General features: G+C 45.2%; 2 protein-coding genes across 4 annotated transcripts; one reads left to right on the top strand and one right to left on the bottom strand.

Moving 5' to 3' along the window:
• Positions 1-9,402: 9,402 nt before the first annotated feature.
• Positions 9,403-30,848, bottom strand: ATG3 (autophagy related 3). Its single transcript, XM_069944828.1, has 13 exons — positions 30,741-30,848; positions 30,563-30,660; positions 25,799-25,840; positions 23,658-23,707; positions 21,573-21,643; positions 20,525-20,632; positions 19,868-19,917; positions 18,836-18,920; positions 17,816-17,850; positions 16,548-16,700; positions 15,075-15,202; positions 12,413-12,481; positions 9,403-9,635 (listed from the first exon to the last, which is right to left on the bottom strand). The coding sequence occupies exons 2-13, from the start codon at positions 30,632-30,634 to the stop codon at positions 9,554-9,556; spliced, it is 945 nt and encodes a 314-aa protein (XP_069800929.1). The 5' UTR covers positions 30,635-30,660; positions 30,741-30,848; the 3' UTR covers positions 9,403-9,553.
• Positions 30,817-55,821, top strand: SLC35A5 (solute carrier family 35 member A5). 3 transcript variants are annotated; one of them, XM_069944827.1, is made up of 8 exons: positions 31,055-31,183; positions 38,094-38,249; positions 40,948-41,046; positions 42,338-42,471; positions 50,492-50,559; positions 51,994-52,741; positions 54,443-54,507; positions 54,635-54,722. In XM_069944827.1, exons 2-7 carry the CDS (start codon positions 38,120-38,122, stop codon positions 54,470-54,472), a joined length of 1,209 nt encoding a protein of 402 aa, XP_069800928.1. In that variant the 5' UTR covers positions 31,055-31,183; positions 38,094-38,119; the 3' UTR covers positions 54,473-54,507; positions 54,635-54,722. The 3 variants fall into 3 exon arrangements, with proteins under 3 accessions (XP_069800927.1, XP_069800928.1, XP_069800926.1); XM_069944826.1 differs by lacking the exons at positions 31,055-31,183; positions 54,443-54,507 and adding an exon at positions 30,817-30,981 and having other exon boundaries at positions 54,635-55,821; XM_069944825.1 differs by lacking the exon at positions 54,443-54,507 and having other exon boundaries at positions 54,635-55,821.
• The last annotated feature ends 11,669 nt before the right edge of the window (positions 55,822-67,490 follow it).

Here is a 67,490-nt window from a genome sequence, read left to right as displayed (position 1 = left end):
ATACAGACCGGCACAGCATGCGTTTTGGGAGACTTAATGGTGACGCTTAGTGCTCTGCTGGACTTTGTAGTGCAGACAGGATACTTGTACGCTGGTGGGGTGCTCGGCTCTTAGTGATTATAATAATACCACAGTCCAGAAGAAAAAAAATATATATATATAATGATGCGGCACTCACCACCTTCAGCGTGAAAAATCAGTGCTTGTTTATTCGTCCATATCGACAAACATCTTTCAGTGGGTAAGATGCAAACAAAACATGATGATTGTAATCATCATGTGTTGTTGGCGTCTTACCTGCTAAAACATGTTTGTCGATATGGACGAATAAACAAACACTGATTTTTTATGCCAAAGGTGGTGAGTGCCGCATCATTCTATTCTTTTTTTCTTCTGGACTGTGGTATTACTATTATAGTATAGTATTATAGACATGGTAAGGCTGTTTAGGGATGAGCACATTTACAGTACCAGTGAAGTGAAGTGAAGTGATTCGCCAGGCTCAGCGGACGGCTTGTCAGGCGGTTACCTTTAAACTCTGTGCCGCTCTGCTCTGGGTGCCTAGAAAAGCTGGATCCAGTCCTGGGAAACTTCTACCAGTGTCCCAGCACTGGATCCAGCTTTTTCAGGGAGGAGCAGCACATTGTTCAAAGGAAGCAGGCTGACAAGCCGACCGCCGAGCCTAGCGAAGTGCTTCGCTAGTACTGTAACTTTGCTTATCCCTAGCCATTTTCACAGACTGTTAAAATGACGGCTATTTTTATTGGATTCATCATTTATTGGAGAAATAATGATCGTTATTATATAACAATGGCGGTTATTATACAAATAGCGGCCGTTGTTTGATGCCAAATGACGGCCATCCAATAAAACCAGCCCTTATTTTGACGGTGTGTGAACATAGCCTGATACTTACAAGCGAGGGTTTGCTAGTAATCGGCAGTCACTTGTATGTTTAGGATCTATGACTTCTTATTGACGTGTTATAGGAACGATCCAGTCTCCTATGCGCCAACCCCTCAGATTCTGCACTAGGCTTAAAGGGGTTGATCCTCCTTGACATATTCAAAGGATGAGCCATAAAGGTCCCATAGATGGGGGCCTTGTATCTCCAGCTTGGGACCCCCCCAACAATCCTGTGTAAAAACAAGATACCATATATCAAAAAGATACCATATAACCCTGGAATAGCACAATCTGTATTTCCTTTGGCCAAACACATATATACAGCTTATGGCTGGGTTCACACTACGTACATTTCAGGCAGTATTTGGTCCTCATGTCAGGTCCTCATAGCAACCAAAAGCAGGAGTGGATTGAAAACACAGAAAGGCTCTGTCCACACAATGTTGTAATTGAGTGGATGGCCGTCATTTAATGGCAAATATTTGCTGTTATTTTAAAACAATGGCTGTTATATTGAAATAATGGCCGTTATTTACCGTTATATGGCGGCCATCCACTCAATTTCAACAGTGTGTGAACATGGCCTTTCTGCGTTTTTAATCCACTCCTGGTTTTGGTTGCTATGAGGACCTGACATGAGGGCCAAATAATATTACCAGATTTCTCTATCGCTCCATGTCTCAATCCCTCTGTCTCTGAAGGCATCGGCAATATGGAGACTATCAATCCCATAATCCTCCACAAACATTGCCAAGTAACAGAGAAAGAATGTGAGGCCATAAACCAGTGGGAGGTCATCATGTGGCCGGCACTCTACAGCTAGGCCATAAAGCCTTTGAAAACATAAATGTCTTTTTTTGCATGAACGGATAGATTCAATGACAAACATCACATTAACAAAGGAAACCTGTCAGTGGGTTTATACTGTCCTTAAGGGGCAGCGCAACATAGTGACATCCCCTGTCACTTGCTTTTCACTATTAAAGATGCAATTCACTCGAATTGGACCGACATATTTGTTTCTGATCTGGCACTATTATCTCTTGGCAGGCCTATGAAGTGTAAGAACTTAAATGGTGATGCACAGCATCACCACTTACCAGCCATGTGTCGTATATCACTGTTTACTGTGGTTAAGCAGGGATGGCTATCAAATTAAAAGGAGTTCCTGCTCTCTACATATGTTCCATAGTGGCCTACACTAGGGTGTCATGTAAACTATGTAATAGGTAGGATTTATACACTGCATAGCATCTCCTCCTTGTAAGAATAGTAAAGTCTATGTGTATCACTGCTTTCTGTACTGGGTGAATCTGTAAAACCACAGACATTGGGCCCTAAATTTTTCCATAATTGCGGATCCACATTTACAAACTTACAAAACGTGAGAATGTAGCCTAAGCCTAAGGTGTTGCTTTTGGAAGAAAATGGCCATGTTTTTCCAACCCCTTAAAATTCTCTAGCCCTTTATGGTATTGCTATATCTGCTAGTTTGGATGAAAGTGTTATAAATGATTGTACAATCAGGTTTATCTGTGTCCATGTGCTTCACATCAACGTCTTCCGAGAAGAGTGAAATTCCAATAATAACTGTTCACCATAGCAGGATGGTGCCAAGTATGTCATCATGTTTCCTCAGAAGGATGCTGTGATGGGGAAGGAAGGCAGTAAGATGCTGTGATGGGGAAGGAAGGCAGTAAGATTCCGGTACAGTGATTTTTTCAGTAACATGTAAGTTACTAGGCAAGGCCCATATTCCAAAGATGAGCTATAATTCTATCACAATGCTCTGTGTGCTGGAATTTCCACTGTATTGAGGATATGTGGCCTCTCCTTAACGGTTTGTTTTAGTAATTGTGTTCCCCATAAACTGGTCACCTTGCAGTACCTTTACTTGCAGTGTTGTGTAGTGATGAGCAAACATCGGAAACGTGGCCATACACAAACACTCAGCGTTCAACTCCCGGCATCTGAAGAAAATGGGTTGCAAATGGGACATCGTATTCTTGTGGAAATGCATGGGTAAAACATGCAACATGTAATCCTCTTCTAATCAGACACATCATAAAATTTGCAAGGAAATTCTCAGCATCAAATTGACATAATTGGATTACACACTGGATTTTACCAGTGGAATTCCTTGAAGCAAGACCTGACCAATACCACCATACTGTGACTGGAAAACACCACCATACCAGACCTGACCAATACCACCATACTGTGACTGGAAAACACCGCCATACCAGACCTGACCAATACCACCATACTGTGACTGGAAAACACCGCCATACCAGACCTGACCAATACCGCCATACTGTGCCTGGATAACACCGCCATACCAGACCTGACCAATACCACCATAATGTGCCTGGATAACACCGCCATACCAGACCTGACCAATACCACCATAATGTGCCTGGATAACACCGCCATACCAGACCTGACCAATACTGCCATACTGTGACTGGATAACACCGCCACACCAGACCTGACCAATACCGCCATACTGTGACTGGATAACACCGCCACACCAGACCTGACCAATACCGCCATACTGTGACTGGATAACACCGCCACACCAGAACTGACCCAATACCGCCATACTGTAACTGCATAACACCACCATACCAAACCTGACTAATACTACAATACTATGACTGCATAACACCGCCATACGAAACCTGGCTAATACTACAATACAGTGACTGCATAATACCGCCATACCAGACCTGTACAATACTGCCATAATGTGACTGGATAACACTGCCATACCAAACCTGACTAATACTACAATACTGTGACTGCATAATACCGCCATACCAGACCTGTACAATACTGTCATAATGTGACTGGATAACACTGCCATACCAAACCTGACTAATACTACAATACTGTGACTGCATAACACAGCCATACTAGACCTGTACAATACCGCCATAATAAGACTGGATAACACCCCCACACCAGACATGACCAATACCACTAGACCTGAACAACCCCGCCACACCAGACCTGACCAATACCACCATGCACCCCCTTCACCCCCCTCCCTCAAAAAGACACCAGATTTACTCTCTGAAAGGGAGGTATAAAACCACGGCCTAGTGGTAAATATGGCCCTGTATACAGGGTGTAATAGATTAAAAGTCTTAGTAATGGCATAAAATAGGCTCAGGCCCCATAGGGACAATTGTTTATTGGCACATCATGTATAAGCAGGTTTATATGCAATAATCATGTGAGTGAATAGTAAAGTCTTCGTTCATGGCACAGTACTGGCCCAATCTTAGCGGGATGAGAGAATATTGCGTTTTTCCTTATCTAGTCCAGTGATAGCCTGGAACGGGATGTCATAACAAACACACATTACATTTTTTTTTCTTTAACCTAAAAATGAATCACTGTATCACCAAAGTGCCAAAAGTACAGATTGTGATGCGTTTCTCCAGAAGCCCCCACTCCCAATTAAACATTAACCTCCTGTTACAAAGGGCGAACAGTGTGCTGCTTACACAGTACATCATGTCTTTAGATAAACACAGTATGTACTGAGCATCTACAACTTCTATCATCCCTCCGCATCAACAACCAGGCACGCCATAGGCTTCAATACCATGTCCTGTCTGTAACATTATTGTCAGTCATAGAGTACCAAACGCTCAGCGTCATACACTGGACCATGTCACCGGCAACGCCCTTGTATCTTACAGTTCATGTGAATGGGGCTGAGCTGCAATACCAGACACAACACCTAGAGGAGAGTGGCGGCTCTGCTTAGAGAGTACCGAAGTGCCTTTATTTTTGGAGGTGGCCCATCACATATTGGTGCAGAACTCCTTGTATATGAAGTAATCACAGATTGATAAAATGTAGGCCCCAATGAGGCCAAGGCTATTATGGGCCATACACAATGGGGGGAATTTATTAGACATGGCGTAAAGTGAAACTGGCTCAGTTGCCCCTAGCAACCAATCAGATTCCACCTTTTATTTTCCAAAGAGTCTGTGAGGAATGAAAGGTGGAATCTGATTGGTTGCTAGGGGCAACTGGGCCAGTTTCACTTTACGCCATGTTTGATAAATCTCCCCCAAGGGCTCCACAAAAGTACTATATGACCTCTAGATCCAAGATGATAGTATATTGGATAAAAATTAAAGTGTAATTAATTTGCAACTATTCCCTTGTAGACATTCATGTAATTTAGTACTGTTTTAGCGATAGCAGGTACAGTAGAAAAAAGCTGAAAGCACTCACCGCTCTGATGCAAGGTGTCTTTATTTCATAGTGGATTAAAACATGGACATTAGTCCTGCAGGACGGCAGATGCTGACTCCTACGCAAACAACTCTCTCATGACGGCCATTTCGCGCGCATGCGCGCTTCGTCAGACGAAGCGCGCATGCGCGCGAAATGGCCGTCATGAGAGAGTTGTTTGCGTAGGAGTCAGCATCTGCCGTCCTGCAGGACTAATGTCCATGTTTTAATCCACTATGAAATAAAGACACCTTGCATCAGAGCGGTGAGTGCTTTCAGCTTTTTTCTACTGTACCTGCTATCGCTATATCTGATTTTTGAAATGCACCCCGACGCGAGGATTTGCCACAAGTCCTAGATCAACGATCCAAGGTCCAGATCTTGTCCGGAGTAGTGCCGGTGACTTTTCTAAGATTCGCTTAGTACTGTTTTAGGCTATGTTACACATGGTATGGACAACGGCCGTTGTAGCATTGAATTGCATTGAAAATTGCTGTACCGAACTATGGTCGTTGCTCAGTACACTGTGTGAACAACAGCTGTTGTTTGCATAGACTTCAATGCAACACACTTTTTTTTATGACAAGAACGGCCATTGTTTTAATGGCAAACAACAGCCGTTCTTGTCATAAAAATTTGTTGTGTGAACATAGCCTTAGGCTGGGTACACAATACGGTTTTTCAAAACCGCTTTTGCAAAAAAACAGATAGAAAATTGGATGCATTGGTGTGCATCTGTTTTTCAATTGAGTTCTATTACAAAAAGAAAAAAAAAATGCATCGTTTTTTTTAATGTACATAAAAATGTGGTCGGCCACATTTTTTTGTACTTTAAAAAAAATAAAAAAACGATTTTGATCCTTTCTTTTTATAATTAAAGTCAACGGAACAATAGATCAAAACGGATGCACACAAATGCACCTGTTTTTTTTTTGTAATAGTGGATGAAAAATTTTTTAGTGTGAACCCAGACTTATAGTTGGAAAAGTGTTAGACATTTAAAATAATGAACTTTTGACACGTCACAAAAAAAAAGTCTTTTGATCAGTTGGGGTCTTCTGGTCTGGAGAGCGGGAAAGGTTTTCTATAGGGATTTGCTGCTGCTCTGGACAGTTCCTGACATGGAAAGAGGTGGCAGCAGAGAGCACTGTGTCAGACTGGAGAGAATACAAAACTTCCTGCATGACAAACAGCAGCTGATGAGTACTGGAAGACTGGATCAGCTTTTGAAAGAAAAAAAAAAAATTGCTTTAGTACCTTTTAAGTAAACAGTAAAGTGACAGTAAGGTTTCACACTGAGGACTAGGCGAGGAAATAAAGCAGGTTCCTGGGCCAAATCTACACCACTGCATTCTTGCAGTCTGTTTAACATATCAGTTTTACAATGGTTACCATATTTTCCGGGGGTCGTCTTATACGCTGTGTATGGTCGCCCCATACGGTGGGGGAGCTAAAAAATGGCCGCATCCTCACCATATGGGGCGACCACTAGAAAACAAACAGTTAACTCACCTGTGACCCGTTCCCGGCATCCGTGCGCCTCCCGTACCGTTCCCGGCGCAGGCAGTGTGACCTACACTGTCTGCGCCGGAGATCCCCGAAGCTCTCCCCGGCAGCCAAGCACCTCATCAGAGAAGCTCGGAGACGCTCGGCTGGCGGGAGAGCTTCGGGAGAATGAGAGAGGCTCCAGGAACTCACGCAGCCTCTCTCATTCTATCCCGGCAGCCAAGCGTCTCCGAGCTTCTCTGATATGGCGCTTGGCTGCCGGGGACAGCTTTGGGGATCTCAGACGCAGGCAGTGTAGGTCACACTGCGTGTGCCAGGAATAGGACAGAAAATGTTAACCCCTACCTGACCGCAGCCCAGCTGCAGTCAGGCAGGGGGTTAACATTTTCCGGCGTATAAGGCGAACCCTGACCATCTTCTTAAAAGTCAAAGGTCGTCTTATAAACCCAGTCGCCTTATAGGCCGGAAAATACAGTACTTTTAATGCACAGAAAAACATGGTTAACCAGGTTATTGAGTACGCTAAAAAGAAAGACAAAGAAAAAAAAAAAAACATCCGTTTTGATCCTTTTTTAAATAATGGAAGTCAATGAAAGTGCAGAACCAAAAGGATTGCACACAATGACATGCATTTATTCATCCCCCCCCATAAATCGTATATGTTAGGCGGACTGCAAAAACGCAGTGTGAACCCAGCTTAACTATCTGCCAGTTTACACTTTAAATTATTTTTTTTTATTGGTTTTCATAAAATAAGCAACAAAGCACATTGCAATGGCAGAGTTGTATGTTGATAAAACAAGGTAGAACAGGAGAGGACAGTACAGAACAAACCATTCCTCGCAGAGGGGGTGCAATAATGTGTGTAAATAGTGCACAGATCAGGTCGTCATTATTACAAAGCACTGGTAGTACTAGGATGTGTAAAAGGCGACCAGTCTCATCTGGTAATTGAATAGGATATTGGGAACCTCACTGCTCTTCCACCTTTTTGCAATTCAATTTCGAGTGGCTATTAGAATGTGTAAGGGTGCGTTTACACAGATTTATCTGACAGATTTTTGAAGCCAAAGCCAGGAATAGATTTGAAAAGAGGAGAAATCTCAGTCCTTTATGACATGTTCTCTGTCTATAGTCTGTTGCTGGCTTTGGCTTAAAAAAATCTGTCTGTGTAAGCACACCCTAAAGGTACTGTGAGATCTAGGTCCAAGCTCAGTAAAGCCATGCTTGGACCCCATGAGATGGGAATTTGGATTCTTGTTCTAAAAGTCTGTGGATTTAGTGCCTCAGTCCAGTTTACACCCTTTAACCCCTTCAGGACCATGCACATTTTCATTTTTGCGCTTTCGTTTATTCCTCCCCGTGTTTAAAAGGCCGTAGCACTTCCTTTTTTTCACCTACAGGCCCACACGAACCCTTATTTTTTGTGCCACTAATTGTACTTTGCAGTAACAGACTTAATTTTTCCATAAAATATACCGCGAAAACCGGGAAAAAAATATTTGTGCAGTGAAATTTAAATTGCAACTTTTTTTATTTGAAGGGGGGGGGGGTTGAGTTTACAACGGTTGTCCTATTGTTCCTCAAGTCAGTACGACTACAATGATATGTTACTTGTATAACTTTTATGGATTTTTGCGCTTACGCCATTTACTGTGCAAGGTATGTGGAATGATCAGGAATGTGATAATTTAATCGTTTTTTTTTATTAATGAAAAAAAAAAACGTTATTTTTTTACACTCTGGGGGACTTCTATATACACAGCATTGATCTCCCATTGAGATCAATGCTGCGTATATAATAGAGCACCGATCCATTAGATCGGTGCTCTGTTGGTCTGGTCTTCTGCAGACCAGATCAGCAGAATACCGAGACGGGATCAGCGTCATGCTGACGCTGAGGCCCGGCCAGTTAAGTTAAACGTATTGCACCTCCGCGATCATATAGAGGGGGGGGGGCTATTCGCCCACTAGACCACCACGGAGGGGGATATAGAACAATTGAGATGCAGCTGTATCTAAACAGCTCATTAGAAGGCGTGGCGATCGGACCATGACCGCTAATAGCCGCGGTGTCGGGCTAGTCCGTTGCGGTTCAGAGTGTGGCCGCCGCGCAACCCCGCTCTGAAGTCCCCTACCTGACCAAGGACGTACAGTTACATCCTTGGTCGTGAAGGGGTTAATACAACGTACCAAATCTGGCACAAATGCCTTTGGTTACAAGTGCTCTATAAAAGCGCCTATGTATATGTCTAAAGACGGGAAGGGAACCTTTGGCTGTCCAGGCTTGATGGAAATTATAGTTTTGTAACAGATGGAGGGCCAAAGGTTCCCTACCCCTATACCCCTACCCCTATATATATATCATAGCACTGGAGGAGTGCTGCTGTACTGTATTTCAGCCACGGTGGTGTGTCCCTGCAGTATTATAGGATGTGTTGGCCAATTTTGTATTTCTATGTCATACCGACATGTTAAAACAAAAAGTTTTGATCGATTGGGGTTTGGCTGTTCAAACCTCCACTATAGATAAAAATGGGAGAAGTAAGTGGCTGTGCGCTTCTCTCTCCTCTGCGAGCCTTGAAAAAGTGCCCAGCCCCATGCTACTCCTGGCTCTATCGAACAACTGGTGGGAGTCTGAAACCTCAGCCTCCTACCTATCCAGCCTTCTGACATGTAAGCGCGACATTTTTTGTTTTTTTACGATATCAACATAAAGAAAACGCGAAACGTGGAAAATGTTTAAATGCAGAAATTTAATCAAAGAAGCATATTATACATTACAGAAAGGTTGCAGATTTGTATGTATGGAAAAAAACAAGAGTTTTTCATGTATCGGTCTGTAAAAATTGGAGCTTTAGTGGGTCTCACAGGTGGAGGACAGCAATTACATGGTAAAATGCCGTGTGTAATCGTATTCTATAGTGGGAATGACCGCCTGTACAAACTTTAGAAAAATGAGAAGATACCTGATCAGATCGAGTTAAGGAAGAAACACAATATTACCCACACTGTCTACAGTTACATTTAGTCACATCAAGCTAAAAAGAGATGAGCAAACTTAGAGTACTCTGGGATTCGTCCAAACCCAAACTCTGCATTTGATTACCGGTGGCTGAAGAAGTTGGATGCAGCCCTAGAGTCTGGAAAATCATGGCCATAGGCTGTATCTATGTTTTCCAGGACTCCCTAGGGGTGCATCCAACTTCTTCAACCACCGGCAATCAAAATGACTTCTGGGGGCCGTGCAGAGGAGGAGAGGGCGGCATTACAAGGGCACAGGGACAAGTAAGTATACATTGTTTGTTATGTTCCCGCACCCATCTGTCTGCAGCGGATTTTTTAGCTTCATGGGACTTCTCCTTTAAGTGGAAAAATATTCTGCACTGGGCATGTAGAGAATGTGGTGCTTGTGAACATACAATTTTTTTTGCTAATACAGTGGGATTGCAAGGGTTGTTTGGGGACTTTGGTATTTTTTTTCTCCAGTAAAATGGACATTTTATGGGTGCAAAACTACAAGTCCCAGCAATGCCATGGTGGGGCTTCTTCAGTACAGGAGAAAAGGGGGATTACTATACAGAAACTTTATTAGACAGACAGACAGGCATAGACTCCCTAGTCATACATTACCATGAAGGAGGGAGTCTCTTCCTTTTTCAGCAGTTCCCCTGCACTACTCCTTCTGTTAGCGCCCTATTCCACAGGAACGATAATCGGCCGAATCGGCCCCATTAGGCCCGATTCGGCCGATTATCGCTCGGTGGAATAGAGAGAACGATCAGCCGATGATCGTGTCATCAGTTGATCGTTCATTTGGGGCCAGACCTAAAATCATCGTCCCCCCACCGCGCATCGCTACGGTGGAATAGCGGTGCGCGGTGGGCGACCGATGATTTGAGAGGCACAATACATTACCTGCAGGGTTTCTCCTCCGGTCTCTGTCTTCATCCCCGGGTCCCGCGCGTTCTAGCTTCATAATGGCCTGTCCGCTGACGGAGCGCTCAGCCAATCACAGGCCGGGACCGCCGCTGAGTGGCCTGTCAGCTGACAGGCCATTCTGAAGCTAGAGCGCGCGGGACCCGAGGAGGAAGACAGAGCGGAGAAGAAGCCCTGCAGGTAATATATTACTGCAAGGGCTGCAAGGACATCGGTAACGATGTCCCTGCAGCCCTCGCTCAACGATCATCGGGCTGTGGAATAGCAGATCGGCGCTCCTTTACATCGTTGATTGGGCCCTGCTCGGCCCGTGGAATAGGGCCCTTACTCTGCTCCCTAGCATAAGGACCTGGGAAATCATGGTCATGTGACCATCATCATGACATCATCCTTAGGGTACAAACCCACTTGACGTATTTGCTGCGTGAATCAGTCTTAAAAAATAAGCAGGCAAAACGCAGGTTGGCTTTATACAATTGTTCTGCGTTAAAATTCGCAATTGCGTATTTTTGAAGCATAAAGCTACATGCGTTTTTCGCACAGGTTGTTAACAACTGATGCTTTGCTAACAACAAGCTTCACGCTTCAAAAATACGCAATTGCGTATTTTAACACAGAACAATTGTATAAAGCCAACCTGCGTTTTGTCTGCTTATTTTTAAGACTGATTCACGCAGCAAATACGTCAAGTGGTTTTGTACCCTTAAACTCCAGTAAGCACTATCCTACACTGATAATGCTTCTATTATCAGTGCAGTCTCTGCTGCTTCAGTACATCGATCCCCCGACATACTGAGATGAACAGCAGGGTGGGCTGATGCTGTATTCAACTTATGATAACTTCTGAGAAGCCATCATTAATTAAACCAATAGTATGTCGGGGGAACACTGTACATTGCTTTATATTACTTTGCCATATAACTTTATTTAAATAAATGCATAGTTCATTTACATAGTCAAGATTGTCTGCTGCACTGTATGTTGAGTATTTTTTTTTTAAGTCCAAGAAAGAGCATTGTATGCTGAAATTATAGTAACCTGACGGAATAATGGACGCTGCTTCTTGGTACTGCAATATACACTCTTTAAAAAGAGGTTCTGAAGCAGCTGCTTCATTCTGTGTAATGTGCCATCACTACAAATACACAGAATATGAGATTCACTGCAGAGTCCTGTACTCTATATAAATACAAAGGGGGAGATTTATCAAATATGGTGTGAAGTGAAACTGGCTCAGTTGCCCCTAGCAACCAATCAGATTCCACCTTTCATTTTCCAAAGAGTTTGTGAGGAATGTAAAGTGGAATCTGATTGGTTGCTAGGGGCAACTGAGCCAGTTTCACTTTACACTATGGGGGAGATTTATTAAGCATGGTGTAAAGTGAAACTGGCTCAGTTGCCCCTAGCAACCAATCAGATTCCACTTTACATTCCTCGCAGACTCTTTGGAAAATGAAAGGTGGAATCTGATTGGTTGCTAGGGGCAACTGAGCCAGTTTCACTTTACACTATGGGGGAGATTTATTAAGCATGGTGTAAAGTGAAACTGGCTCAGTTGCCCCTAGCAACCAATCAGATTCCACCTTTCATTCCTCACAGACCCTTTGGAAAATGAAAGGTGGAATCTGATAGTTTCACTTTACACCATGTTTGATAAATCTCCCCCATAGGATCTGTGCTCGGTCTAATGTCTAATATCCCTATAGTTTATAGCCGGGGTGTATAGAAAATAAGCGGCATCTTCCTGTATGATGTAAGAGGTAAAGAGGTTCTGACCTGTACTATGTAGCACAGATATAAAGGATACATGTGAACTCCCAGCTCTCCTCCACCTTCTGCCACTGTCTCAATGATTTTCTTCATAACTTCGGCATGCCTAAAAGGAGAAAAACAAAAGCAGCGGGTGTTAGGAAGAAAAAACTTCATGTCATGGGATAAGATTTTCCCGGAAAACTCACAACGCCAGCGCACATTTTTGACTTTTGTATAAAGCTGGGGCACTACAGTGCACTATTCTGCCATAAAAGATGGTTTTGTGCCCTTTTTGTGCTCTACTTTTCTGATCTATAATAAAACATATAATGCTCTACATGCAAAGCATCAGGGCTTGCGGCATTAAAGGATAACGTAGAGCAGGGGTCCTCAACTGGTGGACTGCGGAGGCCAGCTGTCCGGACCCCTGCTGCAGCGCAGTATACCTGTATACTGAGCCTCGCTGCTCCCCTCTGCACAGTAACTATTAGCGCTCGTAACGAGAGCTCATAGTTACCTGCAGCACTGACAGAGGGAACCATCGGCTCCCTCCCTGTCAGTCACCCATGTGGCCACAGCGGTCACAATAGGCCACTCTGTCCTGTCTCTGGTTTCGGCGCTCTAGTGACGTCACTGGAGTGTCGGCGTCTCCTCTTCCCCTCTTGTGGCCACACTGCAGCGGTCACAAAAGGGGAAGAGAAGAGGAGACGCCTGGATCCAGGTGAGTATAAGTGTTTGTTTTTTTATGTTATATGCTATATGAGAGGGGGAGTACAGGGGGGGGGGCTATATAACTGGGGGAGCACACAGCAGGGGTGCTATGTACTACTGGGGGAGCGCACAGGGGATATATACTACTGGGGGAGCGCACAGGGGGGATATATACTACTGGGGGAGCGCACAGGGGTGCTATATACTACTAGGGGAGCAAACAGGGGAGCTATATACTACTGGGGGGGGGCACAAAGGGGTCTATATACCACTGGGGGAGCGCAACACATTTACTAATGATGTTCAGCTCGAACCTTCACCTGACAAATAGACCCCGGTAAGTGGACCTTCACTAAATGTTGCAGAGTACCCCTGATGTAGAGAATCTTGTGTATATCTATTATAGTTGATGTGCAATGCATGGGTTGTCTGCCATCTTGATTTCTATGTCCCCACTAACTTATTTTCCTGATGCCTACATTTCCCATGATGCCTCTGGTTTTGCAGAAAGAGGGTGTGGAGTCTCATCACTGCACTTACTCTGAGACCTATTTAAAAGGGATAGTGTGAGGCTGTTTTTTTTAATCTAGCACCACATGACAAATTTATATAACTTTGCCATGTGGTGCTATTACCTTTCTTGCCAGCATTCACTGATTCTGGGTCGTCCTGCCCCCCCGCCAAAAGTCCATTAGTCTACGTCTTTTTTTCAATTGCGTTGCATCATGCTGTGACGATTTGGGGGCTGGCCAAGCGTCCATCCCCTGTTAAGCCATCCCCCAGCTCTGCCAGTCTGTGACTTGGGTGCCAGTGGTCACATGATCTGCAGCTTGCTCCAATAGAAACGGAGCAGGTACTTATATGTCTTTTTACACTTTCTTTGCTTATGTAACTTTTTTTTATACTACTGCCTTCTCAACCAATATTGTACTTTGGATGTATTTTGTTCCACTTGTGTTTCCCGTGACCAGTGATAGTGGTTTTTTTAATGTGGTTTTGTCCCAATCTATAAAAATTAACACTTGTTTATACCTGAGTGCAAGGTGCAGTCCATTTAGCTCTTTTAGTTTGTTCTGGTTTACATTTAGGGTGGAGCTGTGCGGACTAGCACTCTGATATATTTGGGTGGTGCCACCTCTTGTTGTATAGTTGTGACCTGTATAAGGATCACTTTGCTGGGAGCGAGAGAGGGTGACCTCTGACCATCATCAATTGATATCATTTATCTAACACTATAAGGCCATGTTCACACAATGTAAGTTGTGCCAGGCTGAAGGCCGCCCGACCCCCCGCTAGAGCCCTGGATACTCACCCCATCTTGCCAAGTCCTGCTCCTGGAGCCAGTCCCGGGACTGAGATAACCCAGTCGGAAGCCCGGCGCGCGCTGCAGAGGGGAGTCCCATGCCCATAGAGAATGACGGCTCCATTCATTCTCTATGGGCGTCGGACTTATCTCTGCCGCTCGCGCGCCATGCTTCCGATGGAGATATCTCCGTCCTGGGTCCGGCTTCAGCAGCAGGACTTGGCAAGTTGGGGTAAGTATCCGGGGCTCTAGCGACCTTGACCCCGGCACGGGAGGGGTGACAGGTTCCCTTTAATCTCAGACGTTGTTGCTGGTGTGCAATAACAGCTGTGATTAATACACAACTTAGATGAACTGCAGTTAGAAGGAAACATATAGTATACACTCCGGCTGGGATCACAAGCGGCCGTACAAAAAAATGACATGTCAGTTTTGTGTGGTTGCTATTTATTGAATGGTGGCCGCACATCCCTGACATGTCCCACAATGAAGAGTGCGGCTCCATTGTGTTCAATGGTGAATTGGGATGCGGGTGCACACGCATGCACCCGCATCCCAATTCAGTACAAATGAAGTATGGGCCGGCATGATCTTCACTGACACTGGCCGTTCTGTAACACGGCCGGGTCACAGAACAGCCGGTGTCATACATCATGTGAACATGGCCTAAGTTGCCACAATGCTGTCCAATAAAGTACACTACCTGCATGGATGTACTGAACACATAGGTGGTGGCGGCAGATTAGGGTGATTTTCAATGGTCACAGTTTTCTTCACGTGATCTTGGCTAATGTCTTCATACATGTTCTCTACAGTCAATGGCTGACGTTGCTGAAAATGGAAAGATGTAAATTAGAAGCATTATATCTTACAACATATACAGTATATGAATACGCAATAATAAACACCCCTCTCAGTAGTGGGCAGAGGCTACACCTTCTACACTGATGCAATCATACTGTCCGTTGCAACTTGGGCAACTCTCCATTGTGCAACATTTGTGAAATAAGTTATACGTGCGATTACACAGAAACGTCTTTATTTTTAGAAACCACAGTTTATGTGGTACATGGAGTATGGAGAAGCAGGAGCTGGACAAGATCCCCTTTACAGGGGCCGATCCACCGCACCAGCATTGCCTCAGTCAGCAGATGTAGTTCATGATCACTCATACTGACTGTACAGGAAATGCTCTCTCCATTCACTGGGTGTTACCATTCCCTGCGTCAATGGGGCACAGACTGGAACTGTCCCACCGGTGGTTGACAAAGTCGGAAAAATTCTAGTTTCTAATCATAACCAATAAACACTTAAAGGGGTACTCTGACTCAACCGCAAAAAAACAATACCAAAACCAAAACACTGCTCTGGACAGTTCCTGACATGGACAGAGGTGGCAGCAGAAAGCACTGTGTCAGACTGGAAAGAATACACCACTTCCTGCAAGACATACAGCAGCTGATAAGTACTGGTAGACTGAAGATTTTTAAATAGAGGTAATTTACAAATCTATATAACTTTCTGACACCTGCGGATTTTAAAGTATTTTTTTCTCTGGAGTACCCCTTTAAGAGAGATTTTTTTTTTACATTCTTACATGTATGCTCTGGAGCCCCAAATTGCTGCTGTGTCACCCCTATCTTCATTTTCCACATCACTGCATCTTCTCCCCACTACCGCTCTGAGCTGAGCATTGAGTGCTGACTACATCTCCCAGAATCCCATTCTTCCCCGCTTTCTGCTGCTGTCCCACCCACTCTCTGTATCTCCTCACTGTACGGCCCACAGAACGGAGGTGCAGCCCAGAGGAAGGAACCCCCAGACCAGGGATAACATGATGGCATTTCACTCTTACAGAACTTGGGCTGGTGGGTCTCTAGGCAACAAATGATATTAGCCTGGAGTACCCCTTTAAACCAAAAGCAGGAAGTACATTAGAGAGTTGCATAACTTTTTGTTATAGTTTACATAAGCCCCATGTAACATAGGTAAATAGGTCCTATATTAGGGTGAGTCCCACCAGACAATAAAGTGCAGCCGCCTCACTGAACAGGGCACCATACCTCCATTTAGGCCCCTGTTTCCACTGCACAATACTATATGCGTCCTATCCATGAGCCTAATGAGATGTGTAAAACACTTCAATAACAATGTAACATTATTTATAAGTACGTACCTCATCATACCCGAATAACCAGAGTCTGGGTGTTTGGTAATACTTGTCGTAGGTAATGTAAAGGTCGTATGTTCTAGTTTGGAGGATGGCGTCTTCAGCACCTTCAGCTTTTGGTTTGCTCGCTTCCACGATTTTGGCAGTGTCCACGGTTGCCTAAGTTAGCACAAAAATCACATACAATTGCATCGTACCAGAAAATTTTTTAGTAGGCTATATTCTAATCCACCCTAAAAAATCTCATTATTATTATTATTATAAAGTCTTTTCACAGGCTCATATACAATATATACACACACACTTTTTTTTTTTTTTAATACACAAAGCGGAACAGTTCATATTGCATTAACAAGCCATGACAACTCTAAGAATAAAGGAATAAAGAGATAGTTAAATAACGTACTCTAATAAACAGAGTAAAAATAGAAATAATAAAAGTTCGAAAATGCAGAAAAAGGATAAAAAGAATTCTATAAAGTCGGGATGGCTGTAATTGCAATGAGCTGCAAAATTAAAGAGTACCTGTATAAAAAAAAAAAAAAAAGAAAAAAAAAAAAGTTTTGATCAGTCAGGTCCGAGTGTTCAGACCGTGATTAGTCAGGAGAACCAGCAGAGAGACAACAGTGTACAATGGGTGTCGAGGGGGTGGGGCCTATGTGCCGTTGATGTCATGGGGGGGCGGAGCCAACGGTGGCACTGTGGGCAGGGCTAAGTGGTGCTTTTGTCATTTGTTGCTGCCCATGGTGACACTAACAATTCGTTGTATACTTGTTATTATAGTCTCCTTCCCTTATTTCTTTGTCTTTAGCAGAAGACTAACAACTGTGTGTGAGCTGTTCACTTTCCCTACTGAGATGGCTGATGTAAACAGGTCCCTGGCAGGCTGTATCTGCACTCTGTAATGCCAGGAGGGTTAATCACAGTTACATTGGTAGAAAAAAACAATTCTGGCTTTCATAATGCAAAGATTAAAAAAAAAAAAAAGTTTAGTTGACTTCAGAATAGGCTGTCATGTGCACATGATGAACAGTACTATTTCTGGCCATTATATCACTTGGATGTGCCATTTTTATCCAGATTTCCCCTCTGTAGGCTTCATCCCTAAGGGGGCATTCTTATGTTCTGTGCATGGTCCATAAATATAGACAGTGTGCTATAAAGCAAAATTTGGAGGTTCAGGCATTATCATTCATGATGATGCCGGGAGCTCTGAAACTGTTTAAATCGCTGTACTGACACAGTGTTTGACAAAGTGACAATATGGCACTTACATCATCGGCATCTAGTAGCCCACTTTCTTCATATTCTGAAAAATAAAAAATATATGTAGATAAATGCGGATGTTCTGTTTATATGCAGTCGTGTAGAACAATTTACAATACTTAAAGCAGTACAGTCAATCAAACTAAATGGGATCTATCTTCTCATAGTGATGCGTAATGCTAGGATTTCTATCACTTTCTGATTGTCCCTTAGGTAACCCATCGACACATAGGCCCTGCCCCTTTGACGCCCATTGGCATGGGCCGACCTAGAGGGGGTGGGGCCTAGACCTTTAGGCCAGCCTGTTCCTTTTTATCTGAAAATATGCTGTTTTTTTTTTTTTACACTTTTAAGTGATACCGTCACTCCCCTTACGCTTGCTTGATTTCATCGGTGGACAGTGTCACCTAGGCGGGGCTTCATGACAGTTGGGCCCAGTCTCCCCTCCTAGGTGACACTGTCCACCGATGAAATGAAGCAATTTAAAGCAGAAAGAAGATGGATGCATTGCACTCACCCATATTGCTGCACGAATAAGAGCCATTCCTAGGCACGTTTCAGGATTATTTGCTTCATCAGGGAACTTGCTTCATTGCGGAGTTCCCTGATGAAGCAATTTATCGTGAATTGTACATTAGATGCTACTTCATTGATCAGTGCTTTACCACACAGCCTGCCTACCTTGCAGCTATGGAGGTCTTCAGAAGGACTTAAACCACCATGATAAGTGATCGGCAACCTGTGATAGTGTCACAGAGGCGTCAATCAGGCCCCTGACAGGTGAGACACTCTGCATGCTGTGATCATGGAGGGTTAAACTGCCGGGATAGGACTGAAGTCCACTCCCAGTAGTTGCAGGTAGGTGTTAGCTGTAATGTACTGCCAGCACCCGCTGCATATAGAGCAGGCTTAGCTACTGATCCTGCGCTATACGAAAAGACCACTAATCTGCTGTACAAAGGTGTATCGGCTGGTGGTAAGAGGTTAATATATATATAAACTTTGAAAAAAATATTTGAAAGCTTTACCTTCCATATCTGCTGCTTCCCCTTCATCATCGTCGTCGTCATCATTGTTATCACAAGCTCCGCGGTTGGTTGCTTTTCCAGAGTCCTAGTATGACCAAAAATACATGAAACAGGTGAGTGATATAACTGGAATATGGAGACATTGCCCCCTATTCTCACCATGCTTTCATACAGCTGTTAGTCCTTATTCACATCATGTTTCTATACAGTTGATATATCTGCAAGACCCTACTACCTACCTTATATTGATATTCTTACTGCTGAGACCCACTGTGATACGAAGATACAGCTGGAAAGAGAGCGGACGCAGTGTGCCTGACTCCCCGGCCGCCTGCTAGTTGACACTTTAGCCTCATAGACTATAATAAAGGGAAGGCGGCAGAATTAGCAAGCGGCTAGGGAGTCGTGCTCCCTCCCCACTCGTATCTTCATATTGCAACAGACCCACCGTGATCAGTAATTTCTGACGCGTCAAAAGTTATTTATTACAGAAACTCTTTAAAGGGAATCTTTCACTGAACAGATCGGTGTATTACTTACATCATTTTGTTCAGCCGTTCTCCTAATATTCAGGAGAACAGGATTCTTTTCGCACCCCTCCCCCCCCGCCCTCCAGCTGCTGATTGACAGGTGACTGCTTATACACAGCATGGATAGATAACTACCAATCAGCAGCTGGTGGGCGGAGTTTTCTGCTTCTCATGAATATCCAGGACTACTGGGCTCATGCACATTATGGAGAGGACTACTTATTGTCCATGTTATTGAGGAGAATCAGCAGCACAGAACAATATAAGTGATACATCATTCTGTTCAGCTTCTCTGTCACTACTTTATGCTACCCTGAGATAGGACACCATACACCTACTGACAGAGTCTCTTTAAAACTGACACAACTAAAATAGTTAAAGAGAAATTGAAATTCTTGAGAATTTGTATTTGTCTATGTACAAATTTTAGCAATCTCTAAAAATCCAGAATTATGTATACAGTATACCTCAGCAATGCATCAACCACATCTGTTACCTTTACCTGCGTCTCAAGCGTTATTTCCTTAACAGCTTCGGTGACACTGTTCACACCTAAGAGACACAGGATTTATTTAGCCACTAAAAGTGATGATGAGGCAGCAGAGCACTACTTACAGACACAGGATTCAGGAAAAGAAAAAAAAGGTGTTGAGTAATAAAAGTTTACAAATTGAGTTTTGCCAACAAAAAGTGTGATGATACGGCAGGCATTTATGTGTATATATATATATATATATATATATATATATATATATATATATATATATATATATATGTATATACACACACACACACACACACATAAACACAGTATTCTAATTCTATAGAGACATAAAGATGTATACCCTGCATACGCTGCAGCACAGGGGTAGAGAACCTTGGCTCTCCAGCTGTTGCAAAACTACAACTCCCATCATGCCTGGACAGCCAAAGCTAAAGCTCTATACCAGGTATGATGGGAGTTGTAGTTTTGCAACAGCTGGAGAGCCAAGGTTCCCCATCCCTGCTGTAGCAGAAAACAGGGGTTAAACTGTGTAATTTATTATGAGAACAGCATCCCGCTTCTCATGTGGATGTGTGAGCTTTTGCACTTAGTAAATACATGAATAATATATGAGAAGGGAAGAACATAGATCTGAGTCTCCTAAGCATCTTCTACCTGCATGATGGAAAGTGTCGACCCAGCCGCCATCTCCATCGTCCTCTTCTATAATAGCTTCCTGCTCATCGGAGTACTCCATCTGCTTGCATCTCTTGTAACAGGGCACTGAGGGGAACAGGAATCGTCAGTCTATTTAATATTTAATAATTAGTCACTTACAACACTTTTTATGGACCACCTAAGAGCTACCTCCACCAACTATCATTTGACACTACTTTAAGGGGTACTCTGGTGAAAAGTATATATATTTAATTAACTGGTTGCAGAAAGTTATACAGATTTGTAAATTACTTCCATTAAAAAAAAAAAAAATCTCATCTTCCAGTACTTATCAGCTGCTGTATGTCCTGCAGGAAATTGTGTTTTCTTTCCAGTCTGACACAGTGCTCTCTGCTGCCACCTCTGTCCATGTCAGGAACTGTCCAGAGCAGGAAAGGTTTTTTTTTAATGGGGATTTGCTATTGCTCTGGACACTTCCTGACATGGACAGAGGTGGCAGCAGAGAGCACTGTGTCAGACTGGAAAGAAAACATCACTTCCTGCAGGACGTACACTCCTCCCACTAGCCAGAAACCTACTCCACACTGATGAGGGGCAAAAACCCAGAAACAGCTGTCTGTGGATGGATACCTTGCTGAGGTAGTTTCCGTGACTGGAGAACGCCTTTGGCTAGGTTGTTCCTTCCCGGAGGAAGGTCTGGCTAGCTCACTGACGTTGAGAAACACGTGATGGTGTCTCCGCAGTACTTTTGCATATTTGATTCCCCAGGGGGCAATGTTCCTAGATTCACTGACGTTGAGAAACACGTGATTGTGTCTCCGCGGTGTTTTGGTTGATCTCCCTAAGGTCAACCATCATTCTCTTGAATACACTCCTGGAAGACTTGAGATTTTTAAATAGAAGTACATTACAAACTTATATAAACTTTCTGACACCAGTTAATGTGGAATATTTTTTTTGCAGGAGTACCCCTTTAACTATTCCCCTCCACTGTAGCTCCTGCCTATACACAGTAACAGTATAGAGGGACGTTTCATGCTCTTACCATTCTTTGTCATTAGAAACTGCTTCTCACTGGGCAGATAAGGTTTCACTTTTAGTTCTTCCCCGGCGGCCCTAAAGAAAAAAGACAACTGTGTAGCAATAACCGGTTCATTATAATAGCGGGCGCACCGGTCGGGGTTACACAATGGGACAGGGGGGCTCATTACTGACCGCCAGGCATCTCTTCTTGTGGTTTTATTGGACAATGTGGTATGAGATAACAGGTATAACCATGAGCACAGCTAATGGGGCATTTATACAGAGAGATTTAGCTGACATTATTGAAGCCAAAGCCAGGAATGGATTTGAGAAGAGAAATCTCAGTCTTTCCTTTATGACCTGTTCTCTGTTTGTAGTCTGTTTCTGGCTTTGGCTTCAATAATCAGTTTCCAACCAATGTATCCATAGGGCCCCACCTGTCAGCTATGTATTGTATTAGATGGTACACATCACATAATGTGACCCTGTGGGCAGTGGATATGTTGCAGTGAAATGATAGATAAAATCATGGGAAATGATGAAATGACCGCGCCATTCCATTATTTCCCTAGGGATTTGATCAAATCACTGAGCCCTTTCAGGGAAATGATGGAATGAACTCTTATCATTTCCCCCTGCAACACAGAATTTGCTTACCGAATCGCCTCTCTGCTCCCCCCAGCCTGTCTGCTCTGCTCCCCATTCCGCTCATTTCACCTGCTATGCGCCTCCTACTCCCCTGGCCTGGACTCCCCGTCCGCCCCCCGCCGCCATATGCCTGCTAGTGAGGTGTGCCACTCTGCTCCCCGTCCACCCTACCGCCATATGCCTGCCGTGAGGTGTGCCGCTCCGCTCTCCCATCCGCCACCATATGCCTGCCGGAAGTTCCCGTCCGCCCCCCGGCGCCATATGCCTGCCGGGGAGGTGTGCCACTCTGCTCCCCGTCCACCCCACCGCCATATGCCTGCCGGGGAGGTGTGCCACTCTGCTCCCCGTCCACCCCACCGCCATATGCCTGCCGGGGAGGTGTGCCACTCTGCTCCCCGTCCACCCCACCGCCATATGCCTGCCGGGGAGGTGTGCCACTCTGCTCCCCGTCCACCCCACCGCCATATGCCTGCCGGGAGGTGTGTCGCTCCGCTCCCCCATCCGCCACCATATGCCTGCAGGAAGTTCCCATCCACCCCACCGCCATATGCCTGCCGGGGAGATGTGCCACTCTGCTCCCCGTCCACCCCACCGCCATATGCCTGCCGGGGAGGTGTGCCACTCTGCTCCCCGTCCACCCCACCGCCATATGCCTGCCGGGGAGGTGTGCCACTCTGCTCCCCGTCCACCCCACCGCCATATGCCTGCCGGGGAGGTGTGCCACTCTGCTCCCCGTCCACCCCACCGCCATATGCCTGCCGGGGAGGTGTGCCACTCTGCTCCCCGTCCACCCCACCGCCATATGCCTGCAGGGGAGGTGTGCCACTCTGCTCCCCGTCCACCCCACCGCCATATGCCTGCCGGGGAGGTGTGCCACTCTGCTCCCCGTCCACCCCACCGCCATATGCCTGCCGGAGAGGTGTGCCACTCTGCTCCCCGTCCACCCCACCGCCATATGCCTGCCGGGGAGGTGTGCCACTCTGCTCCCCGTCCACCCCACCGCCATATGCCTGCCGGGGAGGTGTGACACTCCGCTCCCCCATCCGCAGCCATATGCCTGCCGGGAGTTCCCGTCCACCCCTGCCGCCATATGCCTGCTGTGGAGGTGTGCCGCTCTGCTCCCCCGTCCGCCTCCGCCACCAAACATAGAGCCGGGTGACTCCTTGATTGTTCATTCCATCATCTCCCTGAAAGGGGTCAGGCATTTGAACAAATCCCTAGGGAAATGATAGAACGGCGCGGTCATTTCATCATTTCCCGGAATCAAATCCCTGAATTCTATCATTTCACTGCATTATATATAACTTGCATCCCTCTGTTTTAGAGACTGATAGAGGGCAAAAAAAGTGGGAGCAGCCAATACATTTATAGAGGTGGATCAGCTGACAATATAAATTGGCTTCTTAAAGGGGTCTTGTATAAATTGTATGACCTATAAAGAAATAAATATATTACTTGCCATTGCCAGGTAGGGCAGTGATGAACCAAGTGATCGCCAGCAGCCAGAAACTGGAAGGAAAAAAAGAAAAAAAAAAAAAGTTACTTGACTATATCCCTTTAAGTGTGCCCCCATTCACACCACACCATCAGGTTTATGTGTAAGCAGAGTGCTCACATACCCTACACCCAATGATGGAAATACATACACAGAATACCTAAAAAGCCATTATATTAAAATCCTAGACAGGTGAAGAGAAGAAGCATATGAGGATAATCTATATGTCTCTCATAAATTATTAACACTGACAAGCCTAAAGTGCAGACAGGCCAACTATGCCCTATCTCTGGAGGGGCTCATGTAGGTAATAGTATATAATAACAATATATCCCACAGGAGACGTCCACATCTGTTGTGTTCCGGCCAATGCATAACAGAAAATGCTCAATAATCACATCCATCAATGACATCAATATTAGCTCTCTTTGGTATTTTTTCTTTTCAGTATCCTAAAAAAAGTAGAGTGAGCCTCTTAGTTCACTAAAAAAAAGTATCTTTCAAATCAACTGATGCCAGAAAGTTATATAGATTTGTAATTTACTCCAATTAAAAAATCTCCAGTCTTCCAGTACTTATCAGCTGCTGTATGTCCTGCAGGAAGTGATGTATTTTCTCCAGTCTGACAAAGTGCTCTCTGCTGCCACCTCTGTTCATGTCAGGAACTGTCCAGAGCAGGAGAGTTTTTCTTTTTTCCAATCTTTGTTTATTGAAGCAGGAGAGGTTTTTTATGAGGATTGGCTCCTGCTCTGGACAGTTCCTGACATGGACAGAGGTGGCAGCAGAGAGCACTGTGTCAGACTGGAAAGAATACACCACTTCCCGCAGGACATACAGCAGCTGATAAGTATGGGAAGACTATAGAGATTTTTTAATTAAAATTTGAATTTGAATTACAAGTCTTTGCCACCAGTTGACCTAAAAGAAAAAAATATTGGGTGAACAGGTATGTTTTAAAGAGGACCAATAGTTATCTCCAAAAACTTGTATTGTAATAGACTTACAAGGCTGTCCACCACGTCTGTGCAGCGCTCGCTTTAGGAGCAGACTGTGTACCTGCCGGAGATTTTAAAGGGTATCCTGCTGCCTAAGCGGAATAATAGGTACCCCATAACATTCATTGGGGAAAACTATTTGGGGGGATTACAAGGGACTACATAAAGGAATATGTAGGGGGGATAGCATTACAAGTCATAACCAGGATGGTTTTACTAAGGATAAAAGTTGTCAAACCAACCTAGTTTGAAAGGGGTTATCCAAGACATGAAAAACAGAGCTGTTTTCTGCCAAGTATTACAACTTGGTTCCATTCACTTCAATAGAACTGAGCTGCAGTACCGCACACAACCTGAGGACAAGAGTAGCGCTGTTTCTGGAAGAAAGCAGCTATGTTTTTTTCTAATGCTGGAACACTGCTACTGCAGTCTTCAGGTTGTAGGTGGTATTACAATTCAGTTCCATTTACTTAAATGGACAGGAGTGATGCTCTTATAAAGGTCCATTCACACATCCAGGATTTGTAGTAGATTTAAAGTGACACTGTCACCTCCTTTGTGCATTCTGATATCTCTACACAGGTGTAAAGGGTCAATTTAGTGGTTTTCATACCTTATTTTATTTCAAACTTCATGATGCTTGTTCAAGTAAAAAGTAATATTTTATCAACTGCAGATTATGTTAAGTGGGCGGGGCCTCACGGCATAGGCGCCACTTAGCCCCGACCACAATGTCACCGTTGGCCCCGCACCCTCACCAGCCATTGGAACAGGCTGCCCTAAAGGTCTAGGCCCTACCCCCTCTAGGTCGGCCCACCAATGGCCACCAAGGGGGCGGGACAGACTATGACGTTGTGGGCGGGGCTAGGTGGCGCTAATGCAGCGAGGCCCCGCCCACTTAACACAATCTGCAGTTCATAAAAGATCACTTTTTACTTAAACAAGCAGCATGACGTATGATATAAAATAAGGTTATTTACCCTTTACATCGGTGTAGAGATGTCAGAATGCACAAAGGGGGTGACAGTGTCACTTTAAAGCTGCAGAGTCTAAGCCTGGATAACCACTTTAACAATGAGGAAGAGGAAAGCCAGTGTGACGGTCACTCACCTCTTCAGGGGTGATCACTCCGGTCTCCTTAAATTTTGACTCCTATATAAAAACAAAACCACATAAATGAGCATATAAGTCTTTGGGTGAATCCTCAGGTGCAGATATGGTGCCGACTCCATGTAGATTTATAAATTATATATTATTATGTTTTTAGGTCATTTTATGGTTCTATTAAACGGCCTCTTCTTTCTTGCTGACTTTTAAGTAAATGCCCTTCCCTATAAGTAAAACATCTACTATAGAAACACAGAAGGGCAGTATACACTATAGAAACACAGAAGGGCAGTATACACTATAGAAACACAGAAGGGCAGTATACACTATAGAAACACAGAAGGAGAGTATACACTATAGAAACACAGAGGGGCAGTATACACTATAGAAACACAGAGGGGCAGTATACACTATAGAAACACAGAGGGACAGTATACACTATAGAAACACAGAGGGGCAGTATACACTATAGAAACACAGAGGGGCAGTATACACTATAGAAACACAGAAGGGCAGTATACACTATAGAAACACAGAAGGAGAGTATACACTATAGAAACACAGAGGGGCAGTATACACTATAGAAACACAGAGGGGCAGTATACACTATAGAAACACAGAGGGACAGTATACACTATAGAAACACAGAAGGAGAGTATACACTATAGAAACACAGAAGGAGAGTATACACTATAGAAACACAGAGGGGCAGTATACACTATAGAAACACAGAAGGGCAGTATACACTATAGAAACACAGAAGGGCAGTATATACTATAGAAACACAGAAGGGCAGTATATACTATAGAAACACAGAAGGGCAGTATACGCTATAGAAACTGCAAGCATAAGTTTGCTGGAGGTTTTATAGCAGTTCTGCTATCTAGTTTCCCACAGAAGGGCAGTATATACATCCTAGAACTGTCACAGGATAATATTTGGGCAGGAAAGGGGGGGGGGGGGGGTCACAAAAAAGTTGCATGCCGCAATAGAGTATAGGTATGCGACTTTCCCTCCTTCCAACATGAGTCAGTGATCTTATTGCAGGCGTATCACCACCGAGGAGGCGGCATCTTTATCATGCATGCCTCCATGTAATGGTTTCAATAAAACTATAGTGATTGATGTACTGAATAAAGATTTCTATATACTTTTACTGACATTTGGGTGTATATGAGTAGGTGGGCATGTTGTCTCCTGTTTTTTGAAAAAGGTATCTTCTTGGGCATGTAGCACCTCATCTTTGGGGACCACTACTAACCAGGGCGCCCAGGGAGGGGACAGCTACTAACCGGGGCACTCTGGGAGGGGACCACTGCTAACCGGGGCACTCTGGGAGGGGACCACTGCTAACCGGGGCACTCTGGGAGGGGACCACTGCTAACCGGGGCACTCTGGGAGGGGACCACTGCTAACCGGGGCACTCTGGGAGGGGACAACTGTTAACCGGGGCACTCTGGGAGGGGACCACTGCTAACCGGGGCACTCTGGGAGGGGACCACTGCTAACCGGGGCACTCTGGGAGGGGACCACTGCTAACCGGGGCACTCTGGGAGGGGACCACTGCTAACCGGGGCACTCTGGGAGGGGACCACTGCTAACCGGGGCACTCTGGGAGGGGACCACTGCTAACCGGGGCACTCTGGGAGGGGACCACTGCTAACCGGGGCACTCTGGGAGGGGACCACTGCTAACCGGGGCACTCTGGGAGGGGACCACTGCTAACCGGGGCACTCTGGGAGGGGACCACTGCTAACCGGGGCACTCTGGGAGGGGACCACTGCTAACCGGGGCACTCTGGGAGGGGACAACTGCTAACCGGGGCACTCTGGGAGGGGACAACTGCTAACCGGGGCACTCTGGGAGGGGACAACTGTTAACCGGGGCACTCTGGGAGGGGACCACTGCTAACTGGGGCACTCTGGGAGGGGACCACTGCTAACTGGGGCACTCTAGGAGGGGACACTACTAACACGTTTGCCATGTCTTGGCACTTGTGCCCCTGATTTTCTTTGATAATAACATAAAAGGTCAGCAGTCTGTGACAGCTGTCTAGGAGAAGTGACCACCTGGGCCCTGACAGCTGGCACTACAGGTAAGAGGGCAGAGCTATCCTAACACCTATGACCAAGCCCAGCAGACATGTTGTAAAAATAAACAGATAGTTGAAGAACAAAATCAAATGAGGTCAGACGTCCTGAACCATGGTGATTTCCAGGAAGACGTCCTGAACCATGGTGATTTCCAGGAAGACGTCCTGAACCATGGTGATTTCCAGGAAGACGTCCTGACACCTTATAAGGATACTTATTAGGGATGGGCTAGTATACAGTACCAGTCAGTGAGACACAGATAGGGCAGGTGATGAGATGCCAGGCAATGACAGGTCACATGACTTTGGAAACATCAGGGTGCCAGGGCAGAAGGGCACATGGGGGCAGCTGTCACCAGCAGGTAAGACCCCTCCATGGCCCCAGTGTGGGCTCCAGCTTGTTCCATGGTAAGGGACACACGGCCCCCTCTCTGTCATGACTATGGTGGGCATACCTCTCTGCCATGACTATGGTGGGCATACCTCTCTGTCACGACTATGGTGGGCATACCTCTCTGTCACGACTATGGTGGGCATACCTCTCTGCCATGCTCCTGACTATGGTGGGCATACCTCTCTGCCATGACTATAGTGGGCATACCTCTCTGTCACGTGACTATGGTGGGCATACCTCTCTGCCATGACTATGGTGGGCATACCTCTCTGCCATGACTATGGTGGGCATACCTATCTGCCATGACTATAGTGGGCATACCTCTCTGTCACCTGACTATGGTGGGCATACCTCTGTGCCATGTGACTATGGTGGGCATACCTCTGTGTCACAACTATGGTGGGCATACCTCTGTGTCAAGACTATAGTGGGCATACCTCTGTGTCAAGACTATAGTGGGCATACCTCTCTGTCACGACTATGGTGGGCATACCTCTGTGCCACGACTATGGTGGGCATACCTCTCTGCCACGTGACTATGGTGGGCATACCTCTCTGCCACGTGACTATGGTGGACATACCTCTCTGCCACGTGACTATGGTGGACATACCTCTCTGCCACGTGACTATGGTGGACATACCTCTCTGCCGTGCTCCTGACTATGGTGGGCATACCTCTCTGCCACGACTATGGTGGGCATACCTCTCTGCCACGACTATGGTGGGCATACCTCTCTGCCACGACTATGGTGGGCATACCTCTCTGCCACGACTATGGTGGGCATACCTCTCTGCCACGACTATGGTGGGCATACCTCTCTGCCACGACTATGGTGGGCATACCTCTCTGCCACGACTATGGTAAGCATACCTCTCTGCCACGACTATGGTGGGCATACCTCTCTGTCACGTGACTATGGTGGGCATACCTCTCTGTCACGTGACTATGGTGGGCATACCTCTCTGCCACGACTATGGTGGGCATACCTCTCTGCCATGACTATGGTGGGCATACCTCTCTTCCATGACTATAGTGGGAATACCTCTCTTCCATGACTATAGTGGGCATACCTCTCTTCCATAACTATGGTGGGCATACCTCTCTGTCACGTGACTATGGTGGGCATACCTCTCTTCCATGACTATAGTGGGCATACCTCTCTGTCACGTGACTATGGTGGGCATACCTCTCGGCCATGACTATGGTGGGCATACCTCTCTTCCATGACTATGGTGGGCATACCTCTCTTCCATGACTATGGTGGGTGGGCATACCTCTCTGTCACGTGACTATGGTGGGCATACCTCTCTTCCATGACTATAGTGGGCATACCTCTCTGTCACGTGACTATGGTGGGCATACCTCTCGGCCATGACTATGGTGGGCATACCTCTCTTCCATGACTATGGTGGGTGGGCATACCTCTCTGTCACGTGACTATGGTGGGCATACCTCTCTTCCATGACTATAGTGGGCATACCTCTCTGCCATGACTATGGTGGGCATACCTCTCTGCCATGACTATAGTGGGCATACCTCTCTTCCATGACTATAGTGGGCATACCTCTCTGCCATGACTATGGTGGGCATACCTCTCTGCCATGACTATGGTGGGCATACCTCTCTGCCATGACTATAGTGGGCATACCTCTGTGCCATGACTATGGTAGGCATACCTCTCTGTCACGTGACTATGGTGGGCATACCTCTCTGTCACGTGACTATGGTGGGCATACCTCTCTTTCATGACTATGGTGGGTGGGCATACCTCTCTGCAATGACTATGGTGGGCATACCTCTCTGTCACGTGACTATGGTGGGCATACCTCTCTTCCATGACTATAGTGGGCATACCTCTCTGCCATGACTATGGTGGGCATACCTCTCTTCCATGACTATAGTGGGAATACCTCTCTTCCATGACTATATTGGGCATACCTCTCTGCCACGACTATGGTGGGCATACCTCTCTGCCATGACTATGGTGGGCATACCTCTCTTCCATGACTATAGTGGGAATACCTCTCTTCCATGACTATAGTGGGCATACCTCTCTTCCATAACTATGGTGGGCATACCTCTCTGTCACGTGACTATGGTGGGCATACCTCTCTTCCATGACTATAGTGGGCATACCTCTCTTCCATGACTATAGTGGGCATACCTCTCTTCCATGACTATAGTGGGCATACCTCTGTGCCATGACTATGGTGGGCATACCTCTCTGTCACGTGACTATGGTGGGCATACCTCTCTGTCACGTGACTATGGTGGGCATACCTTCAGCACGGGGGTCAGGTACTCGGCCACCTCCAGCGCCTTGCCCTTCACCGTGTTGATCACGCTCTGCATGGCTCCTCTCTCCCCGCACAGGGGCGCTGTACAAGACAAGACAAGTCACATCAGCGCTGACAGCCGCTGGATAGGGGGCGCTCATCGCCATGGCAACAGCCCTCACCTGCTCGCAGGATCTCTCAAGGGAACCTCTCCGCCCTGTTCCTCTACCCCGGTGCCGGTCACATGGGGGCGCCACGCCCGGAAGTATCGTCTGCGCATGCGCCGTGGGCGGGGCGCAATACAAATACTAATGAGGATTAGGTTTATCTGTCAAAAACAGAAGAGCCGACACTATGCCTCGTCAGTGTGGAGATTAGTGGCCGCTTCACTGCTCGTTGTTCAGCAAATCTGCGTATATTCTTGTACGTTTGTCATGGTCTCTACCTTTAAATATGCTAATTTAATCGTATGCCGAAAGCGAGGTTTGGAACGCTTGACGTCAGAACCCGGAAGCGTCCTCGTGACTGTAGGTGTGTGAGGCTTGGAGTGTGTGGTGGGATGTGGGGCAGGGAGCCAGTGACGTGTCTGTGCCCTGCTGTCAGCTCCATGGTAGTCACCGCTCAGGTAAGTGAGAGGGACGGGATACGCACGGGGGTAGAGTTGTGTATAGGGGACTGCAGCCTCTGATACAGGACTATGGCCGTCACAGGTGGGGGCCTCACTGCCAGCTGGTCACCTTCTATCTGGTTGTCACTATACGTCTGCTCTGTATGAGGGCAGCTCCACCACCCCACTGCCTGTCCATGTGCCTGCCGCTTACAGGAGGAAGCTAAGCATCCTAAATGTGTCAGACATATGTCAGGGTCATGGGTCACCAGTGGGGTCCATAGTGTCAGACATATGTCAGGGTCAGGGGTCACCAGTGGGGTCCATAGTGTCAGACATATGTCAGGGTCAGGGGTCACCAGTGGGGTCCATAGTGTCAGACATATGTCAGGGTCAGGGGTCACCAGTGGGGTCCATAGTGTCAGACATGTGTCAGGGGTCACCAGTGGGGTCCATAGTGTCTGACATATGTCAGGGGTCACCAGTGGGGTCCATAGTGTCAGACATATGGCAGGGTGAGGGGTCACCAGTGGGGTCCATAGTGTCAGACATATGGCAGGGTGAGGGGTCACCAGTGGGGTCCATAGTGTCAGACATATGGCAGGGTGAGGGGTCACCAGTGGGGTCCATAGTGTCAGACATGTCAGGGGTCACCAGTGGGGTCCATAGTGTCAGACATGTCAGGGGTCACCAGTGGGGTCCATAGTGTCAGACATGTCAGGGGTCACCAGTGGGGTCCATAGTGTCAGACATATGTCAGGGTGAGGGGTCACCAGTGGGGTCCATAGTGTCAGACATGTCAGGGGTCACCAGTGGGGTCCATGGTGTCAGACATGTGTCAGGGGTCACCAGTGGGGTCCATAGTGTCAGACATGTGTCAGGGGTCACCAGTGGGGTCCATAGTGTCAGACATATGTCAGGGTGAGGGGTCACCAGTGGGGTCCATAGTGTCAGACATATGTCAGGGTGAGGGGTCACCAGTGGGGTCCATAGTGTCAGACATATGTCAGGGTGAGGGGTCACCAGTGGGGTCCATAGTGTCAGACATGTGGGTGAGGGGTCACCAGTGGGGTCCATAGTGTCAGACATATGTCAGGGTCAGGGGTCACCAGTGGGGTCCATAGTGTCAGACATATGTCAGGGTCAGGGGTCACCAGTGGGGTCCATAGTGTCAGACATATGTCAGGGTCAGGGGTCACCAGTGGGGTCCATAGTGTCAGACATATGTCAGGGTCAGGGGTCACCAGTGGGGTCCATAGTGTCAGACATATGTCAGGGTCAGGGGTCACCAGTGGGGTCCATAGTGTCAGACATATGTCAGGGTCAGGGGTCACCAGTGGGGTCCATAGTGTCAGACATATGTCAGGGTCAGGGGTCACCAGTGGGGTCCATAGTGTCAGACATATGTCAGGGTCAGGGGTCACCAGTGGGGTCCATAGTGTCAGACATATGTCAGGGTGAGGGGTCACCAGTGGGGTCCATAGTGTCAGACATGTGGGAGAGGTCACCAGTGGGGTCCATAGTGTCAGACATGTCAGGGGTCACCAGTGGGGTCCATAGTGTCAGACATGTCAGGGGTCACCAGTGGGGTCCATAGTGTCAGACATGTCAGGGGTCACCAGTGGGGTCCATAGTGTCAGACATGTCAGGGGTCACCAGTGGGGTCCATAGTGTCAGACATGTCAGGGGTCACCAGTGGGGTCCATAGTGTCAGACATGTCAGGGGTCACCAGTGGGGTCCATAGTGTCAGACATGTCAGGGGTCACCAGTGGGGTCCATAGTGTCAGACATGTGTCAGGGGTCACCAGTGGGCTCCATACTCCCCTATTATGTGGCCATAGTGTCAGACATATGGCAGAGATTACCAGTGGGGTCCATACTCCTGCTATGTGTTAGACATATGGCAGGGGGCACCAATCGGGTCCATACTCCCCTGTTATGTGTCCATAGTGTCAGACATATGAGAGGGATCACCAGTGGGCTCCATACTCTCCTATTATGTGTCAGACATATGAGAGGGATCACCAGTGGGCTCCATACTCCCCTATTATGTGTCAGACATATGAGAGGGATCACCAGTGGGCTCCATACTCTCCTATTATGTGTCAGACATATGAGAGGGATCATCAGTGGGCTCCATACTCTCCTATTATGTGTCAGACATATGAGAGGGATCATCAGTGGGCTCCATACTCTCCTGTTATGTGGCCATAGTAAAAAAAAAAGTAGCTGCAGCAGCAACCCACAGGTGCAAGGGCTTACTGTATATATATACTCCTCCCAGCGTATACACGGTAAACACCTGCTCTGTAGATATAAGTGAGGATCTTAGCAAACTATTTGATCAAACAGAGTGTACCATGTCGCTACATTAAGACGTCCTCGAGACATGGTCCTAAGGCTACGTTCACACAGAGCAAAAGGAGCGGATTACGCAAGGAAATATTTCCGCCTGAAATCAACTGACGCTGAATTCCGAGCAGAATATAAGCAGAATGTAAGCAGAATCTCTGCGTATTCTGCTAGGAAAGTGTTCAGCTCGTAATCAGCTCTTGACAAATTCAGCGCGGAATACTCGAGGAATCCGCGCTGAATCCGCATGCATTCAGCGCTGAAATTCAGCGAGTATTTGGCGAGTAAACTAGACTATACCAGAACATATACTAGAATCCTCCTCCCCCTCCTTTTCCCCATTTCCGCGCTGATTCAGCGAGTAATTTCCGCTTGTATTACGCTTGTATTCCGCGCTGAATCCGCGCTGAATCCGCGCTGAAACAGAAAATCAGAGCCCCATTGATTTGTATAGGCTTCCGCTAGCGGAAGAATGAACATGTTCATTCTTCTGGCGGAAAGCGGATTAGTTCAGTGTGGAAATTCCACTGTGTGAACTGCAGAGCAGAATTTCCATTCAACACAATGGAAATTAGCTCTGCACCTATTTTAACGGCTGAAATTTCAGCGCTGATTCAGCGCAGAAATTCAGCTGCTTTTGCTCAGTGGGAACGAGCCTACTCTAGCATTTTCACACTAGCAATGGCCTCTCCTGGGCTGAATATCTACAAAGCAGGTGTTTACCGTGTGTACGCTGGGAGGAGTAAATAGCAGTGTGCAACCTGCAGTGTGAACAGAGTCATAGATGTGCGGCTAATTTTCCCCTTTTTTTCTGTTGAATGTGGCCATAGTGTCAGACATATGGCAGAGATTACCAGTGGGCTCCATACTCCCCTGTTATGTGTCAGACCTATGGCAGGGGTCACCTGTGGGCTCCATACTCCCCTGTTATGTGGCCATAGTGTCAGACCTATGGCAGAGATTACCAGTGGGCTCCATACTCCCCTGTTATGTGTCAGACCTATGGCAGGGGTCACCAGTGGGCTCCATACTCCCCTGTTATGTGTCTATAGTGTCAGACCTATGGCAGGGGTCACCAGTGGGGTCCATACTCCTGTTATGTGTCAGACATGGTGGGGTTTACCAATCAGGTCCATACTCTCCTGTTATGTGGACATAGTGTCAGACATATGGCAGGGGTCACCAGTGGGCTCCATACTCCCCTGTTATGTGTCCATAGTGTCAGACATATGGCAGGGGTCACCAGTGGGCTCCATACTCCCCTGTTATGTGTCAGACCTATGGCAGGGGTCACCAGTGGGCTCCATACTCCCCTGTTATGTGTCTATAGTGTCAGACCTATGGCAGGGGTCACCAGTGGGGTCCATACTCCTGTTATGTGTCAGACATGGTGGGGTTTACCAATCAGGTCCATACTCTCCTGTTATGTGGACATAGTGTCAGACATATGGCAGGGGTCACCAGTGGGCTCCATACTCCCCTGTTATGTGTCCATAGTGTCAGACATATGGCAGGGGTCACCAGTGGGCTCCATACTCCCCTGTTATGTGTCAGACCTATGGCAGGGGTCACCAGTGGGCTCCATACTCTCCTGTTATGTGGACATAGTGTCAGACCTATGGCAGGGGTCACCAGTGGGCTCCATACTCCCCTGTTATGTGGCCATAGTGTCAGACCTATGGCAGAGATTACCAGTGGGCTCCATACTCCTGTTATGTGTCAGACCTATGGCAGGGGTCACCAGTGGGCTCCATACTCTCCTGTTATGTGTCCATAGTGTCAGACATATGGCAGGGGTCACCAGTGGGCTCCATACTCCCCTGTTATGTGGCCATAGTGTCAGACCTATGGCAGAGATTACCAGTGGGCTCCATACTCCTGTTATGTGTCAGACCTATGGCAGGGGTCACCAGTGGGCTCCATACTCCCCTGTTATGTGTCCATAGTGTCAGACATATGGCAGGGGTCACCAGTGGGCTCCATACTCCCCTGTTATGTGTCCATAGTGTCAGACCTATGGCAGGGGTCACCAGTGGGCTCCATACTCCCCTGTTATGTGTCAGACCTATGGCAGGGGTCACCAGTGGGGTCCATACTCCCCTGTTATGTGGCCATACTGTCAGACATATGGCAGGGGTCACCAGTGAGGTTCATACTCCTGTTATGTGTCAGACCTATGGCAGGGGTCACCTGTGGGCTCCATACTCCCCTGTTATGTGTCAGACCTATGGCAGGGGTCACCAGTGGGCTCCATACTCCCCTGTTATGTGTCAGACCTATGGCAGGGGTCACCTGTGGGCTCCATACTCCCCTGTTATGTGTCAGACCTATGGCAGGGGTCACCAGTGGGCTCCATACTATCCTTCTGTATGAGGTGATCTGTACAGATACAGGACAAGGCAATGGGAAAGGTCTTGCATATATTCTGCTTAGGTTTCTGATTTGTTCTACCTGCAGAAGTGTTTCTGGGATGTTGATAAAGTTCACAGCCAGCTGTCATAAGAAGAGACCAGCTGTGACCTGATTCTCACACTCCTCACTATTCTTAGTGCCCATAAACTACAGGTGTGTGGGAGCCATAAAGTGACATCACACCTCACAACGTTCTGTATAATGATAGTATACTGCCTGTAGAATCCTGAGCCTGCATATAGTGAGAATAAGCTGTTATCACCTGGGTCACCATAAGGTAGACATAGTTCTGTACGGTACAGGGGCAGTTTGTACCTCCAGCTTTGTACTGTCTTGTAACCAGACGTTTGGTTGGTTGGGGTCAGGGTGTTCAGGCATACCTGTTGTTTCAAAATACTTGCATGGTTTTTGATAGTGTAAAGCGGTATGTTGCTGCCCTTGTGTAGAACATAACAAACAGGCTACTCTTACCTTTCTGCAGTCCCCCAGTGTCGCCCACATGGGGGGGGACTGATTCCCGACACCACCTCCAAGATGTATTTGCTATTAGACACATGGCCCCATCAACCTGCCAGCTTATTAACCATGTAATGCTGCTGTTAAAACTGAAATCAGCATTTAATGGTGCTAAAACATGATCCATGGTGGGATCCAACCACAAACCGCCCCCCCGACACACACACACACGCACACGCGATCTGTAATACAGGACAGCCTTCAGCAACACTATGATACTGATCACGGCTTGGCGCTCGTTTGCTATTTGCTTCAGCAGCTCTTAGTAATCAAGCACTGTTTGCAGAGATCAATGCAGTACATAAGTACTGCATAGATCTCTATTCTCTATGAGCAATCAATGTTTGGACTACAAATTACTGAGGTGTTAAAAAAAAAAAAAAAAAAAAAAAAAAAAAAAAAGGGGGGGGGGTGGTTTAATAAATAAAAAATCCAATCCACTAATAAAGGTTTGTCACCCCACTTTTCCCAATTTTTTAAATAAAAAAATGTATACTTAAAAATAAACATATTTGGTATCGCCGCATGTGTAATCGCCCGAGCTATTAAGTTATTACATTCCCGATCTCGCACGATAAACACTGTGTAAGCACAAAAAAAACGCCAAAGTGCAAAATTGCTGATTTTTAGTCACTTCAAATCCAAAAAACTTTGAATAAAAAGTGATCCAAAATTCGCATATATGCAAGCAAGGTACCGATGGTAAGAACAGATCATGGCGCAAAAAAAATGACGCCCCATAGACCAAAGGATAAAAACGTTATATAAGGATGGGAAAGGAGCGATTTTAAACATGTTTAGATTTTTTTAAAAAGGTTTTAATTTTTTTAAAGCAGTCAGATATAATAAAAGTTATACAAATTGCATATCATTGTAAGCATACCGACTTGTGGAACATAGATAACATGTCAGTTTTACCAGAGGGCGAACAGCGTAACCAAGAAACCCTCAGAAATCATTGCTTTGTTTTTTCAATTTCACCACACAATTTTTTTTTTTTTCTAGTTTTGCAGCATATTTTATGGAAAAATTAAAGGGGAAGTCCCACAACAGTCGGGGGGGTGGGGGAAAATAATAACCAATGTTAACTAGCCTATCCTTGTGCCCGGGGTCACGTTCACAGCCGCCGATTACCTGTAGCTCTCCTAGCTGCAATGTCACATACCCGGCTAAGTAATTGCCCGCCCAGCCAAACTGCCCCAATCACTGACCGGCCAATCGCTCAGCCGGTCTGTGACGTTGCAACTGGAACAGCTGGTTATGCGACTTGCCCTGTTTCATGCAAATGTTGACAGCCAGTGGCAGTGAACGGGAATCGGGAGCGGCACATCGGAGGGACGGGTGAGTCTACTTGTTCATTATTTTCTCTTCCATTATTTTCTGAGCCATCTTTGCAGCATTGTTTCCACACCTGCCTAAAACCTTTGCACAGTGACCATTTTAAAAGGGGTTATCCAGTGTTACAAAAACATGGCCACCTTTGCCCTACTCTTGTCTCCAGATTGGGTGGAGTTTGTAACTCAGTTCCATTGAAGTAAATGGAGCTTAATTGCAAATAGACTGTTCGTCAGTCTGTGTCCTCGGAGATTATCCATTGATGTTATTCATTCACCTATTCCTTCTCATGTAATCTTTATACTTCAATAGGAAATGCTGGACTGATCCCGACTACAATGAGGTGCAAGACCTGCATAAATCCATCATGGTTCACCAGATCCACCATGCACACCGTTCTTCTTGGGTTTACGTTTGTTGGCCTCGGATCAAGCCGCGTTCTCTTGATGAAATTCTCTGCCAATGAGGGTGGGTTAATGTGTGTTTTTTTTTAATGTTTGTTTTGCAACTAAATGGGAATATTTAGAGTTAAAAACGCCAAAGAAATTCCCGGCAAAATTGCATGTGAAGTCTAACATATATATGTCCATTCAACAAGACTCCTTTTGGCTATATACCTTCATTAACTTTCTTAAAGTAATGTCCCGTGATTGTGTATTCTGCTGAATGAACATATAATAAAGTGAAAGTTGTTACTGTCGTTTAATTTTTTTTTTTTTTTTTAGCAGAAATCAATAGTACAGGTGATTTTAAGAAAGTTTGTAATTGGGCTTATTAGGTCTTCATTGTTCTCTTTGGAGAGGGGAGGAGGGAGATGAGGCACCAAAACAGGACAACAAAGAGTTAATTTACAGCTACATCACCAGGCTATCTCCTCTAAAGTCAGCACTAACCTCTCTGACCTCTGAATACCGGCTTTCACACAGCTCCCGCTGTGTAATCCTTTGTTCTCTGCTGACTACTAATCTCCCTCCTCCCCTCTCCATAGAACAGACAGGGCCTGACTGATGTGAAACAGTCAAGATTTCCTGATAATAAGAAGTGGATGAGAGAGAAGGGAGGGGGGGACCTGGGGAAAGTCTTTTTTGAATGCAGATAATGGCATATTTGCCTAATAAACCCAATTACAAAGTTTCTTAAAATCGCCTGGACTATTGATTTCTGCAACAAAAAAAAAAAAAAAATTGACTGACACTTTAAGTGTAGTCTTAATGAGTTCCGGGAATTTTTTTAGGTTCATCTCTCACAGGACTCATCTCATCCAGGTGCACCACAATGCCTTGGAGTGCCGACAGATACATGTAGACTTTATCTAGAGTTAGGAAGACATATTAGCTTTCTTTCAGAAACGGTGCCACCAATGTCCTTAGTTTGTGTCTGGTATTGCACCCTAACAGGACAGGTGTTCACTGCTAGTGTTCTACCAACCTGTAAAAATGTTCTAATGCTAATGTTGCCAAACCCGAACGACATGCGCCAAGCCCCTGCAGCTGCATAAGTAGGGAGACCTGGAAAATGTGGATACAGTCTGTAACCTATGGCTGTATCCATGCTTTCAAACCTCAAACACAGCGCTTATGTTGCTGAACCTGAACATGTTTACTCGACACTAGTTGCCGCTTACTTGTCTACCTTCTGAACGAGAAGCTGTGTGTGTGTGTGTAAGACCTGATCATGGTGTGTGTGTGTGTGTGTGTGTGTAGGACCTGATCATGGTGTGTGGCTGAAACCACATCCGCACACGATGGCGAGGACATACACTATGTTGTGCAGCTCTTGGACTCGGGCTGATAATCTGGGCCATGGGGACTGTCCTCTAGCTGTATACATGTGTGCAGTGTACATTGTCTGTTTGAATGATGATTAGTTTGTGGTTTTTAGTTCTGCGGCTCTGCAGTAGTTCTGGTTTCCTTAGTAACTTTACTCCCGCTAACCTCAATGGCGGAGTTTTATTGTGCTGTCAGACATTTCACAACGCCTGCCGATATATAATATATTCACAGTCACGTTTCTTTTCTAGAATTGACATGGTCTTTGCAGGTGCGTTATAAAATAAATGAAATTGAGCATTTAGCGAATATTTTATTAAGTGGTTGATGAAGAAAGACATTAGACTTGGCTCACACTGGGCCGACATTCACGTCACTGTTCTTCATATTGTCTGCAGCGAAATAGAAGTGCAGCCATTAAAGGGCTCTTCCCATTTGGGAATTATCCACAGGGTAACCTATAGCCAAGAGATGGAAGGGCTCCGACTGATGGGATCCTGAAACCCCTGCGTGTGTACCACCGCTCCATTCATTTTGTATGGAGCTGCTGAAAAGAAGTGAAAGCTACACTCGGCTCTCTTTGGCAGCGCCATCACTACTTCCTGGTTGAGCAGTTGATCTATACTATAATTCCCAGAAAGCATTGCTTTCCCTACTATAAGTTATATATCTAGTTTTATTCAAATATAATTTTCCTATAGAGGAGGAGGACACCTACTCTCTTTCCTCTCTTTCTTCCAAATCGACTGGTTTCAGAAAGACTTATAATTTACTTCTATTTAAAAATCTCCAGGCTTTCAGTACTTATTAGCTTCTGCTGTCCAGGCATGATGGGAATTGTAGTTTTGCAACAGCTGGAGGGCCGGAGGTTCCCCATCCCTGAACTAGGCTAGGGGGTACCCCTGAAGAAGCTAAGACATGCACAAACACTTTTATGTGGCGCTTGCTCTATATATTCTCCAAAAGTAACTTATGAGCTACTAAGATATTTGCATGTTGTGCTGTAAATTGTGTATGTTTTGTCTCTGTTGTAGTCTTGGTGGTGGTGGGGACCTCACAGAGAACTCGCGAGCACTGCTGATTTGCAGTACCAGTTATGAACTGTAGATGTCACTAGACACATATATATATTTTCAGTTGAGTGTTAACAATTTTCTGTATAAATTTGCAGCCTGGTAAAGCATTAATACACCAGTAGAAGTTCTGTCTCCTGCTCGGGAAACTTCTAGTTACATGTTAGAATGGTTAATATAACTACTGCCTGGAGACATACTACAGGTCTATCCACTTAGTATGAATACCTCTGCTCTGTATAGCCCTACCATACTACTCTCTGCCCAGGGGCAAAGCTGCTGCACAGCTGGTGTAATCCTAAAGTGTGCTTTTGTCTTTTGCAGACGGTACCTACGACTATGTTCCCGCCACGGTAAATGTGTGTGCAGAGGCCGTCAAGCTCTTGTTTTGCATGCTGATGGCATTTCGAGTGATAGTGAAAGGTAAGGAGTACGCAGCACTTTCCGCTATTATAGCACACAGCACATGAGTATTTGTAGCCTGCCGGCTGTGACTGCACCTTCCATCACTTACATAGGTAGATTTTTCTTCCAAGTAGCAGTATCCAGTTGGGAGGCCAATGCTGTAGAATAGATATGAGGGAACGGGCTGAATGTTTGGGTTAGCACAATCTGAACGATCAGCATTTGAATCCTGCTGCCTGAAGGAGGTGGATGCAACCCAAGGACTGCCTGGAAGGACATGGATATAGCCTATCGCGTGTATCTGTATACTTGTTTTCCAGGCAGTCTTCTGGCTGCATCCACCTCCTTCAGACAGTGGGATTGAAATTCTGATAAAATCCAGAAGTTCTTTTTTTAAAGGGGAAGTCCGGCTCAGGGCCTAAAAATAATTTAGGGCTGTGGGTGTGGCTGTGTCCTAGTGCTCGCGTAGGGTCATGTCCCACTCCTGGACCCCACCCGGCTGTCTTCTTAGCTCCCCTCCAGCTACTTCATGACCCAGTTGACAGATGCCCAGATCAGCAAGTCAGTGACTGGGGCGGGACAACACTGCAGTCACTGATTGGCTGAGCAGGCTAAACACAACAGCTTGTGATGTTGAACCCAGGTTATGACGTACCCTGGAGAAGAGGACTGTTGGCAGAGTTCAGGAGCCCGGGGATGTGACACAGGGACAGATGAGCATGTTGTCTTTTTTAATTTTCCCCCTACCCCCTGCCCATAATGTGTTTTTTTTTTTTTTTTTTTTTATTATCTGATGCAACCATTCTCAGGATTACATTTTGGGGTCAATAGTTGATATGGAGCATACAGATTTATATATTAATTATTTTTAAAAATCACAAGTCTTCCAGTACTTATCAGCTGCTGTATGTCCTGCAGGAAGTGGTGTTCTTTCCAGACTGACACAGTGCTCTCTTCTGCCACCTCTCTCCATGTCAGGAACTGTCCAGAGCAGCAGCAAATCCCTATAGAAAACCTCTTCTGCTCTGGACAGTTCCTGACATGGACAGAGGTGGCAGCAGAGGGCACTGTGTCAGACTGGAAAGAATACACCATTTCCTGCAGGACATGCAGCAGCTGATAAGTACTAGAAAACTGGAGATTTTAAATAGAACTAATTTACAAATTTGCATAACTTTCTGACATCGGGTTTTATTTATTTTTTAAGAGGTTATTTAGATACCTAGCAGTATAGTATGATTCCTAGATGACTTTCTTTATTTCACTATGTATGAGAAGTGTATACAGATTCCTTTTTCTGTATTTGCAGAGAGGCGGTCATCACGATGCTCTTCTTGTTTCACATTGAAGGAATTCTTCCGCTACATAAAATGGGCCGTTCCTGCATTTCTCTACTTTTTAGACAATCTCATAATTTTCTATGTCCTGACCGACCTTCCGCCCGTAAGTGACTGACTAGAACATCGTTTAATTGTGATGTTTTACTGTTCTATAGTAAGATATGTCTTTCTTTCCATACACATATATAAATCCTTAGGGAAATAATTGCATGGGGGGAGGGGGGGCAATATATACCTACATTATATGTATCCAGTCACATTCAGTTTAAGGGGGTGTCCAAAATTGGGGAAAAAAACAAGCAGGCTCACAGGCGTTAGCAACTAATTGTGTGACTTGCTGAAAGTCCTGGCACTATTACCCAGCTATTCATGAACTCATGGGGGCGGTATGTCAGCCGCACGCCTTCACTGCTATATGGGAATGTGCTCGACAGCCCCTTTCAGGTCATTTCTTCAGTGTAAATTTTCCACTATATATGATCTTTTTCCTTTGATCCTCCATTTACCTATATAGGTGTATGTCATCTGATGCCCATAAAATGTGGGACTTAGTGACTGAACAATTTCCTTACTTTATTTCCATGGTAACTTTTTTTACCACATATTCCTATGAGGGCTTGTTTTTTGTGGGACAACTTTTTTTTTTTTTTTACGGTATTACCACTTAGTCACAATAGAAACTCTCTTACTGCAATAAAAAAACAATAAAAACTGTTGCCACATTCCAAGGTTGGATTGAGGTGGATTGACAAAATACAGCAATTCTGGTGCTGTTTTAAAATAAATAAATTTTTATCTCCTCACCTTCACGACGGCACCACAGGAGTTAACTCATGCCCTAGGGACAGGAAAAGCACAAACACGAGAGGTTAAAAGCCCCTCCCCTTCCTGCTAGCACCAGTGCTTTTCCTGTCCCTGTAGGGCAGGCACGAGAGGTGGGGGATCCATGGTGAAGATGAGAAGATCCCCCTGTTTGAAGATTTATTTCCCCTTACCAGCAGGGATCGATCGGGGTTTAACCTCCTTCCTTCCCATGGAGGCGGCTGGCTGATCTTCGGATCTAAGGTAAAGGATGGCCCGCTGGTTCTCCTCGCGCCATCCCTGACGTGGCGGGGGCGCGCAGAGAGTTTCCGTTGCTGCAACCTCCGGACCTCTCCTTTGTATACGCGCGTCCTGGGACTGGTCGTGCTGTGGCAGACGCTGTGGCCTAGTGGTCCGCGTTTGCGGCCTACTTCCGGCCGCAATGTACGGGCGTTCGGCGGAGGTCAGGCCTGAGGCCTAGTCTTTCAGCAGTGCCTTCAGTGGGGGGAGCACGCTGACGCCATGTGCCGGAAGAGACAGAACTCCTGGTCTTCCGAGGACGCCGGGCGGCAAGTTTGGAAAATCTGCAGAGTTGTGTGTCATCAGTCTTCTGAGGTCTGATCCACTGCATCACCTATGAGGAATCCTGCTGCAGACAAGCCTCCTCTGCCGCTGCCGGTGGTAAGTGTGCCAACTAAAGTCTGCTACACTTGGGGGAGAGTGCTAGGGGTCAGCTTGTATAGTTCTGACTCTCAGTTTTCTATCTCCCTCTCTTCTTCCCTATACCTTTCAGGGTGATATATAATTACTCTGTGTGGGCACCAGCGTGCTGTATTCACCTTGGTGCTTAGGACTGTGATATATATACTTATGTATGTATGGATAAGGTTTTGCTCCTAGCTTTATTTTGCGAGAAGGAGCTTTTCCTCTTAGGAGATTTACCTGTTACTATGCGGGCCTCTCTCCTTTATTAACAAGAACATAAAACAATGTCATCATTATAGAGGATGTTTAAATGGATGGAAGATCTGGCCAATCAGATGTTGCATTTCACCTGTTAAACACTTGCATAACTTAATGTAACTGTCATCCTCTGCACTGTTTTTCTCTTCTCATCTTCCTTCCTATCTGTTCGGTCAGATAATGAAGGTTGATATGGCAGCTGCTACACCTATTGCTATACCTTCTTATGGCTTTAGCAGCTTTCAGCGTACCAGAGGTACCTGTTAAAATCTAGGAGTCACAGGGCCTGTCCTTTTGCTTCTAGGCTTGAGTCTTGTACATTATCTGATTCAACTATTTGAATCCAGTAATTTATCTCTAGGCTTCTCTGCTCTATCAGATTGATACACAGAGTCTAGGGAACATATTTTGCCATTTGATCTTACCTTCTCTCTGTCAGACTTCCACTGGGATGGAGGATACACAAGAGGGGTGATCTATTGGAGATGAGTTGTTTGCTGGGGTTAGCATGTGGAAGCTAGTTCCTATTCAGCAGACCTTTCAGGCTTCATCACTGATGATTAACAAAACCTGGGAAGAATGGGATTTAGACACCCAGGTGGTTAGAGTTACTAGCAATCACCTTGCCATTTGTAGGCTCTTCAACTGAGGCCAGGAGGATTTGTACAAGTCTTATAGACTGTTACTTTTCTCTTGTGAGAGATGTTGCTGCTACATGTGTTCTTGTGCAGTACATATGGGAATCAATCAGAGACGACCATCAAAATAAATAAATATATATAAAGGTGCCCTCGGGAACACATTATTGATGTGTCTTTTCTTTGTGGCAATTCCTTAGCCTTCTTGGCTGATTCCTCAGCAGTGATGGTCCATATGGTTGCCAGGAATTGGGTTCTACCTTTTCTGCCATTAGTCACACAAAAAAAAAAAAAAAAAAAAATATCTGACAATCCCATTCTATGCAAGGTCTTCAGTTTGCCCTTTATAGTATCTGGGAAATTCTTCTGTTCTAATAGACCTTCAGTAGTTAAGAAGTATGGGTTCAATGTAGCACCATAGAATTCAGGAGCATTATAGGAGGGATGTCTATTGACCTCTCCCAGGACTACACCAGGTCACTATCCTGGAGGTGGGGGGAGATTCTGGAGTTCAGGAGGCTTGGATGTGTGTCACCCAAGTCATCTGGATCCTGGACGTTATTCTCCAGGACTTCAATATAGTCATCTTCTCCCCCCAAATGTTTCCTAGTCCACCTACCTTCTCAGCTCCTTTAATCAGGACTCTTCTACAGTGTCTAGAAGCTGATAAAGCCCTGTGTTGTGACCTCTGTCCCAGTGCCAGAGTTAGAGAAGGGGCACTTTTCAGCTATTCCTTATTTAGTAACTGAACGGAACATACAGGCTTAGTATAAACCTGGAACCCATCAAAATTTATCTGATACAGAGGATTCAAGATGGAATCCATGTAGTCTACTACTCAACTTAATCTATAGGATGCTATGAGGGCGTTAATCGACTTAAAGAGAACCAATCACGGAAGATTTTTTTTTTTTTTATTCCTTAATTCTATTTAAATTACTTTTTTATTAATATTTGTAAATAGAATTAAGGAATTTTCTGTCCGCGTTTTTAATTTATTCATGTCTCTCTTCACTGTCACGCGCCGGCTCTTTTCAAAAGAGCCGGCGCGTGACAGGAAGCTCCCGGCATGCAGAGCGGCAGGAAGAGCTCCCATGAGCCTTTGCCCGCCGCTCTGTAAATACACAGCGATCTCGCGCTATACAGCGCGAGATCGCTGTGTATATCTGTCCTAATTAAACCTATTAGTTTTCTCATGAAGATACAGACTGCATTTGCAGTCTGTATCTTATACTTTACCTAATCCTATGTAGCAGTGTAGTAAGCCGGGCGCCATCTTGATGACTGGAACGCACCGCTGGAACGCAAATGACGTCATCAAGATGGCGCCCGGCATTACTGCACCGCTACATAGGAGTAGGTAAAGTATAAGATACAGACTGCAAAGGCAGTCTGTATCTCCATAAGGTCTACTTATAAAGATACAGACTGCCTTTGCAGTCTGTATCTTATACTTTACCTACTCCTTTGTAGCGGTGCAGTAATGCCGGGCGCCATCTTGATGACGTCATTTGCGTTCCAGCGGTGCGTTCCAGTCATCAAGATGGCGCCCGGCTCACTACACTGCTACATAGGATTAGGTAAAGTATAAGATACAGACTGCACAGGCAGTCTGTATCTTTATAAGTAGACCTTATGGAGATACAGACTGCCTTTGCAGTCTGTATCTTATACTTTACCTAATCCTGTATAGCGGTGCAGTATTCCCGGGCACCGCCATCTTCATGACGTCAGTTGCGTTCCACTGCTGGAACGCAAGTGACGTCATCAAGATGGCGGCGCCCAGCAATACTTTTACTACTATACAGGATTGGGTACAGTATAAGATACAGACTGTAAATGCAGTCTGTATCTTCAGGAATAGACTTAGGGAGAGAGAAACTTTTATTATAGGGACAGTTAATTTTAGGTGATTGGTTCTCTTTAAAGAGATGCTTCTACTATGTTTCAACTCTTGTCTTTAGTAGAAGTTTGCATGGGCAGTTGTGTCCAGCACTATCAATGCAGTGCTCTCTCCTTCGGGATTCATCAGCCCTTTTGCATCTTCTTTAGTTTATGGGGAAGTTGATTCCCTACCTTCATCGGTTTGGGATAAATATTCCGCCTGTCTGGTTGAGTTTCTTCTTTTGACAGATTCCACATAGAAGCTGTTCAGAATATAACGACAGCCAGTGGTGATCTTTATTCCTGGTGGTGTCCGATAAACAATCAGTAATCGGATCTCAACCCAGACACCCAAAATATATTTGGGGATCCTCCGGATTCCTAGGTAATAATGTCCTCTCTCCCCTCAGATTGGGTATCTCTGGTGGAGAAGACTAGACTGTTCCCTATGTAGGAGGCCTGGTTACACTTGAGGACTATGTCCATTTGGAATCCATGACTACTTATTCTCCAGTGACGCCTTAGAATCAGACTCATTCTAGATTCTTACTGTAATAAACCAATAGACTTGTCATTCTGAATCAGGCACAGGTATCCTTTTCTCCACAGGTCTGGTGGTCTCTATATGTTGGCCTACATGGCTTACTTGAAGATGGGGTTATCTTTGTATCCCTCTTCCTAAGATAAGATTAGTCACAGACGTTGGCCAGTTTCTGCTATCTCCAAGGACAGCAGCAAGGTCTTCAGGCCTTAAAGAGCTGCAGGCAGTCGGGTGCCTTACAGCAGGCGAATAATATCTGGAATCTAACAATTCACATCTTATTGGACAACAGTACCACTGTGGCACATCTGAGACACCAGGATAGTGCAAAGCAGAATCCACTTCAATCCATTCAGATTGGATCTTCACCTAGGGGAGCGACATATTTATCCCCAACAGCCACATATCTTACAATTCACATGGTTTATCTTAGCAGTCAATCCATTTTCATGAGTGAAGGGTGTCTCAAGGAGGAAGGTCCAGATTTTATCCCTCAATTGGGTCTGCCTCTGATTTGTTCGCAGATTTATCAGAACAAGGAGGTATAGAAGTTCTTTCCAAGCGATGTTCCAGTGGCGGTGGATGTACTTGAACAGCCTTGATTTTCAGTCTTGTATACAATCCTTTATCTTTTGGCTCTTTCCTGGGACACTACAGGAAATCCTAACAGTGGAAATGGCTGTAAGAAGGTAGTCAGGCCTTGTACGAAGACTGGTCCTGGAGCCTCTGGGCTCTTCAACTTTTGGATTTGAGCCTTCACCTTCTACTTCTTCAGGGACCAGTTCCGTCCGGATCTGTCAAGACTCAAGATGTCGACCTGAGTCTATGTTTAGGAGCAGAGGCCTCTCTGAGGCTGTAATTCCTACAGTCTAGGAAAATTAGGCCATTCTCTTCTAGGATATATCAGAAGGTCTCAAGTCGGCCACTTAGGTGCATGTTGCAACCTTATCCGCTATTTATTGTTATATGATATATCATCTGCTATTTATCATATATCTTCTGCTATTACTCATTATATTGTATATCTGCTATTTATCATTATATTTATCATGAATCATAGATGTCTTTAGAACTTATGATGAACGCCTTTAAACAGGAATCCTACTTTTAATCGACATTTCCCTTGGGATTTTAACTTTGTACCTTAGTCGTCTTCCTTCCAAACCTATTTGGAGTACAGTCTCAAGTTCCTGTTCTACAAGACAGCCATCCTGTGACCATAATCTTAGATAAGACGAATCAGAGACCCGCACACTGATTATCCGTGACTCTTACTGTCTTTTCCAGAGGGACAGAATAGTGTCACACTGATCCCGATTTGTTTCCGTGGTAGTTTCATCTTTCTTGGTCTTATGATCATTCTGTATCAACTCCAAAGATGATTAAGGATGGAAGTTTTATTCCTGGACCGTAGGGAAACTGTAATATAGTTCCTGGAATCCTGTAACACCTGGATTGATCTTCATTCAATTCCAGAGGAAGAATATACTGAAGAGATTTCCAGCAATTTGTAGCTGGTGGAATCCGGAATGCTGTATGGAAGCGTAGGTATAGGACTTACCTTTACCTTTATTGATCAAGGCCCTTTCATTCAGGGCTGCGTTCACTTCTTGGGCGGAGAAGGCTTACACATCTTTAGATCAGATTGCAGAGCTATCACCTGGTCTACTACTATTGCCATGTATCGTGGTTGGTAGTTTCAGCTCAGTGAAGACCTGGTTGGTAAGAAAGGTCTCCAGGCTGTGGCCCCGCCCTAGGGGAAATTGTTGGTATTTCTCCTGTGGTGCCGTCGTGAAGGTGAGGAGAGAAAATAGTATTAGTCTTACCGGTAAGACGTTTTCTACGAAACCTTCACGACAGCACCAACATCCCTCCCTATATTGTATTGTTGAATATAATACTCATGTGGTGCTCAGAAATTGTTATAATGCACTGGTGCTAGCAGGAAGGGGAGGGGCTTTTAACCTCTCGTGTTTGTGCTTTTCCTGTCCCTAGGGCATGAGTTAACTCCTGTGGTGCCGTCGTGAAGGTTTCGTAGAAAACGTCTTACCGGTAAGACTAATACTATTTTTTTTTTTTTTTTACAGCATGCGTTATAAGGCTGTGTTTACATGGAGTAAGACGGTGTCAGGGAAGATCATCCCGGCTGGTACTGCGTTACGGACGGATGATCTTCATTTCTGCCGAATTCCCTGCTGCACACAATGGAGCGTGCGGACTATGGGGTCGATTTATCAAACTGGTGTAAAGTAGAGCTGGCTCAGTTGCCCCTAGCAACCAATCAGATTCCACCATTCATTTTTCAAGGAGTCTGAGGAATGAAAGGTGGAATCTGATTGGTTGCTAGGGGCAACTAAGACAATTCTACTTTACACCAGTTTGATAAATCTCCCCCTATGTGTAAAAATGCAACATATGTTTTGCATAAACCACAGCCATTGTTGCAAATTGCAACAACAGCCATGATTTATGTAAAACACACGTTGTGTGAACATTGCCAAATGGTATAACTGTAAAAACTCAGGTTGTTATGGACCTGACGATACAAAACATATAGTTTTTTTTTTTTCAATGTTTGTGTGGGGAATAAAATGTGATTTTATTATTTAGGGGGGGTTAGGATTTGGGGACTTTTTAATTATGTTTAATTTCATACTTTTTTTTTTCCACTCTTGGGCTTGGTTCACACTACGTTTGTTTTTTTTTGTTTTTTTTTCACCCCTTAAATCCGTTTTTCCATTGACTTTTATTAAAAGAAAAGGATCAAAAGGCATCGGTTTTTACACATCCGTTTGTGTGTGTTTTGATCAGTTTTTTATAGTAGAAGTCAATGTAAAAACGCATCAAGACGGATGCATGTAAAAACATCAGTTTTTCCATCTGTTTTTTTGTAACAACAGATGAAAAAAATGGATTGCAAAAATGAGGTGTGAACCCAGTCAAAGGGGTTATCCATCTTTGCAAAACAATTGCTACATGGTTGTATGAAGAAAAAAAAAACTATAAAGAAGTTATACTTACCTCTCTGCACTCCCCCAGTGTCCCCTTACGGGTCTCTGGTTTCCCCCTCGAAGATCCCGCTTCCTCTTCTTCACTGTAGCTGCAGATTCAAGCCAGAGATTCAGTCACCTGGGTGTTCAGGAAAGCCTTTTTTTTTTTTTAACTAATTTGATATCATATCTGTCACAGGTTTTTGTGATATAAATATAAAATATTTATTGCTATATTTGTGTTTGTTTTTTGTTTTTGTTTTTTTCACCTTCAAATAATATTTCTTTTTTTTCTTTTTTTTTTAGGCCATGGCTGTATTGTTGTCCAATTTTGTTATCATTACAACTGCGTTCTTCTTCAGGATCATATTAAAGTACGTACTGTGTATATTATTCTGGAGCTCTTCTTTATTTCTTTGGTGTCTGTGAATGATTGAAAAGGCATAAACGATACAACCCTGCCAGTGAAGGTTACTCCAGTGATTGTTACAGCTCCTGTGGCTTCCTCTCACTTCATTGTATTGTTGTTCCCAGTAAACTTCCTACGTCTCTGACTTTGATAAGCCGGTGTCAGAAAGTTTTATATAGATTTGTAATTTCTATTTAAAAATCTCCAGTCTTCCAGTACTTATTAGTTGCTGTATGTTCTGCAGGAAATAGTGTATTCTTTACAGTCTGACACAGTGCTCTCTGCTGCCACCTCTGTTTGTGACAGAAACTGTCCAAAGCAGGGAAGTTTTTTTTATGGGTATTTGCTACTGCTAGTATATAGATAATGTAATGTAGTGTAATTTACTTCTGACACCAGTTGATTTAAAGCGACTCTGTATCCACCACCCCACCAAACTGCTAGTACCATCTGTTTGATGAGAGTAAATTCTTACTGGCTGTGTATTTTTAAAATGTGCCCAGTGCCTTGGTAAGAGCAAAAAAATCTTTTACCCTGCTGCATTGCCTAGAGTGTCTGTGCCCCAGGTCTGAGATGCCTCTCCTTTCTTTCTGCCCATCATTAGGAACACCCCCAGGCGGGATTTCTATTCATCGCTCGTCTAAACACTACACAAATGCACTGTTTAGACAAGCCATGAAAAGAAATCCCGCCTGGGGGTGTTCCTAATGATGGGCAGGAAGAAAGGAGAGGCATCTCAGACTTGGGGCACTGCAGATTAAGGCTGGGTTCACACACAGTATATTTCAGGCAGTATTTGGTCCTCATGTCAGGTCCTCATAGCAACCAAAACCAGGAGTGGATTGAAAACACAGAAAGGATCTGTTCACACAATGGTGAAATTGAGTGGATGGCCGTCATATTACGGTAAATAACTACCATTATTTCAATATAACAGCCGTTGTTTTAAAATAACAGCAAATATTTGCCATTAAATGACGGCCATCCACTCAATTACAACATTATGTGAACAGATCCTTTCTGTGCTTTCAATCCACTTCTGGTTTTGGTTGCTATGAGGACCAAATACTGCCTGAAATATACTGTGTGTGAACCCAGCCTAAAAGATCATTTTTTGCTCTAAACAAGGCATCGGGCACATTTAAAAGAGAAAATACCGCTTTCATTGCACAGGGCGAGATTTATCAAACATGGTGTAAAGTAAAACTGGCTCAGTTGCCCCTAGCAACCAATCAGATTCCACCTTTCATTCCTCACAGACTCTTTGGAAAATGAAAGGTGGAATCTGATTGGTTGCTAGGGGCAACTGGGCCTGTTTCACTTTACGCCATGTTTGATAAATCTCCACCACAATGTTTATCTTCTTGAAGCTTGATATTTAGTATTTTTTTTTTTCCAGGCGACAACTTTCTTACATTCAGTGGGCCTCCCTCCTGGTCCTCTTCCTGTCCATAATGAGCCTCACATCTCAGAATGGCACCCACAAAGAAGTCTCGGTCCACGTAGTTCCCCACATTTTCCACTCCAAACCATCCAATAGTTGCATTTTTTTGGCAAAGCCCGATGCCGAGAGTCACAAACCCAGCGTTCCAGCGATCCAGAGTACCCTGAAATACATCCCGCTTGGATTTGGCCACTTTCTGATCTTACTGCAGTGCGTTGTAGCCGCTCTGGCAAACATCTACAATGAGAAAATCCTGAAAGAAGGGGACCAGGCTTCCGAAAGCATTTTTATTCAAAACAGCAAACTTTACGTGTTTGGCGTTTTGTTCAACGGCCTCACGTTGTCGCTTCACAGCGAGCACTTCAGCAAAATAAAGTCCTGTGGATTTTTTTATGGCCATAATGGATTTTCAATTGCTCTCATTTTTGCGACTGCGTTTGTTGGGTTGTCAGTGGCTTTTATACTGAAATTCAAAGACAATATGTTTCACGTCCTAACAGCACAAGTGACAACCGTTATAATTACCATTGTGTCATTTTTTGTATTCAACTTTAAGCCCTCGCTGGAGTTCTTTCTCCAAGCACCTGTGGTTCTTCTCTCTATATATATTTATAACGCAGGCAGAATAATAGAATCCAAAGGTCCTGCGCAACGGGATAAGTTAAAAATAGTAAATGGAGATGTTTGGGAACGTTCTCGGGGTGTAAGTATTTTTTTTCTTTTCTGCTTTGTTTGTGTATTTTATACCGTATCATGTATTCTCGAAAAGTCAGTGAATTAGTTGAAATAGACCCGAGTTATTAAATGTAATGTATATATCGTATTGTAGTTTAGCAAGATTCTGAGAGTCCCGGCTGTAAGTCCCGGCTGCCACCTATGAAAGAATTCTGACCACATAGTCTGGGCTGCCCCCTATTATAGCAGTCTGGCAGTTTAGGTTTGTCCACCCCTAATTTTACCTTCTAGTCTATCCTCCCCCTATAAGCCTGGCTTCGTTGTCTAATCCTCCTTCCGAAAGTAGAAGTCTGGTCAAGGGATGTCGGCATACCAGAATTTTGACTTTGGTACCAATACCTGGTTTAGTATCAAAATTCACGATACCAAAATGATACTTTGTATTTTTGATATTTGACAAAGTCAAATTTGTATTTTTTATATTTGACAAAGTCTGTAAATTTATCTTTTTCTGTGTAGATTTAAAAGGGAATGTGTCACGTGAATTTTCTTTTACTGATTAGAGTCAGAAACTAAAACTAGTTCTTTTATTTCAATGTATTTCTATTTTCTGACTGTAGTTTCTTTTTTTTTCCACTTTTTGTACATTGTTATGGGGGCTGCCATATTGCCTGGGCTGTTCCTAACAACATTTGGTGACATTCTTTTCAGCAAGACTCATGGACATAGACAATAGACAGTCTGTCCCTTGAGATGAATGTGAAACATTACTGACGCTCTGTGACCTTTTGAAGAGGTCCTTCCGGAGGGAGCTGCTATTGTCTCCTCTCTCTACTGGTGTCACATGACGCTGCTATACTGTACAGATCACTTTACCGCAGCCTCCTCTTATCGCCACAGACACAACAGGAAGTTTAGTTTTATCCCCATTGATGAGAAGGCAAACTACAAGATCTCAGGATAATTCTATAATCTTGATAGAAAGCTGCAGTGAAGCCCTGCCTTGTTGGCACTGTCCACCAATGAAATGAAGGCATTTTAGAGCAAAAACACAGAGAAGTTTTATACATGTATATCAAATATGCAGCATTTAAGCTTGTGGATGGTATAGAGAACAGTAAACTGCAATCTATGATGGGCGTTCTGTTCTTCTGTGGGAACTGAGCACTTACTAAACAGTAGCTTAGTCTTATCTATCTTCCTATAGCAGCAGCCTGGCCGTCTGGACCTCCCCTACAAGAATAGTCTGGTTCTCCCCCTACAAGAGCAGCCTGGCCTTGTAGTCTGGCCCTCCCCCTACAAGAGCAGCCTGGCCCTGTAGTCTGGCCCTCCCCCTACAAGAGCAGCCTGCCCATGTAGTCTGGCCCTCCCCCTACAAGAGCAGCCTGCCCATGTAGTCTGGACCTCCCCCTACAAGAGCAGCCTGGCCATGTAGTCTGGACCTCCCCCTACAAGAGCAGTCTGGCCATGTAGTCTGGACCTCCCCCTACAAGAGCAGTCTGGCCATGTAGTCTGGACCTCCCCCTACAAGAGCAGTCTGGCCATGTAGTCTGGACCTCCCCCTACAAGAGCAGTCTGGTCATGTAGTCTGGACTTCCCCCTACAAGAGCAGCCTGGCCATGTAGTTTGGTTCTCCCCCTATAAGAGTAATCTGGTCCTCACCCCTTAAACAGCAGCAGTCTGGCTGCGTAGTCTGGACTTCATGTTATCTATTTCTTTTTAATTTTAGGTTTCCAAGGATTTTATTTATTCAAAATGATCTTGTGTTTAGGGGGAACGTCCTGACAACCAATGGCAAGTAGAAAGCGGAATTGGGCAATGCCAGATTGTTGGGTGACGGCTAAATCATGTTTACGGCTGATTGAGTTTCCATTTTGTACGTTACTTTGTAACTTTTTTTTTTTTCCTATTAAACCTGTAGGATGGAGAAGAGCTGGAAAAACTAACCAGAACCAGTGATGACTCTGAGACAGATGAAGACATATTTTAATAGACACCGTGTTGCACAGACTGACAAAGACTTTGATGTACTGTATTTCGGAAAACGTTTACAACTATGGACGCTTCTTTTTCTAAAATAACTACTTTTCCGGTGGAGATGCAGTTGGACATAATGGTTCATATTTATTTTGTGTTTTTGTTCTTAAAAATATATTTCTGGGTTGAGAAACATAATGTTAGAGGTAAATTTTGATAAAATTTTTATAGTAGGGCATCTTGTCCCACATGATCTATGCTGCAAAGAAATGTTATTGCCCTGAATCCTATTACACAGATTTTACAGCGGATCTGTTTCGCCGGACCCCCAAGCCTCCGGTACTCCTCCTTAGCTTTTCTCAATCCAGGTCTGGTCCCGGGCTTCCTTTGTCTCCTGAGGTAAAAAGTGTTGTTTATTCCAGCAGCACAGTGTGAATGGGTTGGGCCCTAGAGAATCGGTGTCATAAGCCTGAAGAAGATGAACAGCCTAGTCGCGTGCCGACAAACAAGAAAGACGGGGACAGCTGTGCTGCGGGCCTAGGGCATGGATGCTCTAGGCCCCCCCCCCCCTTTGACACTCTGCCATTGGAATAAAAGATACAAATGATGTGGGTTTTTTTTTTTACTTGAATCCCCGGCCCCAGGAGACAAAAGAAGCCTGGGACCAGGCATGGATTGAGAAAAGCTCTTTTTTTTAAGTAAGCGACTAAGGGCCCTATTACACCAGCAGATTATCTGACAGATTTTTTTTAAGCCAAAGCCAGGAATGGATTTGAAAAAAGGAGAGATCTCAGTCTTTTCTTTATTACCTGTTCTCTGTTCCTGGCTTTAGCTCAAAAAAATCTGTCAGATAATCTGTTGGTGTAATAGGGCCCTAAGGATCGTTTTAGACTGCCCAATGTACGGCCACAAATGAGCACTGATTAGCAAGATTATCGCTTGTTTACACAGTCTTTTAAATTCTTTATCAGCCACACGTCCCCTCTTTAGACAAAAAGATGCCTGGCCGATTACAGTTATTTTACCGTCCGCACAAAAGATCCAATCAGCCGACATCTGCTGGGTCTTTTACATAGGCTGATTATTAGGTAAATGAGCCTCCCTAGGAACGTGTGTTAAAGAAGCATTCCGTTTTGTGATATAAGGAGCAGCTGCTTGTAGTGTGTGAACATGGCCTTTGTGGTGAATAAATGTCTTATAGGTGCTAGCATCTTCTCTAGGGTCTTTACCTATTAAGGGTGAGTTCATACTGAGGAATTCTCGCGGATAAACCCTGGAATTCCGCAGTATGTCCGCGCGCACGGTTGCGCGCCTTTCCGCCGGCTCCATAGACACCATTCTATGGGCCGGCGTATTCCGGATACTGGAATACACCGGCCCATAGAATGGTGTCTATGGAGCCGGCGGAAAGGCGTGCGCGCAGACACACGACGGAATTCCGCGGACATTCAGTAGTGTGAACCCACTGTAAGAGAGTCCAGTGACCAAGCAGCTCTAAGCTTTTCCTATGACTCCCAAAATAAGGGCCCGTAAATCCCTGCCGCGGACTCCGCTCCGAATTCCGACTTATAGGGTGCCTCTGCTCTTCTCTGAAAGAATTGACAGACCGGCAGTGAGGCAGAAGGAATTACGAGCAAAGTCCGTGGTGGGGATGCCGCTTGGAATCTCCGCCTGTTTTCCGCAGTGTGAACAGACCCTAAGAAAAGGCAATAAAAACAGGGCAGGTGCCGCCACTGGGACTGTCTCCTGTCAGATATTACAGCATATCCTGTGGGAACGCTTAAGATGAGAATATCCTTTAAAGTTTGTATTTCTTGTACTGAGTAATACTGCCAATGGAAAATGGTTCCAAAATCTATTTTTCTATGAGTGCCTTAGTCTTTTCCAGGTAGGGTCTCTACCTTGCAGGAAATGTTTCCAACTCCACTTTAATTTCATGGCAGAGGTTGCACTCCCTACAATAATAACAAGAAGAATGAAATAAATAAAGGTTTTCCCAAGTATAAGTTGCTTAAAAATGTGTCTGTTTAATGTGAACTCTGAGTGCGTGTAGCTACATTTCCTGTACACGTTTGTATCTTCCTCTTCTTGGTCCTCCATCTTTGAATGCCTCAGCATAGTGGTTCACCACAGGCTCTGTGTGCTATGACCTATGACTGCGTGGCCCATGCGTTACACATAAGCTAGGGGTGTAGTGCACTGTATAAGCATTTCCCGTAATAAGTGTATATTGATGATTTGTATAACTTTTGGGGGGCAATACAATACTTTAATAAAAAATTTTGCCGCACTTCTCCTTGAACCCCTTCCCGTCAGTAATACGTATATATATACGTTCCTACTGCACTTACCCCGCGCAGTGGGAATGTATATATACGTTCCTGATTGAGGGGCTTCTGAGGTGTGCGGGACCGCTGCAGAGATAGCGGTCCCGCACACATCAGTGTGTCCGCGGCCGAAGGTAATGAGATCCTGCAGCTGTGTCTCATTAACCCCTTAAACGCTGCGATCTATAGCGATTGCAGCATTTAAGGTACTGAGTGACAGAACAAGCTTCTGTCACTGAGTGATCAGGTCCCAATTGCATGTATTGACGGGCGGGGGTAAGCCTCTTACCTCCCTCCTGTCGATTTGGCGATCTGACATCCTGGCGTTGGTTTTTAAATGTAGCCGAGAGGCATTAGTGTCAGCCATAGGTGTGATATGCAACAGCTCCTTTCTCTCCTTGTCGTATTTTACTTTTCTCCTTTTCCTGAGCAGTTGGCACTCCTATTTGTAAGACCCATGTGACCCTAATTATCAGGAAGCACCTGTGCACACATGGCAAGTACCTTCTATCCTTCCCATTCTACCTGCAGGAGCAATGGTGAGTGACAAGACCATGTTCACACTTGTGATGCTTGGTGGCAGCTTTCTCCGCCGGCGGTGCCTGCTGGGTTTTGGGGGGGGGGGGGCCCTTGGGGATTGGTCCTGTGACATTGGGGTTGCAGGGTCGTTCTATGGCCTTCCTTCCCTTTCTGTGCTTGCTTTGCGGGGTTGGTGGTCGCTGACTGACACAGTGGTGAGTTAGTGTAGGAACTCATGTGAACCAGGGGACCTGCACGTGGTACATGGAGCAATATGGTTTGATCAAATTATATACCAACATCCTGACGTTGGTTTTCAAATGTAGCCGAGAGGCATTGGTATCAGCCATAGGTGTGAGGTGCAGTGCTCCCTTCTCTCCTAGTCCCTACTCTATATTGAATAGCAATTCACATCTGATGACTGCCCAAACACCTGATACCTTACCTCTCCCCGCTCCTGTTTTTCTCTCCTGTATTCCTCAGCTTCCTAGTCCCGGCAGCACCAGCATCTGAGGAGGCCACTAAGCCAATCACAGGCCACGTCGGTCCCGGCCTGTGATTGGCTGAGAGGCCTGTCAGCTGAAAGGCTGCCCAGACACTACTGCTGCTGCCGCTGGGACCGGGAAGCTGGGGAGCACAGGAGAGAAGAACTGTAGCGAGGAGAGGTAAAGTATCAGGTGTTTGGGCAAGGACTGCATGGACATTGCTAACAATGTCCATGCAGCCCTTACTGCCCGATTATCGGGCTGTCTAATAGGTCCAGTAAGCTAACACCAATCTTGATCTGTCCTCGTTTGCTAAAATGATCGGCTCGTAGTTGGCCCGCGTGTTAGGATTCTTAGGCCTGACTCGCACATCCATAACCGTCCACATTTGCATCAATTAAGAATAGGTGATCCCGGGTGTTTGGTTTTTTTTTGCACAGATACGGCCCCAACACTTATCCAAAGAATTATCAAGTCCCTTTCTATTACATTTATATTGCTGACTTACAGTATCTGGACATTAGCTGTTAAAATACCTATTTACTATAAACAGTACTTTATCCATTGAGGGACTGTCGGTGTCTTCACAATATTGTAATATTTGGCAACTCCATACACTGTGTAAGGGCATCATGACTGATGAGGCCATCAATTACAGCTTGACAATGACGTCTCATACTGTTCACAAGTCTCCTTATTGTCTGCTGAGGCATGGCACCCCACTCAGGTCATTGAGGTTCTGGGTACAGAGTTCTGAGCCTCTACATAGTGGCTCGGCTGATCTCATAGTTTTTTTTTTATAGGATTCAGGTCTGGAAAGTCCAGGCCGTTCCATGTGAGGCCCCCAGTCTCCAGCAGCCATTCCTTAATGATGCAACCTCGATGGGATGGAGCGTTGTCATCCATGAAGATGACATTAGGCGGCTGTGTTGCTCATATAGAGGCACGATGACTGGATTACTGATGTTTTACAAATAGTATGGGCTGTCACTCTGCCATTCACAAAGTTTAGGGCTGTTCTATATTGACTAAGATGCACCTGCCTACCCTATAACACCACCACCAGTCTTTGCATACACTTTAACATAGCCCATTACTAGTTTCAAAATATGTTATATACTTTTTATGTTTTTAGGGTGTCCCCAGCTGAAATCCCAGGGGAGAGCTGAATGTTTTTCTTCTCTTTACAGCGCCATTACAGGAATATTGAGGCATTACAGTGAAATCTACAGCCAGGTAATAGCTGTGCCAGGAGCTGCAAAGTCAGATGCTTTTTGTAGCTGCTCTCGGCTCTAAACCAGACTGTTTCATCCATCTGTTTAGAACTTTCTTACCAATCTGGCATCTACCGTATATTCCAGTGTATAAGATGACTTTTTAACCCTGAAAAATCTTCTTAGAAGTCGGGGGCGTCTTATAGGCCGGGTATGGTTGCCCCATACGGTGGGGAGCTAAAAAATGGGCGCATCCCCACCGTATGGGGCGACCACTAAAAAAAAAAAAAAAAAAAAAAAATAGTTAACTCACCTGTGACCCGTTCCCACAATGTTCACACTGTACTTTTTATGAAAAGAGCAGCGGTTGTTTTCAGTTTACACCACGGCCATTCTTTTCATAATGAAACAATTTCAATGCAAACAGCGGCTATTGTTTCACCCAATATATTGAGGAATGGTCGTCGAAATAATGTTCATGTCAATTATTTCTGCCCGTTGTCCATAGACTTCAAGGCAATTTTCATTTAAAACAATGGCCGTTGTTAAAAGTGCCAAATAACGGCCATTGTTTATACGTTGTGTGAACATGGCCTATGGCTGTATCCATGTGTTCCAGGACTTCCTAGAGCTCCATCCAACTTCTCCAGCCACAGGGAGTAAAATGCTGAGCGTTCGGGTTCAGCAAGTTTGCTCGTCACTAATCTCCACCTAGAATGAGCCTATTTCTCCCCTTTATTTTCTTCCTTTTGTCTCCTTCTTTTATAAGGGTAAGAGCACACTTCGGAAATGTGACGGAAAATCCATTGCGGAATCCGTCCCTTGCGCCTGCTCGTGGACTGCGGCAGACGCGTGTGTCTCTGCCTGTGTCTTAGACTCCATTCTATCCACCTGTGAATTCCGTCGTCCGTCCAAAGAATAAACACGTTCGTTCTTTGGACGGACGATGGAATCCGCCCGTGCATAGAATGGAGTCTATGACACGGGCAGAGACGCGCACGCCTGCCGCAGTCCGCGAGTGGTGTATTCCGCGACGGATTTTCCGTCACATTTCTGAAGTGTGCACATACCCCTGGGCGGCATGCACACCTGTGCAAAAAAACTGTCAGAAACTTTAAATCTTCGCTCTGCTGTGTCAGTACAGTAGCGCAAAGATTTAAACCGTTTCAGAGCTCCTGAAATCGTAATGAATCATGATGCTGGGAACGCCGTGGTCTGGTCACAGAACATCGTGTACGGACAGTTTTTTGCGGGTGTGCGCCTTCCTGCTCCTTCAGTGCTCGTTGTTCTTGTCTATTCTTGCTTATTCAGGTCTTTTGGGGCAAATCCTCTCTAATATTCACAAGATCATTCTCTAACTTTTTTTTTTATATCCTTTTCTCATCTTCACCTTGATCTAAATTGTTCTGCATTCTTGATATTGCAGTGGCTATCCTTGTGTGTTTATGTGTAATACCTCAATATAACATGATTTACCATAAAGGTATTGTTGTAACGGTAATATTGGTGCTATGTGCAGGACACTATTGCTTTAGCCACTATACATCTATATGTAACATATACAAACTATGGGGGAGATTTATCAAACATGGTGTAAAGTGAAACTGGCTCAGTTGCCCCTAGCAACCAATCAGATTCCACCTTTCATTCCTCACAGACTCTTTGGAAAATGAAAGGTGGAATCTGATTGGTTACTAGGGGCAACTAAGCCAGTGTCACTTTACACCATGTTTGATAAATCTCAGCCCATACGTCTATATGTAACATATACACACTATATGTAGCCACTATACATCTTACATATAGATAATGGGAGAAAGAACATGAATTTGTGGAACTTTAAAAAAAATAAAAATAAAATAAATAACATGAACAAAGCGGCACGCAAAGAACATGTTGATTTGTACACAACGAGCTCCAGAATGATCCGTGAAGAAGTGCAGGATCTGGAGGAGGTAGCGTCTCCCATCCAGACATGAGAGGGCAGTAAAGGACAGGACACAGAGAAGCGATGGCGCCAGCATAACAACAGTCCACTAAGTTATGAACTTATATCTTATCAAAAATATTATTCTGAATAGCGGCAAGGCTAACCGTGTAACCATGGCAGCTGCCGGCAGAAACTTTGTTGTCTGAAAGATTTCGGTCAGTCTATTATGGGAATCATCGGATCAGCTGACGTGACTCATCCGAAGTATACCTCCTATTTAGGCTAATGCATGATATAAACATGGCAGAGCTTATACTGGTATGTACTTCTGGACTGCTGGAATACGTTTCTTATATTTATGGAATAATATGCCCATGTGACACCACCTCTAGCACCATGTTTGTTAAAGTCAACCTGTCACCCCCCGTGCCGGGTCAGAGCCCGGCCGACCCCCCGCTGGAGCCCCTTATACTCACCTCGTTCCCGAAGTCCCGTCCCTGGAGCCGGTCCAGGGACAGAGATATCACCGTGGAAAGTCCGGCACGCGCTGCTGAGATGAGTCCGACGGCCATAGAGAAAGAATGGAGCCGTCATTCTCTATGGGCGTTGGACTCATCTCAGCAGCGTTGGACTCATCTCAGCAGCGCACGCGCCAGACTTCCCACGGTGATATTTTCGGCCCGGGACTGACTGAAGAAGTGGGACTTTGGGAACTAGGTGAGTATAACGGGCTCTAGCGGGGGGTTGGCCCGGAACGGGGGCGACAGGTCCTCTTTAACCTTATTATTGTTTTAAAGGGAACCAATCGCCTTCCCGAGGGAGTGTGACCTGACCCTACTACCTTGTAGCTGCTGGGCACGCTCCGACGCTGTGTGGGGCGGCAAAAAAAAATCCATCTTTAATGGTCGGCCCAGTAACTAGACATGGGGGTGGAGGCGCATGCTTACTTGGACAACTTAGGGCTCAGTGCTCTTGTGTAGAGCATCTACATCTTAATAGTTGTACTCCATATTTTTCTGATAATCTTTAGGGTGCGTTCACACCTACAGGATCTGCAGCAGATCCGCAGCAGATTTGATGGTGCAGATTTAATGTTGTGTTCAGTTATTTAAATGAAATCTGCTGCGGATCTGCAGCAGAAAATCAGCTGCAGATCCTGTAGGTGTGAACGCACCCTTAAAGTGAATGTACCACTAAGGCTAATGAATTTTTTTTTAGATTACCTGGTCGGCGCTGGCGTGGAGATCCTGGTGGCCCTGGGCCCCCAGTGTACCGATATAAACTCCCCTCGAGGACCTCAGCCAGGCTTGATTCTGAAGGAGATGTGTCCCTGAGCGAATATTGTTACACTGGGGGTGCTAAGCCCATCTCCATTGCATAGAGCGGCCTTATTTGCATATGAAGAAACCGGGCAAATGGCGATTTAAAAAATGTACCGCGCCAATGGGATCTCTGCACCGGCACCAACCAGGTGTTACAAAAAATAAATTTCCTTAGCCTTAGTAGTACATTGGCTTGGACCCTTGCAAGTAACCGGGTCATTGTGAGGTATTTTTGATCAGACTCCACGATTCTTCTGTCCCATCGGCTTCTATGATGCTGATTGTTTTTTGTGGCCGGTTTTGCTTAGAATTTCAGCCGCTGACCATTTATCAGTTTCCTGTTACTCTAGCTCCGCCCTTTATAAATCACCTGGTATTTCCCCACTTGGAATAATATTTACAATTTCAGTTCACATTTTACTTAAAAAAAAATGATTATAAAGTGAGTCCAAAAATACAAGTTTCTATCACAAAAACTCATTTATTTAGAATTCCAATGCTTTTTCTGCAGGAGCAGCCAAAACCTATTTAACCCTTTAGAAATTAATTTAATTGCTGAACGTGATCATTTCACCGTCTCTTGCTGAGATAGAGTTCATCATTGGGCAATGCAGGATAAACTGATGAACTGTGTGAGTTGTCTACCACATCAATGACACAAGCGTCCATCATGTTACCCTATTACTGGTTTAGGCCATATTATATGTTAGAAAAGGCAAATATAGCAGAAGTCGGCACCTCAAGTTGGTGTGATGTTAGTCCCACAATGTATTAGTCAGTTAGTAAGCACGAAGAGCTTCCTTTGGACTTCAAGGTGAGCATATATGTTAGTAGAAAAACTTCCACACACTCTTCAGCTTTTAGGTAAAACTTCATAAATTTTATTTCCTCTTTTTAAAAATTCCAACACGTTTCGGACCTCAAAGATTCTTAATCATGGCTCTTAGTAATCATTAGCTGTGAATCAGGCTGTGTATTGCAGGAACAGCTATGGCTGCTACAGTGGTGGTTACACTCCTGATCCCATCACATGCATTGGGCTGCTTTTAGATGGCCGCATTATGGCAATTCCCTGGCGTCCCACAGCGGCACAAATGGGGTTTATTGCCCCTGTGTACTGGGCAGGACAAAAAGAAATTTTAATAGACAATGAAAGAAATAGCTCCTCCCCTCAGGAGTATAAATGAAGCATTGCCCCGGTACTTACTCAGTTTTTTATTTTTGTCCTGGTGTAGGGCAGGACTGACTGTTCTCCCCTCCCCCGGTCTTTTTCTTTCTGCAGTAATTGTGGACGGCGCGTGGAACGCAATCTGCGTTCCACTGCGCCGCGCCGCACCGGAAATGACGCGCATCGCGTAGTTCCGGTGACTAAGCGCATGCGCAGTTCGCCGGCAGGGACGCGATGTGCGTCATCAACTCCGGCCGGATGTAGGCCCTCGCTCGGGCTTATACAGTGCCTGGAACGCCATCCTAATTGCAGGTAAGCCTGGCTACGGTCGGTAATTCTGCTCGGAATCGCTACCTGTGTTGGTCGCTTCCCTTGTGGAGATATATCAAGTAGGTCTTGCTGGAGTCTAGGTTAGTAGGTTATAGAGCCTTGGCTAATTGTACTCCCTCCATAGCATGTCGTCTAGAGAATCATCTGGGAGAAAGAGTTCTGCTAAAAGGCAACATCTTGTCTGCAGAGAATGTGGTATGTGTGTTACTTTTTCCTCCCTCCGTTCTGCCACGAAGGAGGTATTGATTATCTGTATCTTTTCAGAGACACCTCTCCCTGATGATAGTGATTACACCACCTGTCTCTCCTGCCGTCCTAAGATTCAGGACAAGAATGAGCCTAATATCCAGGATGTGGTTATCTGGGTCAAGGATCTCATGCAGTAAGACTTCTGGAATAAGGTTGGAAAAAATTACATTATTATTAGGAAGACACTTATAGTGTGTCTCTTAGGTCTTCCATGAAGGATATGCGTGAAACCATTAAGGGAGACATTGCTGCAATGATTCCTAAAAAGAGATCCAGAAGAGGTTATACTTCACTTATACTTATACTTCTCCGTCCGCATCTGGTGAAGACTATACCATCTTGGATGAGGTTCATTCCTCCCCCTCCCACAGAGAGGTGGATGAAAAGGAGGACAGATTTATATTTAATCCTGAAAAAATTTCTAGACTGCTAAGAGCTATTCAAATTGATAATCCTGTGGGTTATGCTGAGATGCCAGGGTCCTCTAAGGGCCCCAAAGGTTTTTGTATTGATGAATTTGTCTCTGAATTGATTGATTCTGAATGGGATAAGTTAGATAAGGCCCCCCCTATTAGTAAGAGGTTTTGGTCCTTATTTCCTCTAAATGAGCAACAATCCAAAGGTTGGATTAATCCCCCAAAGGTAGATAGAGCCATCTCTAAGTTAAATCGTAATATTATGGTACCCTCTGAAGATGGGTCAAGCCTGAAGGATCCAATGGACCGCAGGATTGAAGCCACGCTTAAGAAAGCCTACGATACTGCGGCAGGTCAAACAGCTATTGCCGTTTCTAATCATGAGGTTTCAAAAACTCTAAAGAAATGGGTGTCAAAGATCCAGAATGATATAGATTCTGGTATCAGTAGAGATTCTATCCTAGATTCTTTTAAAAATCTCTCTCTAGCGGTAGATTATCTGTATGATTCTGCATCACATCAGGTAAGGCTGGGAGCCAGAGCCATGGCTCTGTCATCTGCATCCCGTAGGGCCTTGTGGTTACGTCCATGGTCGAGCGACAATCAGTCCAAATATAATGTCTGTAATTTAGAGTATACTCCAGATAAACTTTTTGGAGCTGAACTAGATACACTTATGGAGGAGTTATCCGACAAAAAAGGTAAATCCTTACCTAGTGCTCGGAGTTCCTTTCGGAGGAGACAAGCTCGTTCCCCCCCCAGGAACAGACAGTATCGCTACAGAGGCAGAGGAAGAGGTTATGGCAACTATAGGAGAGGAGGTCAGACCAAGGGAGCCAAGTCTCCAAATAGAAAGAAGGAGTTCTGACGCCACCTCAGAGGTAGGGGGTCGCATTGCACAATTTCTCCCAGCTTGGGAAAGGGTTGTGTCCGATGTCTGGGTAATAAACATAATAAAAAGAGGTTATGTATTACCACTGCACCCCCTGCCTCCAGAACGTTTTCTTGTATCCTCCCGTTTTTCTCCCCAAAAACAGATCATTCTAGAGGATTCTATCCTACAGTTGGTCAAGATCAGAGCCCTGGAAGAGGTTCCTATGACGGAAAGAAAATCGGGAGTTTACTCACCGGTTTTTCTGGTTCCAAAGCCTTTAGGGAAATGGAGACTGATCATAGATCTGAGGTACGTGAATCAGTTTATGACAAAGAACAGATTCAGAATGGAGACAATAAAGTCGGTAAAATCACTTCTGAACAGAGGAGACTATATGGCGTCATTGGATCTCAGAGACGCATATTTCCATATTCCCATATTCGAAAACCACAGAAAGTTCCTGAGGATAGCCGTATACATCAAAGGTCGGTTACAACATTTTCAGTTCAGGGTTCTTCCCTTCGGGATTACATCTGCCCCCTTTGTTTTTACGAAGGTAGTAGCTGCTGTCGTTGCTCCTCTCAGGTTACAAGGGATATCTATTATCCCATACCTAGACGATTGGCTTCTCCTTGCAGAATCAGCCGAACGGCTAAGTCACAGTGTTATAGTGACATTGGAGTTTCTATCCTCTCTAGGATGGATAGTCAATTGGGAGAAGTCAGACCTGACCCCCTCATTGACCAAGAGATTTCTGGGGTTTATAATAGACTCGGAAGCTATGCAGCTTTTTCTAACCCCAGAAAGGAGAGGCAGAATCCAAGAAGGGTGCAGTTATCTGAGAGTGCCTCGTCTAGTTACCCTCAGAACTCTGATGCGGTTTCTAGGTCTCCTTTCCTCCTCAGCGGAAGCAGTCCCCTGGGCCTTATGGCATATGAGAACTCTCCAATCAGAAGTTCTTCAAGCTTGGAACAGGAGACCATCAGGCCTAGAGAAAAAGATAAGATTATCTCTGGAAGCAAGAACTTCGCTCCGCTGGTGGTCTCGAGTAAAGGATGGACTCAGTCTAGAAGAACCTATTTGGAAGATCCTGACGACGGACGCTTCAGGCTCAGGATGGGGAGCACACCTAGGAGACCTAAACATTCAGGGCATCTGGTCACCCTTAGAAAGAACCCTCTCTTCAAACGAAAGAGAGCTAAAAGCCATTTACAAAGCCCTGCAACACTTTTCTCCTCACCTTCAGGGGATGGCGGTGAAAGTGAAGACGGACAACATGGCGTCAGTCTTTTATATCAACAAGCAGGGCGGCACCAGATCGAAACCTCTTCTGATAGAAGTAGGAAGGATCTTGGATTGGGCGGAGAAGAATATACATCGCATCATGGCAGTCCACATCAGAGGAACTCACAATATGTTAGCAGATCGTCTGAGCAGGCAGATGACGATCCCAGGAGAATGGTCCTTGAACAAAACAGTCTTCGATCAGTTAGTCGAAAGATGGGGTCGACCAGAGATAGACTTAATGGCAACAAGAATGAACACCAAGGTCCCAAGATTTTGCTCTCTATATCAAGCAGATCGCCCAGATTTCACGGATGCGATGTCAATAGAATGGAACTTCAACCTAGCCTATCTATTTCCGCCCACGGCCATGATCCCCAGAGTGCTGAAAAAGATCAGACAGGATCAGGCCTCGATGATAGTGGTCATACCCTTTTGGCCAAAGAGGTCCTGGTTTGCCCAACTCATGTTAATGAGCCAGGGAGACTACTGGAAACTACCAATGATACACAATCTGGTGTCTCAGGGCACTCACTTGTGTCAGGACCTGGGGGCTCTCCATCTCACAGCTTGGAGATTGAAAGGTCCCTACTAAGAAGTAAAGGGTTTTCCAATAGAGTGTTGGAAACACTATCTCATACGAGAAGTGAAGCTACCAACAAGTCATACTCTAGAGTCAGAA

Source organism: Dendropsophus ebraccatus, chromosome 11 (assembly GCF_027789765.1).
Source record: "Dendropsophus ebraccatus isolate aDenEbr1 chromosome 11, aDenEbr1.pat, whole genome shotgun sequence".
Taxonomy (NCBI): domain Eukaryota; kingdom Metazoa; phylum Chordata; class Amphibia; order Anura; family Hylidae; genus Dendropsophus; species Dendropsophus ebraccatus.
Note: the sequence above shows the minus strand (reverse complement) of the source record. Positions and strands in the feature narration are given on the sequence as shown.

Excerpts from the sequence above, each read along its gene's own strand:
- ATG3 (XM_069944828.1), bottom strand. The coding sequence starts at position 30,634 with ATGCAGAGCGTGATCAACACGGTGAAGGGCAAGGCGCTGGAGGTGGCC. Across the intron at positions 21,644-23,657 it reads CACTGCCCTACCTGGCAATG|GGCCGCCGGGGAAGAACTAA; the intron begins GCAAGTAATATA and ends TTTTTTCTTTAG. Across the intron at positions 20,633-21,572 it reads GTTTCTAATGACAAAGAATG|TGCCCTGTTACAAGAGATGC; the intron begins GTAAGAGCATGA and ends TGTTCCCCTCAG.
- SLC35A5 (XM_069944826.1), top strand. The coding sequence starts at position 38,120 with ATGAGGTGCAAGACCTGCATAAATCCATCATGGTTCACCAGATCCACC. Across the intron at positions 41,047-42,337 it reads ATTTCGAGTGATAGTGAAAG|AGAGGCGGTCATCACGATGC; the intron begins GTAAGGAGTACG and ends CTGTATTTGCAG. Across the intron at positions 52,742-54,634 it reads TTTGGGAACGTTCTCGGGGT|GATGGAGAAGAGCTGGAAAA; the intron begins GTAAGTATTTTT and ends TTAAACCTGTAG.